At 29.9% G+C, this 61,224-nt stretch overlaps 5 protein-coding genes and 1 long non-coding RNA gene across 7 annotated transcripts in view; 4 read left to right on the top strand and 2 right to left on the bottom strand.

Annotated features, from left to right (window-relative positions):
* The first annotated feature begins 875 nt into the window (after window positions 1-875).
* On the top strand, window positions 876-5,930 carry LOC112689987 (mitochondrial chaperone BCS1-like). Its single transcript, XM_025563878.1, has 7 exons — window positions 876-1,151; window positions 1,263-1,598; window positions 2,329-2,468; window positions 3,290-3,484; window positions 3,940-4,176; window positions 4,646-4,748; window positions 5,638-5,930. The coding sequence occupies exons 1-7, from the start codon at window positions 1,147-1,149 to the stop codon at window positions 5,912-5,914; spliced, it is 1,293 nt and encodes a 430-aa protein (XP_025419663.1). The 5' UTR covers window positions 876-1,146; the 3' UTR covers window positions 5,915-5,930.
* A 19-nt stretch (window positions 5,931-5,949) lies between these two features.
* On the bottom strand, window positions 5,950-16,260 carry LOC112689985 (regulatory-associated protein of mTOR). Of its 2 annotated transcripts, none has more exons than XM_025563876.1 (25): window positions 15,861-16,260; window positions 15,639-15,741; window positions 15,324-15,565; window positions 15,101-15,247; window positions 14,187-14,359; window positions 12,073-12,132; window positions 11,886-11,986; window positions 11,666-11,814; window positions 11,293-11,481; window positions 11,028-11,222; window positions 10,893-10,967; window positions 10,242-10,499; window positions 9,932-10,075; window positions 9,752-9,857; window positions 9,475-9,675; window positions 9,281-9,414; window positions 9,141-9,211; window positions 8,961-9,069; window positions 8,688-8,893; window positions 8,408-8,584; window positions 8,065-8,327; window positions 7,838-7,990; window positions 6,891-7,044; window positions 6,388-6,501; window positions 5,950-6,321 (listed from the first exon to the last, which is right to left on the bottom strand). In XM_025563876.1, the coding sequence occupies exons 1-25, from the start codon at window positions 16,008-16,010 to the stop codon at window positions 6,129-6,131; spliced, it is 3,867 nt and encodes a 1,288-aa protein (XP_025419661.1). In that variant the 5' UTR covers window positions 16,011-16,260; the 3' UTR covers window positions 5,950-6,128. The 2 variants fall into 2 exon arrangements, with proteins under 2 accessions (XP_025419661.1, XP_025419660.1); XM_025563875.1 differs by having other exon boundaries at window positions 5,950-6,324; window positions 15,861-16,010.
* A 143-nt stretch (window positions 16,261-16,403) lies between these two features.
* LOC112689986 (E3 ubiquitin-protein ligase ZNF598-like) lies at window positions 16,404-22,838 on the top strand. Its single transcript, XM_025563877.1, has 9 exons — window positions 16,404-16,500; window positions 16,761-16,849; window positions 16,925-17,133; window positions 19,279-19,524; window positions 19,617-19,828; window positions 20,057-20,169; window positions 20,260-20,410; window positions 20,491-22,015; window positions 22,591-22,838. Exons 3-9 carry the CDS (start codon window positions 16,927-16,929, stop codon window positions 22,720-22,722), a joined length of 2,586 nt encoding a protein of 861 aa, XP_025419662.1. The 5' UTR covers window positions 16,404-16,500; window positions 16,761-16,849; window positions 16,925-16,926; the 3' UTR covers window positions 22,723-22,838.
* Window positions 22,839-24,253: 1,415 nt separating this feature from the next.
* Window positions 24,254-28,442, bottom strand: LOC112689989 (transmembrane protein 104 homolog). Its single transcript, XM_025563879.1, has 11 exons — window positions 27,696-28,442; window positions 27,510-27,631; window positions 27,322-27,427; window positions 27,120-27,243; window positions 26,689-26,753; window positions 26,500-26,630; window positions 26,337-26,424; window positions 26,043-26,136; window positions 25,500-25,915; window positions 24,847-24,960; window positions 24,254-24,649 (listed from the first exon to the last, which is right to left on the bottom strand). The coding sequence occupies exons 1-11, from the start codon at window positions 27,717-27,719 to the stop codon at window positions 24,428-24,430; spliced, it is 1,506 nt and encodes a 501-aa protein (XP_025419664.1). The 5' UTR covers window positions 27,720-28,442; the 3' UTR covers window positions 24,254-24,427.
* A 9,397-nt stretch (window positions 28,443-37,839) lies between these two features.
* Window positions 37,840-38,901, top strand: LOC112689988. The gene is made up of 3 exons (XR_003149170.1): window positions 37,840-37,957; window positions 38,014-38,407; window positions 38,518-38,901. It is a non-coding gene; the product is annotated as an uncharacterized LOC112689988 (long non-coding RNA).
* A 13,537-nt stretch (window positions 38,902-52,438) lies between these two features.
* The window catches only part of LOC112689984 (mucin-5AC-like), an 18,020-nt gene continuing 9,234 nt past the window's right edge, over window positions 52,439-61,224 (top strand). Inside the window, exon 1 of the mRNA XM_025563873.1 lies at window positions 52,439-52,820. The gene's annotated coding sequence lies outside the window, so the exon portion shown is untranslated. The remainder of the gene's footprint in view (window positions 52,821-61,224) is intronic.

Here is a 61,224-nt window from a genome sequence, read left to right as displayed (position 1 = left end):
ATGGGTTTTTAAATCCATGTTTTCATTATTTGCTGATTTTTTTTTTTTATAAATATTTGATATGTTTTGACATGAGCTGTAGCGTGAAAGGTTTTTGATATTTTTTTGTCATTTTTATTTATTTATTTATTTTTTTTCGATTTCTCGAAATCCACCCTTGAGTACGCCTCTGGCGTGCACCATCGACTGTGTTCGGAACAAAATCGATTTTCTATAACGGTCTCGTGCGCTGAAAATGTTAGCAATTTGGCAATCGCTCAAGGCGGTGTGCACGCAACAGGATCTCACTAATATCATGAACATTTCTCGTCGCACAGGCGGTCGTCGTGCGTTACGATTGACGGAAAACAAAACGCGATTTCATCGTTGCATTCGAGGTGCGCGGACGCATTTATTTCGAACGGCTTGTACCTACAGCCTCGAAGCATAATGGGTTTTACGGAACCGTCTAGAATATACGTACACGATGTGTCGGCATCGCCGTGCGTAAACGTCGGGCGCGCGCGCAACGACGACGTTTACGGTGAAAGAATTATTGTTAAAAAAAAATATATATATATATATATATATAAACATAAAACGACTTTTCGATTGATCACGTCGCGCTGATGTTTGATAATTGTCGGAGTCACTAGGAACATGGTCAGTCGATTGTCGACACATTTTATACTTTTTGAGAACGGGAGAAACACACACACACACGCGCGCGCGCGCGTACCATTATGAACGCATTCGTGTGTGTGTGTGTGTCAACGTCGAATTCATTTTCACGCGCATTATCATCGTTTCGCGGTCGGTGGTTCGACTTGGAACCGACCACGAACCGTGGTACCGGTAACCTGATTGCTTCGTGGCGGTAACTGTTGTCCGATAACGGTGTACACGTGCTATCACGGTCGTCGAACGTCCAAGAGAGAGCCGGTCCGCGTTCGGCGCGTCCCCGTTTCTGCCTCCGTTCGGCGTGCCCCCGCGTTACAATAACCTTTTATAAACACAGCTGTCCGCCCCGCACGTTTTGGCCGTTTACTGCGCTCGAACGCGCAACGATTACCTTCGCTCGGCGACCGTTGTGTCCACGTCCAGTTCTCCATTGTTCTCACTTGGCGTCGTCCCCGTTGCCGAACCGTTCGATCGTTACGCACTCCGATGCCGTAAGTAATTTCACACCGAAATCGATCGCTTACAAACACGCGCGTGTTCGACAAAGACATGTGGTTTAATATAGATTTCTCCGTACGTTGGTTTTTGTTCTATTTGCGCAGAGGTCACGCGAGCAAATTGTTTAAGGACTACGCGTTCGCCGCAGTGTCCAGCACGTATGTTTCCAGAGCGCTTGGCCTGATGTGCCTGAGCCTAGCTTCTTTGGCCGTCAACGAGACGGTGGAGCTGGTCAAAGGATACTTTTGGCGCAACTACATTACCGAACTCGAAGTCTCGAACTCGGATAAATGTTATCACTGGCTGTTGCAGTGGATAGCCAGACACTGCAATGACCAGCTACTGCATTTTTCTGTGACCACGACTATGCCCCAGACTGAATCGAGCCTTGAGATTCCAAAGTTCGATTACGAGCCTAGTGCTGGTGAACACATGTTCAAGTAAAAAATAAATTAAATATTTACCGAACACTAAATAATAATAATAATAATAATGATGATGATTACTAAAATCCATCCAACGCCTGTAATGAGCAATATTATTTACTATTTAATTGTCCATATTTCGTGAAGTAAAACTTTCCTTAGATGGAAATTGTATTTGTAATGGTATCAAAAATATTTTGAAATACTTATATACTATATAGATGGATAGAGTAATTAAAAAAAAAAAAAAACATTTCCCATGTACCCATTGTCTCTTCGACCACCACCTCATAGGCTTAAGCAGTGTTTTCGCACAGTTATACATACTTTATGTTTATACCGTGGCAGTAGTAATGAAGTTACAAGAGAATAAAGAAATTAGAATCAAAGTTAAACTATGTTTTTAACAAAAAAAAATTTAAAACTGAATTCTATATTTATTTAAACGTCGACATGTAATTGTAATACACAAAAAGTGTAATCCAAAACATGCTCTCGTGCTTCCAGTAGCGGTGCCTACCTACGTAGGTAATGGTTGTAGATAGGACCGACCAAATATATTATTCGTATCCTTTCGAAAATCGTGCCTACAGCTTTTGTCTGCTTTCTTTTTCTTGTATCGTACGGATATACCGATGCAGATCACCGCGACTGCAGTTATTGGGAGTGCGTGGGCTTGAATTTTTCATTAAGATTTTGTTACTGTCAGACCACCACTATATTTCTTAACCGTCGACCGGTGCAGGTACAAGGGCCACACGGTAGTGTTAAAACGGAACCGCAACCCTGTGATGACAAGCGAATATGGGACTAGGCCGTTCGAAACACTGTACCTGTCCATTTGGGGTCGAAACAAACACGTGCTGAACGAAATTCTGGAAGAGTGTAAGTATTTACCACACGTTCACATATACAATGCGTTTTCGAAATCATCAATACTTTTACACGTAGGAGCATTTTTCAATCCGTGTTTTATTAATATCGCGCACGATTGGTGGACACGATTCCAGTTTCGTAGTCATACGACTACATATACATATAAGTTCTAAGATGTGTAATGATATTCTATGTTTTATTTTACTTGACTATGAACTAGACCAAAATGTATTAACTAAATCGAATACTATAATAGTAGTTAGTTAAATAAAATATACTGTTAATTCGCATAGTATCCTTACAGTTATATTTTTTAACATTTAGGCTCTCGAAAGAAGAAAACGCGAAATGCATCAATCCCAGTGGTACGGTGGTTTGCCGGGTTTATTGTTCTCGCAGAGCATAGGTTTGTTACGGCCCAGGATCTAAGGCTAAACCGACAATATTTGACTCGAAGATCGAAACAGTTTAAGGCTCGCGTATCAAAATAGCTTTATTGGTCCGATAAAAAACGACACTCGAGAACAGTCTTCGTGCAATATATGTTTATTTTTTCTATTCCTTTTGCGTTTTGCTCGACATAAATTCCCCAACACTCGGGTTTCAAAGGACTTGACCGTGTGCACGTACCACCATAGTCACGCCAACGGTAGGGGCTCAAATATAAACACGAACGCGTGCAACATAAAATCCAGCCGAGACATGCATCGGAATCGAATCGCGTGAAGGATGGTGCGAGGTAGTAAAGCCTTCGTAGGTCCTGTATACTTCCGCGCGGAAATCTCCACTTGAACGTAAAAATAAAAAACAATCGTGTTCTCCTGCTGCAGCCAGACGGTACGCGATGTCGGTCATGGAATCCGGGACCACGCTCATGGTGCCGTCCTACGACACATGGCACAATTTCGGTGAGCCCCGAGTGCCCCGGTCAATGTCGTCGGTCATATTGGACGAGGGAGTGTTCGACCGGATACTGCGCGACGTGCGGGACTTCGTGGACGACCGATCGTGGTATATCGACAGGGGTATTGAGAATTTTTATTAATAAAGATTATTAATATATTTTGTTGGTACATTACAATTACCTACATGGCGTAGATATTCTCATTTAAAATTGAAAAGTGAAATGAAAATTTAAGGAATAAAATACAGGATATCTATATGGGATTCCTAGAATACGTTCAATTTTTTCTCTGGAGAGGAAGGGTGTTCACTAAATTATAAATCTATACACTTTTTATAAAATCCCTTATTAAGAATTATTAAGAACTTAATAATCAATAATTGATGTTCAAAATCTTAAGAGCTCATGGGGGATCTATCTCCCTATGTGTAAGCCCCTGTAATGGGCGCTAATTTTTTTTGCCCCAGGGGTGCAAATTGTCTAAATGCGACACTGATGGGCACCGCAAACTCGAATCAATGACGTCCCAGGCGGGATGCTTCGCGTTTTAGTTATGCTTCGCCGTTCTCGTTCCAGGAATACCGTATCGCAGGGGGTACCTGCTGTACGGGCCGCCGGGCTGTGGCAAGACGTCGCTGATCTTGGCGCTGGCGGGCGAATTCAAGTACAACCTGTGCGTGTTGAGCCTGAACGACGTGAAGATGTCTGACGAGCAGCTCGTTCAGCTGATGGGAGAGGTTCCGACCAAGTCGTTCGTGCTCTTGGAGGACATCGATGCGATGTTCGGCAGCAGGCAAGGCGAAACTGTTGTAGGTTTGTACATTATATATAACACGTACTCCTTGGATTGATTGTGAGGGAGGGTTTTCGGGTAAAATGTTGGGGTTGATTTCGGTACTCTTGCTGCACGGTTGAAATTTTGATGGTGGTGGGGGGGGGCAAGTCTGAAAATACCTTTACACAAATAAATAATAATGAACTAAATGCCTTTTTAATTTTTAATAACAAATTTTGTTTTTCATTTTTTTATTTCATATCATGTTTTGTAAATTTATCCAAAACGTTATCTTTGGATAAATTAATATTTCTCAGAGTATAAAGATAAATATATATTATCATCTTAATTTCATCACAAAATGGCAGTAGTTTAAAACACAAAATAGCCCTCCTGATAAAATTATTTATTTATAGCTATCTTATTAAATACCTTTGAAGAGAGTCAATCGTTTTTCACCATATTATAATCCGTTTGTAACGATTTTTTTTTTTCTCATTGTGACAGTGGGTAGTGCCAAAGTGACGCTGAGTGGTTTGCTAAATGCTCTGGATGGGGTTGTATCATCCGAGGGTCGAATTCTATTCATGACAACCAACTACATTGAAAGGTACATGCTATTATTATTACATTACAGTGGTTCACCAACTTTTTTAATCTTAGACCACATAACCTACTAGTTTTTAGTGACCCGAGAAACCAAAATATGTAATACATTATTGATATTTTTAAACTTTTTGAATCTACTAATAGTTAATAAATGAGTAGACAATATTGCTCAAGTTGTAATGTATAACAAGTATATTATTTTTGATATGAATGTATTTAAGTACATAAAATGTACATTATAACATTCATTTAATTTAATTTATTTTAAAAGTATTGATATTTCATAATTATAAGAAAAGCATATGATTAAATACCAATAAATTAAATAAATTAAAGTAATAGGTATTTTTTTTTTTTTTTTTTGTAAATTAACAATTATATTTACATAAAAATACAAAACAAAAATGAATATGTATTAAGCATATTTTTTGAAGTTATGATTGGTGCAACATTATAACTAGTGATCATAAAATGGAAATAAAACAAAAATCCTATAGGAAAATATATTACAAAACACTAAAATTTAGTAATTTGAAATGTCATCATTTTTAATTTAAATTGAAAAATAAAGTAAAATTGAGATTAACAAAATAACTAAAATCAAAATTTAAAAAAATTATTTTAACACATTTTTAGCTAGTAAAGTTCGCCTATGATGTTAAAAAATTGGCATCAAAATATGGGTCAAAGTTTTCATATATACCTACAATGATATTTGTTAATATAATTATTTTTTTGGTATTTAATATCCTTTTTGGAAATACTCAAGGCTAAAAGGCAATTTCAAGCCACAAATTTCACTCTTCCTGTTGGTAACTTTGAAAAATAAGCAGAGTACAGTCCAATTAAAGTAGGAATAAATAACTATTCTTGTCACATATTGATTTCAGATTAGATTCCGCTCTGGTTCGGCCGGGTCGTGTTGATTTCAAACAGTATATTGGTACATGTTCGAACTATCAGTTATTGCAAATGTTTGCTCGGTTCCGTCCAGACAGCACAGAAGATGATCAGAAGAGATTTATAAATGAAATATCTATACAAAACAAACCGGTGGTTCCAGCTCATTTGCAAGAGTTTTTTTTGGCTCAGAGGCATAAAAAACTAGATGAATTGTTTGAACATATAAATGATTTATGGCAGGATGTACAAGACATTCAATTATAACAGAGTAACAATAATATTTATAATATTAATTTAAAAAAATAATAAGATAATTTTTTATGTACAGAAAAATACTAAGTACATAAAAAATCAATGTTCAGTCAAATATCGATCTTTGAGCACAATAAAAGAGTGTCATGAATATTTAAAGTGTTAGAAAAAGAACAATAACAAAAATGAATTAACAGAAAAAAAACAAGTGTATAAACTACATTCATTATCTTTTGGGATCAATTGAATATAATGCTATTGTTCCATCCATAGCGCCAGTAGAAAGCAAAACTTTCTGAGGGTGAAATGTAGTGGTCCTTAACGGTGGATAACGTGAACTCATGAACCAATCTGATAACTTCAATGAGTTCAATAATTGACCCTCTGTGTTGTAGAACAATAACATTTGATTTACACTACTACTAAACATACAAAGTTTGTTAGGTTTAAAAATAATCATGATCATTAAAACAATTTATATTTACCATGCTATTATATTGCACATTGAATGAATGGATGCAGAGTGCATATTATTGACATGAAATTCTCGCTGTGATGCACTTTGACCAAACTCAAATGTTTTGATATCCCCATAAGCACTATTACATATTGTTATAAATTTAATTTTATATTATATCAGATGATTTATTTAATGAAAAGCCATCATTTTTTATATAAATGTATGTGTTTTTGAAGATTATATTTTATAAAACTTCAAATAAAAAAAATTAATATATACATAAATTTTCAATAATTTAGTAAAATTAGAAATACACATTTAGGTACACATAAACATATTAATATTGACAAAAAAAAAAAAATAAATAAAAAAAATAAAAAAAAATAAGAGAGAGAAACGTTAAATTTTAAAGTTATTTAGACAGCATTTATTCAAAAACACATAATAAATATATCAATATAAATTAAAGTCTTATGTCGGATGGAGAAATTTTTTAGTTTATTTACCAACTAAGTTAAAATTACTTACCTAGCAGATACTACAGAAGCATCTTGTAGCCTTAAGGTAAGTATTTTACTATGATGTCCAATAAAAGAGGCTATTCTAGCTTCATCTGGTGGTAGCCTTTTATCAAATACTTTAATGGAACCATCTTTACAACCAGCAGCAAATATATTATTTTCTAAATGAATAACATTTTTAATTGTAAAATAAAATCATTAGATTTAATGTTAATTGTATAAAAAATAATATTCTAACATATTGCTAAAAATAAAAGTCGGAAACTCTTACAACAAAAATTGTAAATAATAGACATTTTTGTAGACTTATCTTCAAAATTATAATTAAATTTATGACGAATATTGACAAAGTATAACTTACTTAAAAATATTCTGTATTAATATAAAAATATTCATTATTATAGTCTAAAGGCAAAATAATATTTCTTCATATATAAAATCTTTTTGTGTTAATTTAATTAATGTACTAAGATGCCATTGATTTTCAAGATCATTAAAAAAACATTAAACATTAAAAAAATATAATTAAATCAATTTTTGTATTTTATGAAACTATTATCCACGGATTGCTTAATTGTAGCCCCAATGAATAAAATATATTATCAAAATTTGCTAAGTTTAAGTAAACGAATAAATTACAATGAACAGTGAAAACTAGCAAATTGTTTTAATAAAACGGTTAATAACTGTGCTACTATTATTACATAACACACATTCTCAAACATTTTATTTTATAACATATTTCATTAAGATGAGATTTCTATAAATATTTAAGAAATGTAAGTAAAATTTATAGTAAAATTTTTATATTATATTTTTATATTTATATTATTTTTATTTTTATTTACTATGACAAAACTGTCGAATACATTTACGAACAAATAAAAATTAAATTAAAAAAGTAATTATTTTTTCCCTAAATAAATATCTTGTTAGTAGTATTTGAACTCTTACCTTTTAATTGCATGGAGAGACTCGTCACAGAAGCATTAACTCCAGTGGATAAGGCTGTTAATTTAGTTTCAGTTTCAATATCCCAAATGTTTATGACTCTTGAATCACCTGCACAGATTAGATGGCAAGATCTTTGATCCCATTGGAGTGCCACTGGAAAACCAAAAGAAATATTACCATATTGTACATAATTGTAGTCGATAAATGTTTGGTTATGAACCGCTTACTTGAAGAGCTCTCGAAACTAGGACTTTTACAAATAGGTAATGCGTGCCAACCAGAAACCAATTTAGGAGGACCATCAATGAATTGAGACCAAACCTGAATATTTCCATCATTATAACCAGCCAATATTAATGAAACATCATGACTGTTAATTAGTTCAACTACAGATAAGTGTGGTGCTGATCTATATGATAAATCAAGATTATGATTTCTGAGATCAGGTTTCCATTGACTTAATTTATAGCTACTTTGATAATCCCACACTCTGAAATATTTATTTTATGAAAACATAAAAAATATTATTTAAGTTTGCTTCAAAAAAAAGAGATAATAATAATAACTTACGTTAAATAATCTTTAGTAGCTACAACTACATGTGGATCATATGGATGAAAGACTAATGAATTAGGTGATTGTTTACATTTTGATGAAAATATTTGATGTTCTATTTTACAATTTAAGTTATTCACTTTGTTTTGTTCTTCTTGTGCTTCTTTGCGAAGAGCCATATTTCGAGTATACCTATTGAAAATTAAAATTATTTATGTGGACTTCAGAACAATGGTTATTTTAGCTTTTAATGAATTTAATCTTATTTTATTATCTATATCTATATATTGATTACCTCCAATCGCGTTCATAGTATATGGCACTCTCAAAGTCACCTCCATCATTCAATCCACTCAATGGATGAGCAAAGTTTTTAGACACCCATTCAAAAAATTGAGATCTCAATATAGTCTTGGTTTTATTTTTAGTATCTTTTTCACCATCACTTTCTACATTTGGAGGCGAAGATGATGATGACAGCACAGAAGATTCTTCTACAATCTAACCGTACAAAAAATACATTAGTTATTATTTATTCTGATCAAAAGATATTTAATAAATTACATACAGTGTTTGGTACAATTTTTCTTGTTCTTGAGTTGGATCTATGTTGTACCATGGGTGTCTTATGTTGAGAATGAAGGTCGTTAACAGATAAAGGAGGAGATTCTCCTTGACTAAATAATACAAAACATATTTCACTCAAAAAAAGAATAAACAATTTAGTGGTAATTGATTAATGTATTACCTGAGATAACTTCTTGATGATGGAGACGCAGGTAAAGAATGTGATGCACGACTATCTGGTCTGTTTTTAAGCTAATTGAAATGAAACAATTGAATATAATAAAAATTTTGGTATACATAAAAAATTATTAAAATACTTACTTTCTGCCTAATGTATTTAGTTAATTTCTGTGCAGTAGCAGCAACATCTGGAAAAATATCATGTTCCAAAGCAGTTAAGCCCTTCCATAATTGTGAGTGTACATTATTATAGGCTGCAGTTGATTGATAAGTATCTGAAAAACAATAACTATTTTTTAGTGATGTCCTATTATAGGAAAAACTTATGAACAAACCTAAGGTAACTATTGATGAGGATGAATTTGTACGCCTTAAATATTCAGACTTGATTTCTTCTGGCATTTCATCTGAAGTGCTAAGACTAGGAGAAGTTTGAGGTAAAATCACAGTGACAATTGGACTAGTAGATGAATACAAGAGCTTCTCTTTAGAGCCCATTCTTGATAGGCTGGCTGTCTTTGAACTGCCATTTGGACCTTAAAATTAAACAAAAACAATTTATTTTGTTCAAAATCCTAAAATTAAATATATAAATTACATTTTTTTACATACTTTTATAAAAAGATCCATATTGTTTTTCAGTTTGATCCTGCAATGCTATTTCTAAAAAATACCTTTCAAAAGCAATAACAGTCCACTGAAGAGCAATGATGACTTCCTAAATGTAAAATTTGATTAAAAAAAAAAAAGATTAAAAATTATGTAAATATTATGAAATTGCCTTTATTTTACCTCTCTAACCATGGGACTCATATCTTTTGCAACTGTATTCAGTAGAGTTAGAGCAATACTTTGATCAACATTCAACGCATGATTACTACGGTCTTTATCACAGCTAACATAAGTACCAAGAGCAAAAACTGCTGCAGCACGAACCTGAAAATATTTTCAGAGTTCAGTAATTTATTAATACTTCAAAAGCAGATTTATTTTGATTTTTTCTTCAATTTAATTTTTTTATTACTATACATCTATTAAAATTTATTTTATTTTTCCTGATTTGGTCTTTTTCTTTAAAAAGTTTAATAATAGTAATTATTACTTCGGGTATTTTGTCTTCTAATAACAGATAAAGTTTTTCATGTGCTGTATCCCGTACACCAACCCATCGAGCTTTATCATAATCAGCCCATAGTTGAGCAAGGCATAATGTCAACCATTGTTTATAAGGAGGACTAGCATTGGCTAATTGTTCAAGACATATGCACACTAAATTGTTCTTAAGTCCTAATTGTTGGCCATTCCTGTAGTTTTGCATCAGACGAGATAAAACAACAGCTCCTAACATCCTTTGTTCTTCCTGAAAATAAACATAAATTAAAAATAATTAAAAAAATTTAAATACACTATAAATAATACTTGGTTTATATTTACTGGTTATTTAAGAAAATTAGTATAATACATGACTATTAATTAATTCAATTTTAGTTTAAGAAATGTATGTTTATTTATTATAGCAATTTGTCATAAAGTAATAAACAAATAAATATAAATCACAACTATGATAATTAAAGTAACATATTTGAAGTTAAAAGATAATTAAAGGGAATGTGATTTTGATAAAGTAAACTTTCTCAACAGAGTATTTATAATTTTAAGCTTGTAAAAATTATACTAATTTATTTTATTCTATTAATGAAAAACTATAGTTAATATAATTTATAATAATAATATAAATAATTTTTATACTCACAGGCAATTGTATATCTTCAACCAATTGAAAAAAATACTTAAAACCATTTTCTCTAACAATATCAGTTTGGCAAGTCTAAAAATATATAAATAAGAACAATTTTTTTTTTAATATTATTCATAATAAAACACTTACATGGTCTACAGCCATTATTTTTGCCCAAATAAAAGCTAACATTGGTCGCAACTCAACAGCAAAACTCTGCAATAATTTTAGTATATATGGAAATATTCCTACAGATAAAGTCAAGTTTACAGCCCATGGTCCTAAATCTAAAAATCTACCTAACAAATCTAATGCTCGAAGTCTATGTGCTTGACTTAAAAGAACCTATAAAAATTCATGGTAAAATATTTAAATATTATTGAGTAACATAAATTGATATTTATTGTTCTATTACTTGAAGTACAATGGGAAGCTGTTCGGGTACACTACGTTGTTGTGTAGGTAAACAAGCTGTGTGGTCAAGCCAAATTTCAAATGCAGTTAATTGCTCCTCAAAAAATGTTGTACGAACAAATAAACCATCACCGTGATCTTGGACACGTTGTAATTGAGATAAACATAAGTCTAAAATATGATCCCATGACTGCAAATAAAATATTTCTACATATTATTATAATACTAGTAAATTTTAAATATTGATTGGAAATAGTTTTGTATGGATAATATAATTAATTAAAGACACCACAGAAAAATTCTTCATTTTTGTTTAATATAATAAAACTGCTCTCTGTACTCCAACAAATTATGAATTACATTTCTTTACAAACCTGCCACATAGGGTGATTATGCATTGGTGGTAGTTTAGGTGAAGATACTGGTTCACAGTCATAAGTTCTCATAATACGTTCAGCCAATAAGAAATTTCTTAGTAGACTAGCAACTAAAAGGTCTTGCCGAAATAATGTTTGAAAAGTATCTTTAAAAATTGTATTTAATTTTTTAATTTATCTTGTACTTATATATCTTATTTTAAGTTTCTAATTTTACCTCGAGGCAAAACATTCCAAGCTATTGTATCAGTGATTGCAGTAAATACCCAGTTCAATTCTCCCAACATTGTCCGTCGATCATTTAATGTACCCGGGATTCTAATGCAATCATAAATATAGATTCAAATATAAAAAAAATAAAAATAAAAATAAAATAATAATAATTATTAAGGAATAAAACTTACTTGTCAACAAATTCAAGAAATAATTTTGAGCCATATTTTGACATATTTTGCATTACAAACCTAAAAAATATTAAACTTTACAAGCACTTTACAGCACACATTTTTTTAAATTCTATAACTATTAGTCTATCCAAGGATTATCAAAGATAGATATAATTTTTATTTGTATATAATTTTTTAAACAGGCCTGGCAAAATAACATAAGTAGTTTAACAATAACAACTGTTCATTCTTTAAATGAAAAATACAAAATAAGAAATATAACATAGGAATACAGCTATGAAATATCATTAAAAATAAGAAGCTTATGAAACATCCGATGAAACATGTATCATTGTATTATACATATTACATATACAAATTAAATCGAATGGATTAATTTACAATTATTGGAATAGATATGAGTAGATCAGGATGATAGATATCATAGAGAACATAAGAGTAAAAATATTTGAAAACAAATAAATTATTAAAACCAGAGAAAGCTAAGTTTAAAATCGTCCCAGAAATATTAATAACATTATTAAATCGAAAACAATATAAAAAAGTAAATTTAGATAGAAATTTTGGCTCTGAGATAAATAATTGTTTAATAAAATAAGTAGCTTAAGCTAGGGAGATAATGTAATATAATAAAATTGTAATAATAAAAAAACATTTTTTTTTTTTTTTAAGGATACTATACTTATGTTATTATATTTGTATATTATAGTAAGTATATGTTTCACTTACTCAAGTCTTATATTTTTTTACACCTAGAATTTATTAACTTATAATTAAATTGAATGGTGAAAACAAAATTTTGGTTTTCTGATCAGTTTTATTTTTAATTCAAAATTTAAAATTTGAAAAAAATGCACGTAAATCATATATTATATTGATAAGATATTAAAATGAAGATAAAAACTAAAGTGCCTTACATAGATAATTGCTTCACCTTCAAATTGTTAATTTATCATTTGCTGTATAAGTAAAACAAAACACAAATTATATGAATATATTTTAGTGTGAATAGTATTTAAATAAATAACTTGTTTTGTTGATAAAAATGTTTTTACATTTTGGATTGTAGTTTTATATCTCTAAATATTATCAGTTAAATTTTATCATAAAATAATAATTGTTTTTTTTTTCATACAAAACAGGAAATTTAAGTGAAAATATGTTTTAGAAAATCTTATCTAAAATATGAACAGCATGTAAAGTATGTGAAGTAAAATTTGTTATACTGATCTATATAGTAGTCAAATCATTAGAAGAACAGATATTTTAGTCAAATTTAGATAAAAAAAAAAAGAACATTAAATAGGGTAATGTACTTTTTTTTCATAAATTCTTTAGTCCTGACAACAATATTATTGAACAGTTTAAACTAACAAAGAGGGTAATTTAATTATAAAGAATTTATACGTTAAAAAGATTCATTAAAAAAAAAAATATTTATAATGGATGAATGAATAATTGATTTTCACATAAAAAATGATTTAAACCAACATTTTTATAAATTATAATTAGACAACTACATTTGTAAACATTTTTAACATGGTTTATTTATTAAAATAATAAATAGAATAATAGAAGAATATTTTAAAATCAATGACCAATGCTAATGTTATATTAAAATCTATATTATGATAGAACACTTCTCAATAACTGCAGATATTAATTAAAATGACAGTCATAATTCTACATAATAAATGTAGTATTGTTTGATTAGTATTGAAGCAATTAATTTAATTTTAACTGTTTTTTTTTTTTTATCTGATAATATTCTGTATTTACCTCATGAACTTTGACCTTAAGCATATAAGATGTTTTTATAATTTTGAATACTAATGCAATAATTTTCATAATAACAAGAATTAAAACAGTGTATTACACGAAATAAATGTTGAATAACTAATGCATCATAAAATTTAAAATATTGCAATTGCCATAGGTCATGTATAATATAATCTCACATAAAACTATTGGATAAGCATTATAACATTTATTTTGTTAATTAGGTGTACATAATCATGTATATTTTTAATTATTGTAAATTATGAAAATACTTGAAAACTAATAATGGCTTAAGCAACTTATTCTAAAAAAAATGTATGAATTTATCTTACCAACGAGCAGCCATTTTAATTGGTGTAGTCAGGCAAGAAGTGAACAAATCAGCAGGCAAATCTGGATGCATTGGAAGGGTTTGATCTATTTGACACGCACCAAGTTGAATGCAATTTTTAAAAGAAGGTCCTCCTTCAGGAAGTAAAAATAATGGATTTTGGGTAGCATCATGCTGAAAATTAATCATAAATGCTATGTAAATAAAATGTTTTTATAAATTTATAAAATAACAATTACAGTTAAAAATAAGTATATAACTAAGTATTTTCAAAATGTATAGATCAAAAAAATTATAAATACAGATATAACATTATTTTTAATTAAATCATCACTATTATATTTATTATAGTCCATATAGATTACAAATAAATACATTTAGCTTTAAAAAAATGCATGAAGTTATTAATACATTTTTTATAAGATTTAAATTCTTATCTTAGAATAAACTGCATTCATTGTAAAGTTTTTCATGGAATCAAATGAATACTTATTGGAAAAAATGTTTAATTATACTTATGGTTATTTATAAATAAATTTTAGAAAAACAAAAATAATCAGTCATAATAAATAAAACTTATGTTAAAATATTATAAGGTATTAATTAAAATTTGAATTTATTTGTGATACTTTTAAATTAATAATAACCAAAATTATAACGACTATGGATAGCAGAACCTAATTAAAAAAATAAAACACATTAATTTAATATCTACTTCATATTTTTGTCATAATATAAGCATTATCAATACATACAAATTAAATTGCCAATTTAATTTTCTACTACGCAAATGAATATTACATAAGCAATCATCATCATTCAAATTCAAAGTTTCATTTTTAAGGTAGAATATTATTGTTTTCAAAGGAAAAAAATAATTTCTCCATGATAATAACAAAAGAAAACAATACTTGCCAACATTTCTTTTTCGTGTTGTTCGGCAAATTGGTTAAACAATTTTACAATCATTCCAGCATTAGAACAATCATAAACATATATAGATGGAGAACCCATCCATGATTGCAAATCATATATGGACAAAGGAATGTATTGAGTATATGCCTGAAAATCATTTTAATATTTTAAAAAATCTATTTTTTAACTATTAAAATAGATAACATTGAAACAAAATACCAACCCTATTAAATACCCAAATTTCACCATTTGATGTAGGTTTTGGTACACCATGCCCATTATAATGAAAAAGTACCCTTTCTTCTTTTGCATTTCGTCTCAAGGAAACGCATAATTTTTTTACTTCCTCTATAGTTGGGTCTAACGATAGTTTGTAACGCGCTCTCGGTTGCCACCTCTCGTACTGTTTTTGTAAATTTCCTCCGATTACTTCCAATGCCTTTTGGGAAACCATCATCAATGGGTCTAGGTAAGACAAACAGAAGTAAGAGTAAAAACGAGAGATCATTGTCATATAGCACATGATGGTGAGTAGTACCTATCCAACATTCTAGACGAGCACACGGCTGTATTTTGAAAATGTCCGGAGGGTCTACACCCACATTTAGACACAGGACGAGTGCGACGCTCACAGTTTTCATCTGTAATGGGCAGAGCGAGGGGGGAAAAAAAAAACGTTAGTAATACAGTAGTAACACAAACAAGGTAGGCAGCGACTAGACCGGCGGCCGAAACTGAGACAAGTGCGACAACCACTCACCCGTTCCTTGAGCCGCCAAGAGCTGACCACGGCGTCGACACATTTGATTTCTTCGGTGTGCCTTTTTTTCGTGAAACACAGCGGCAACTGCCAGTCGGCGGCCTCTATGCTGTCGGCGCTGCCGGACAATTTGGTCAGCGTTTCTTCCATTCATGCAGACGTCGACGATTAACATTCAACGGCGGTGACGTGACACACGCGCGCAGGAGGGCGTGCAGATGGTGCTCTTGGGTTTTGCGACTCGACGGACGACGAAAGCACATAAAATTTGAATCGGAACGCAGCGGCTGATCGACGCACACAACAACGCCCGACCTCGTGTTTGTTATCAGATCGAGTGGGTCTTATCTCGCACCAGTCGTCCTCCGCGGCGCAGCAGTAGCCACTCGTACTCTTTCGAAAACAGTAATAATAATAATGAAATGTCGTATGCGCGCGCGCGCGCTCTCTCGTGTCCCGGTCGTCTTTCGAACGACGTCGCAATTAGTTTTTGATAAAGTTTTTCCGTAACGAAGTTACCGCGATCATGGTAAAAACATGTGTCTGTGTTACCGCAACTACGACGGCACGCATGTGATACTAGACTTACCAACAGCATCGGGCCGACCGCCGTCGTCGTGAACTGTTTCTCTAGTTTTCCGTACGTTTTTCATTTTATTTCGTTTCACTGTTTTTTTTCCCTTTTTGTTTTTTTTTTGTTTTTCACCCCTCCTCGTCACAAATTTCGACCGTACAGTAATTTTCCCGGTGCCCGTTTTCAGTCCATCGCTCGAACGTTTTCGACGGGGCAGTATTTGCATTTGCACCCGTTTACTTTCACCACATCGGCCTCCGCGATAATAATAATACTACCTTCACGTCTTACCGGATTTCATTCGGGTCTATACGTTTTGTTCGCAGGCGCTCGAGAAACATTGTTATACTTTCTATCGACATTTATTTTGTGTATCAATATATACTTTTGGCTTTTGCGATCAGTGCCAATTCCTGTAAGTGTTGATGATGTAATTCGCCAATACAGGTGTGTTGTTGATAAGATCGTTACTCGATTCTATTTTGCGTAGAAATGGACCAAAGGGTGTCAACATCATCGTCGTCGTCATCGTACAGATCACGTCGTGCAGCTGGTACGAGTTGTGTGATATGTTTCAGACCGCAATCAATTTTCTCTATCGGACCTTGTGATCATCCTGTATGCTACGAATGTTCGACTACCATGCGAGTGCTCTGTGATCAAAAAGAATGTCCAATTTGTAGGCGTATTATGACTAAGGTCCTTTATCCACTCCGTTCTAAGTATTTACTCAAACATCTAACTTAATCTATGATAACAAATGCTATACTATTAGTACTGATCATATATCTTATATAATAGAGTAAGTTGTATTAGAAATCTTTATATCATTTCAATACAAATTTAATAACTACATACATCATATCGTATCTCAGATAAATTATGCTCGTTAAAACAGTATACAGTAAAGTTCTAGTGAAATAACGTAATAATAAACAGAGGACATCATTCAACTATTTATTAACAGTATGATTTTTGAATTATAGATTTAATTGTTTTAAGTTTTATGAAATTGTTTGAGTTATTTTGTGAAAGTAAACTCATACTTAAAATAAATGTATTTTTAATTTTGTGTACCGCCTATACATACAAGGGAAAACTTTTTATTCACAATTTAGTTGCCAGTCATGTGTATATATATTAAACTTCATTTTTTTTTTTTTTTAAATACAACTTTGACTTCAATTTTTGGTTCAATAATCCATACACATACATATATATATATTCTGAAACAAATAAAAATATAATTTTTAAGATTCTGAAAAATTATTTGAGTTATATTTGAGTTAATGTATATATGAACCATTAATATTGATATATAAAGTATAATTATATATTTATAAACTTGGGCAAAAAAAAATTTTTTTTTTAATTAAAATTTAGTTAGTACCTATAATAAAAGTATTTGCCAAATGTATTATAGATGTTAAGTTGATTTCAAATTATTTTCAGATATATCAATAGTTTTTGTGATAAAATTATTTATATATTTTAGTGAATAATATCAAATATTTAATTGTTTAAACATTTTTTTTAAAAAAACACCCACTTGTGGTCTTTATAATTTTTCACATGAAATTTCAAGTATTACCTTTTGTTTGAGCTATTGTTTACTTATCCTAAATTTGCACTACATTTAAAATTCTATTATTTTTCTTTCTAAAGATAAATTGAAATTTAGAGGTCAAAAACATTTCATTTAAATGCTTACTTATTTTTAATGCATTTTTGTGGTATTTTAATCATTACCATAAATATTTGTATTATAATACACATATATGTTTTGTACTTGATGCACTATTACATCGCCCTTCTTAGATATTTTTAACACAACAATTGTTGTCGTATTATTATACGTTCATGCCTGATTTTATTAAAACTGGATTGTTTTCTGTCTAATAATATTGTTCAGCAGTATTATACAGTTTCAATTTTAAAATATTCTTGTACAACATAAATTACACTTTTTTTCAATTATATTTATTTCAACATTCAAAACTAATTGTATTATTTTCAGCTAATTAATAAATATAATATATAATTAAATACATGTCTAATAAATGTAATTAACTGATTCTAAACATATTTTATTTAAAACGTAGTTAAATATGATTGGTATTTTATTTGTGTAAATGTTACTTGAAAATATTTATTTATATTCTAGAAAAGGCAATTTTTAATACACTAATTATTAAAGTTTTCTTTGCCTAATTTCAATTGCCATTTAAAGCAATCAATTGATTAATTTATGTATAATTATTGAGTATAAATATGCATTTATATATAACTAAATATAAATTAATATCGTTAGCAAATAAAAAATAGATATAGACAATATTTAAAAACAATTTTGATATAATTAATTTGAATCATAAGTCTGATTTGTGATTACTTAGAGAACTACTTGAAATAATATCTAACTTAAAATATTTTTTTTCTCTTTTTTGAAATATTAATATTATTAATTCTGAGTTATGTTAAAAAATTAATTTCCAAGTTTTCCTTGACTTTTATTTTGATCGCATGTACCTCACGATTTTTTGTTATTTATTTGCCTTTCCATGGTTAATCCTGAATCCATGCCATTTATTTTACATTAAAGAAATATATGGTGATCATTTTTTTAAATGTTGATTATCAGTAACAAATGGCAAAGTCAAAATATAATAATACTTTTTTAGCATTTATGCATTTATTTATATGATATAAATTAAATATAGTTTAGTATTAAAAACTTCAGCATTTAACTCTGGGTTTTTCCAAGATCAGGTTAAATCGTATAATTTATAGTTTACGGTAGTATGTTAATATTCCTAATTAATATTGTATTAATTATTATAATAGGTCATTTTTACCAGAGATGTGAACCTTTTTAAAAACTTGGAGGATTGTCAATACTCTCGTTACAACAAAAAGTATGGGATAGCCTTTGACAGCCTTTCTGTAGAGAACTCATTTGATCAGTTAATGCGTTGTACCTGTAAAAAATGTTATGATCGACCAGATTTTGCAGGATTTGAACAATTATCTACACATATGGAACGATACCATCGTTTATATGCTTGTCGTCTTTGTGTAGATCATTTAAAGGTAATTTTATTTAAACATTTTATAAATATTTGTTACGTATATTAACATTTTTTCAAATTAATATTAATTTATATTTACTTTAATATACTTAGATTTTTCCTAGTCAAAGACGCTGGTATAATTATGATGAGTTAGCTAGACATGAAGAATTTGGAGATCCTGAAAATACATCTCACCGAGGTCATCCAGCTTGTCATTTTTGTAATGTGCGTTATTTGGATAAAGATGAGCTTTATAAACATTTAAGAAAAGAACATTTTTATTGTCACTTTTGTGATGCTGATGGTATCCAAGACTATTATATGTATGTATTGATTATACTTTACTTATAATTTATGTTAGCAATATTAGGATAGTTAGTCTCAGACTGTAAAACATGTATAATGTTATTATAAGAGAGAGAGATAGTTTCTCTTTGCATACCTTTATTTTATGTTTTCTAATGCCATAAATAATTATTACTCGCTAGTTTTCTTAAATGTGTAAGTTACACTTATTTAGTTACTAATAACGTTTACATAATGTTATCCAGGACTTATGAATGGTTAAGAAAACATTATCATGATAAACATTACCTTTGCGAGGAAGGCAATTGTGTCAATGAACAGTTTACATCAGTTTTTCGTTCATCAATTGATTTGCAAGGTAAATTAATACTGTACTACCAACAGATAATAATTCTATAAAAAGAGATAATTAATTATTTTTTTTATTTTATCTTGTGAATAAAAAAAGCTCATAAAGCGCAAGCTCACAGTAGAGACATGGGAAAACAAGGTTACAAAGAAGCACGAACTTTAAGGCTTGAATTTAATTTACGACCTCGACATAATCCACTAGTCGAAGCTGGTAGACCTAATCAATACCAACCTCCACCTGACACTTCGTTAGTATTTTTGATTAGATTAAATTGTTTAATAAAAAATTTAATAACTATATTACACTTTACCTTAATTTGTTACATAGGTATAATTCTGCTCAAACAACCGACCGTACTATTAACGTTCGCAATACTTCAGATTTTCCTTCTTTGAACGGTCAACATACAACAGTCCTACCTTGTGCTCGTACTAGAAAACTGAACAATCCGGTTAATACACGAGATTTAAACTTGTTCCCTGCCCTTGGTCAAGAAACAGTACCTCCGCCTAAGCCCCAAAAACCAACTAATAACATTCGAATGGCTGCTGCAGCAGTACTAAAAAAACCAGCTGAGCTCTCTAGACCAGATAGAAATAGAGATGCAGCAACTGCAGGGCCTTCAGGTTCACGTCTGCCAAATCAAGCAAGAGACTTTCCATCTCTAGATGGCAATCAGCAGCCTAAGGTAAAAGAGGTTGCAATGGCATCCTCTGCAAGTTCTAGTGGCAGTTGGGTGTCGAAAGCGAAGACAGCAAATGAAAACCAAGAGGAAAAGAAAAAAGCCAAGAAAGAGACGGCAGCCATTAAAAAAAAGATAGCTGAAGCACCTAAAGTGCCAGGACCATCAGACTTTCCAAATTTGAATAAAAAGTTAGAACCAACTAAAAGCAACTTGGCCAAGTTGGGCAACAAAAAGAAGACTGACAACTCAAAGAAAATCACACCGGTAGAAGTCAACAATAATAACAATCAAAATGGGAAAAAAAATAGCTTACAACCTGTTGCAACAGAAAATAATAATGTCTCTAGAAAGGTAGTGGATAGTGTCAAGGCTGCAGCCACCGACAACCTAAAAGAAAATAATAAACCAAGATCAAAATCTGCTGTTGAAACTCGATGCAATGGCACCGGTGGTGGTGAATTGATGAGGACAACTAAGACCGCAACTAGTAAAACAGAAACAAATTGTAATAATAATACTAAAGCCATTAGTACTACTGAACCGAAAAAAGAGTCAAAGAAAAAAGAGAATGGTGGCCCCGGGCCTCTTCTAGAGAAACAGGATGAAAATAGGGCTGTTGCTACAGTGGTTGTGGCAGATGTAAATAATCCAAAAGATAAGAAAAAAAGGAAAAAGAATGAAAACAGAGAAACTTCAGTGACTTACGCGTCACAAAGGCCACAAGAAAGTCTCTCTAAACCATCAAGCACGCCAAAAGTTCCCCCTGGTTTTGAGAATAGCTTTCACCATCCAGTCAGAGCACCTCCTGGATTAACGACTGGAAGCGGAAGTAACAGCGAAGTAAACCGTTCACACACTCAGATCAAAGCCCCTCCAGGTTTATCATTATCTAGTAATAACAGCAAATCAGCTGAGTACTTACATCCAATTGGCTCGACTGTCCGGAACCAAGTGTTAATCAACAACTTGATGGTAGCACTTATACCAGCGCGTGATGAGCGTTTTGATACTTTTGAGAAGTTCAAAGAAATGTCTACATTATTTCGAAAAAACATCATCACCGCATACGACTTTTACTCTTACTGCGTAGAAGCACTACAACCGCACAGTTTTGAATCTGTTTTTCCAGAACTTTTGTTGTTATTGCCTGACATACAGAAGCAACAGGTGTGTTACATGTTACACTGTTAACTGTTTACAACTGCTTAACCCTATGATACCTAATCTGTGTATATTATCACCTTATCAAGTTGTTAGCATTACTATTTACTTGTGTATACTATGAAAGATATTTTTTTAAACTAATTTGATGATTGTATTATTTAATTTATTTTATAATTTGAACCCTTTCAAAACTTAAAATTTCAATAGCTTTAATAAAATAATAAGTAAAATATTTGTGAATGTATCTAGAATATAAATTATGTCCAAGGCTAAAATCCCGATGAATCATTTAAATTTCTCAATTAGATTAGTTCTTTACTTAAAATTCTACAATATAAGACCTTCAAGTAATTCTAAGAGTTCCAAACATGATTTGAGTGCTCCATAGTTTTAAATATGTAATACCATTATTTTGTGAAATGTGTAATATTATCAATAAATCTATGAAATTTTCAAAATCCAACGATGTATAATCAAAACTAATTTAAAATTTGGCTTTCAATATTAGATATATACATTTACAGTCTTAAAGGTCAAATTTATCTAATGATCGTTTTTTATTTTTGCTGTCCTTTTAGGAATTGCTGTACATTTACAATCGAAATAGCAGAGAAGAGATGAACGTTAAAGTTTGTAAACACTGTCGACAAGTATTGAAAGACATTGACATGGAACACCATTTGTCTGTTCACAATTCTGCACGCAGCTAAAACTTAACAGTGGATTACTGCCATTCATATTTATTTGCCTAAATGCTTAATTTTGGTTCTGTAATATACATGAGAAAATATTGAATTTTTAAATACATCCAGATTTTATTATATCATCAATTATTTATATTTTTCATTCTGCTGGTTGATGCAAAAAATATCAAAATGTTATGTATTTTTTTTTTTTTTTTTTCATTTACTTCAACTCAATTTAGAAAAATAGTAATAGCATTGGATTAAGAACACCAAGTTTTGGTGAACACCTTTAAAAATGATCGTAAAATTGTTGTTTGTCAATGCTCAACAAGTTGTTATTTTGTCATACATACCCATTTTGTATTACTGTTTAGGTATTACAAAGAAAATATTTATTAAGAACAAAGTCTCTGTTAACATTTTAAGTGAATCTTGTATCCCATATTTACATATATATATTTAATGCATATCTATTACTTATGAGTAGTTTAGGAATGTAATAGTTTTTCAATAGAATAATTAGAAAAAACTGCATTCTACTCTGTATACTTTACACATAATAAAATATGTGCTTATGTAAGTGATTGCTTTATTCAATGTACAATTTGTATTATATTGTTTTAGTTATTATTTAAGGGATGAATACTCTATTTGTTTTCAGTCGGTCAGACAATAATGTTATTTTAGATTAATAAATGATATTAACTGTGTATTTGAAAAATAAGTAAATTGTTTTTATAAAAATATGTATCTTTGATATATAAATCAGAGAAGCTGAACCATTATGGAATCATGCGACTCGCATCTTATCAAAAGATAACAATTTTAACTTATTGTAAAATAAATTTAATGTTAAAAATATTTATTTGAAAATGTAATCATTATATTATTAAAGCATAATTATATTTTTTATAAAATTGTATTACTATTGATATTCAATACATTACTTTTTTTCTCGTGTACAACAATACGCATCTTTATACAAATAAAATAATTCATGTTTTGGTGCTTTACCTAGAAAGATAATCACATCAAAATGAAAAAGGACATATCTACATTTTACAGGTTAGAGATTGAAATAATATTAATAAATTTCAATTCAACAAAACATATTTTATTACCTTAGATAGTCTTGTACAATGTAATTATACATATATAATAAAATTTTAGTGATAAAACCAAAAATAGAACTCTGATAACACACAAAAAAAAAAAGTATCGATGTATATTGGGACTTTTGTGATTATCTAATAAAAATAATTAATTAAATTACAACTTTAAGAATTTTTTTTTTTTTGTTTACATAGTGATGCAATGGTTAATAAAATTTACTTCTATATAAAAATATATATATATATATATATATTAAAAAAATTAATTGAAAAACATTTGACATTAAATCTTCAACAGTAACATATATATTATATATAATATACAAAATATTCTTAACATTTCGTAAATAATTATTAATTATATTATAGTCTTTATGTCTCTTTAATAAGATTTTAACTAACTAATTAAATAGTTTTTTTTTTATTAATAAGAAAAACCAATAGACAAACGGAACCCATTATAATATGCTTATTAAAATATATGGTTATAGCATGTTAAAATGTACATGCATAACAGATTTGGAGTCTTTTAATCAACAAATGGATAATATAATATCAAATACTTATGTAAAATACATCAACAGGCTAAAAATCCACGGATTATTTGTGCTCAAACATTACTGGAATGCTTTACTTATTAGGTAATTGGTCAAGATCCCCACACATATGACGGACCATATCAGTATACCGGGCGCCCAATATTTGGATTTAAACGGCGAGCAATGGTCATTTTTTATCGCAGCCACTTGTTGTGGAATCTCGGCACGGGCGGCTATGATCAACAGTGCGGGTGTTACATACTGAATGCCTGTACCCGCAAAAACAGCAACAAATGACACCTACAATAAAGGTAAAACTGTTGAATACCACAATATGTATGATAACTAATAAAATAATGATAAAAAAAAATTTTGAATTGAATTAATTCAATAATATAAATTAAAGTATTTTAAAACTTGTTCAACTTTGGGAAATAGTGTTTAAAATTTAAGGGTTTATTATGCTTTAAAATTGTAATTTTAACAAATATTCTTACTAAATCTTCAAGGCCCGATACAAATGCAGCTAGAAGTACAGGTGTAATCAATGAAAACAATGGTATAACTATTCGTCTCCATATCCAATGCGAGTCATTTGATAGAAACATCACCTAAAGTAAAAGTATACAATGTTTCGATTATACATGATTGTATAGTATAGGATTGATAGGGAAATTGTTACAAAATAGATATGTTATACTTAACATATTTAACGAAAAAAAAAAAAAATTATTCATATTTTTTTTTTAATATTTTTTAGTCTCTCAAGTTTTAATTAAAAAATGTTTACAAATTTAAAATTGTAATGCAAATTGATTTATTATATTTTCTGTACAATATCAACCAACATAAATTATTAAAATTTTCAAATTATTTTTTTTTTTTGTCAGATATATTATATACATAATATAAGATTAGAATTATATAAGATATCTTCAGAAATGTGAAGACATTTCAATCCCATCTTCAAAATTAATGTTTATAGTTTAGTTTTACTGTAATAACTATACACAAATGTATGATAAAATGCGTATGTTCATATTATTAAATTGATAAATTGTAATATAACCTTTGACCAACTCATGTAGTAACTTAATAATATAATTACAATTAACAATGATAAAAATTAAACCATTATGTTTATATTTACTTGAATATTATTCCGTAATGTAATTGTAATAACTGGAAAGCTAATACTGATTGTAAGTACAGGAAAAAGAACCAATATTGAATCAATCAATCTGTAAAATAAGCCAGTGTCTTGTGATGGTGTGAAGTTGATTGTGTACAATTCATCAACTTTTGGGAAAGCAAATACACCGGTCATACACAAAAACATATATAGTATATATACAAATAGAAAGTTAGCTGCCACCTTCAGCAATATTTTTGTTTTCTTTTTTATTGGTGAAATCACTGATGGAATTGAATGGTGACACATAAATGCATAAATAGAAGCACCTATTAACTGTGGTACAGCATTAAAGTTAACTGCTGGTGTGTTTCCATGTTCTTGGGTTGGTGAAATGAGTCGCATGGTAGCTAAAATCACCATTGTAATAATAGCTGAAAATAATAATAATTAGTGACAACGCTAAAAACAATTACAAACATTTATCGATAATAATAAAAAAAAAGTATAGATAAAACGATATCTATAAATAAATATATTATAAATATGAAATAACCTTACCAATTACACGCATTGAAAAACCCACAATTTGTAAATATTTAGTCTTTTGAGCATTGAAAAATGTAAATGGTGCTATTATTATGATATACAGCATCTATTTATAAAGTAAATACTATTAATAGGTCTCATTAGTAGAAAAATTTGCATATTTTCTAGTATATTTTATATAGATTTTTTTTTTTTTTATACTGAACATTTTTAAACTTATTTGTGTATTCTACTAACTTTTAAGAATAAGCTTATTATAAACCAATAGTTCAATGGTTAGTAATTAATTATACAATCTATACATACTAAATAGCCTAAATAAATTTCATGTCTGGTAAATGAAGTATTTTCCCAGCACAAATCCCAATTATTCGCAGTAGTAACATTTTGATTACTAAAAAGTATAATACATACAATTTTTTAGAAATTATTCAATTAATTAAATAGTACAAAATGGAAAAATAATTACCAAGTAAAGTCTACAAGTGATTGTCCAATAGCTTTATAGTAAATAGATAAATCACCAAACAAATAACCGCTGATGGAAAAAAAAAACATTATTCTTGCTAATGGAGGCAATAAAACATTTACCATTTCACCCTGAAAAAAATTATTGAATTAAAAATTATTCGTCCAAATAAACAATAATAAACATTACCATTTCAATCCTGTTATCCAGTGAGAGTAGTTTAACCGATTCAGGAGGAAAATCCATTAAGGAACCTAAAATAAAACAAAGTATATACATTTGGTGCAATAAAAAAAAAAAAATACATTCATAACATGTTAACAACATACAATTAAAAAATTGTTATTTGAACAGTGGTGAAATAATATTTTAAATAGAACAAATGCCAACAAAAATCATAATGTATACCTATAACATTTTTAATGGGAAATAATGTTTGCTTTCTTTAACTTTGATATTGGTAGGTAACTCGTAATTAATATGACAATTTAATAGAATTAATGAGGTAACTCAAATTATCTTATTTTTATTGTTATCAATAAAAAAAAAATTGATTTAATAAAGTATTATTAATACTACAGTATATGATAATTGTTAACATTATAGTTTTAATTAGTTACTAGATGTAGGCAATGCCGGATTGTCAAAAATAGGTGCTTCGTCACCACTATTAAAACTGTCAGTACTAGCATCTGAAATTCTATCATAGTTTATCGAAGATACTTGTGGCATCATGTCATTACACTAAAATCAAAATACAATTATATAAATTATACAAGTAAACAAGGAGTAGTATAATTCAAAATGATATTTTTTGGGTACCGATTTCAATGCTCTGGTAACACTTTTCATCCTTTCTAACTTACGGAGCTGAATAATAGAATTTGTAATCGTTATTGCTTCTATTACGAATGTGAATGTTACATAACTGAAAAATATATCGATAAGTAATGAATGTATATTACACATGTAATTATATTAACAGACAATATATTTAACAAACATCTTACCTCAGAAAAGCCATGGTAGCAATAAATATACTGCTCAGAAACCATCCAGACTGTTGAACAACCGCAGGCAATGTTAGAGCACCAGGTCCAATGATCAGGTTGAAAACAAAGATCAAGCCAATCTGAAAAGCGTAAACAAATCGCATAACATACATCTCAACGGTGTAGGAATCACTTGTCACTTACTGGCGTAGAGTACTGGGAACTCATGGTTGAGCAATTGTTGAACACGGGTTCGCTACAAACACTGTATACGGTGCATATGCGAGTGGCGTCACATATATTGATTTGTGTCAGGGCAGAGCAATAGTATTACTAATTTGTTCAGGGGCAACTGGATCCTCCAACACGTTTAACGGGCGGCAAAGATTTGAAACCGCGTTTATTCCGCAACGGACTGAATCGGAGTACAGGCTCTTTGGTCGGCCGTGACATGAGAGAAAACGATTCCGATTCGATCGGTCCCGAACGGAATTCCACGTGGTCCGTCGCTGCCGCTGTTGACGCGGACACAATGGACGAGATATCGTTATCCACCCAAAAACGGACGGCAACGGGAACAATGCGTTCGCCTTTGTTCGGCGCGAACCTGCGAAACTGCGGTCGCCGCCCACGACCGTGAATTACTCAGTTGTGTGCGCGCACGTCACGCATAGTCGCGAAGCCGAACGGTGCGCACGAGATAACCGACGCGGTCGCGGGACGTAGAAAAACAAGCAAAACGTGTCTCGTGCGGCGTCGATGAATCATCGGAAATTAATGGTAAATTACGGTGATGGGAAAAAAAGAACACGGGACGGAGGGGAAAAAAAAAAAAAAAAAAAACAAAAATGATTAAGATGCCGCCGCAGTCGAATCCGCGATTTTACCGGACGCACGGCGCGTATTGTAGAACGAACGTCGTACGCAACAGCTGCAGAGATAAGGATTACAACTCGGGTTGTACCGTGTTTACTGCGTCGCAGTAGTACCGCGGTCCGCCGGCGCCCGGGTTCACGGTCCTGCGACGACGACCGGACACCCGCGGCTAGTTCCATACTCCGCACGCGCATGCGCGCATCAAATGCTACATATATCATCAATTATCATTACGGGTGATAAGCGTAGGCGCAACTAGGAGAGCGCGAGAGGGGGTTTCTAACGCCACCGAGTTCAAATTTAGCGGTCCATTATTGTTTTCATCCACATTTATATCATCCATAGTAACTACGGTGAAATACCATTGGACTTCATTTTCAGCGATTTCAGCACCCCCATTATTTGGGTTCTAGTTGCGCCCCATGGTGATCAGCACTTATCCGAAACTGTTGTGTACATTAATTATTTAATATAATCATTATTAACGCCTAAGGATATGCCAGTAGACGTTTCTTTTATCAATTGTTCCGTCATCGATTCTACACCGTTTCTACTTTTTGCATATGGTTTGTTCGTATTGCTTGCACCGCCTAAACATACTGTTATACACAGAGCATTTATCCTTTTCATCATCGTCATGATTTGATTCGTGAATTTCATGAATTCGTGAGTTCAGAATTTTGCGGGGCCTCGTACAGCGACATGGTGAACTTGTTGATTCACGCCGAGGCGTAATCATTTATGTCTTCGAACTCCCACCGACCGCGAAAAAAATTGATTACCTTTATTTTTAAGAAAATATATTTGTTTTATCTAAACAATGCTTTTTTGATGATCTTCAAAGTTGCGTAATTATCTACTCAAAGTCAATTTTAAAATGCCTTTCACCGCTTAAAAACGTTGAACTTTCCAAATACAGACACCCTCTACCCTTTGTGCCTCGAATAAAGTCCTATGTCATGCCACTGGACTACGGTTAATGTTTCGCATATTTTATTCACCACGATTAGGTAAGTATTGTCTAATAACCAAGGCCTGGAACTTTATGCGCTATAAAGTACTAAAATATACGCATACATATGCGTTAAAAAACATCATAATATGCGCATACATATGCGTTAAAAACATCATAATTTGTAGTCGACATTTAGAAAATATGCAATATATTCATTAAAAAAAAATTTTTTCATTAGTTGCACTGCAGAATATTCTTTCCCTTCTCATTTTGCCTGCCCTAAGTAATATTATGAAGTTGTACGTCGGTATAGATACCTATATTTTGTAATAAATATTGTTATTATTTTGTACTTTTAATGACGCATGCACAAATCACCTAATTTTTGTAATTTTTATTTTAAACAAAACTATTTATTCGTTTAGAGTTGTTATTTATACCACATAGATTTATAGTAAACTTTAACTGGCCATACTGCTTAAGGATAAATGTGTAAGTTATCCAAAAATGTTTTTTTTTTTTTATATATATTTTTTCAAATATAAAAGTTATTATTATGGCATGAATTTCAATACAAAGTTCATCTTTTTTGTCTGATATTAGACAATACTTTTCAAGTACATAATATGTTTAAAGTAACATATTATTAACAATTCATGGGGTAAACTTTTTTTTTTGTTGCATTTTTCAATGTTTTTTCATATATTTCAGCGCAATAATATTACATTTATACGAGTATAATTATACTGTTTTCTATAAGTAGCTAGTGTTTAACGCATGGTGAAGAGGGGGTCGAGTAGTATGTGTGTGAACGGCAGGTGGTTTGTTGGTTGGGAGGAGTTTTTAAAGGGAGGAAGTAGTTTTCGATATGTTTGTCCGTGATAAAAATTTCGTTTTAATGAGTAAGTTAGAATAGGTTTTTCTATGATAAGTTACATTTTAAGGGAAAGATTATGGTGTTTGTTATGTTTATCTGTAATGAGAGTTGCATTTCAAGGGGCAAAGTATGGGTTTTTGATAAGTGTAGTGTATTATGAGTTGCTTGGGAAGAGTTTTTAAGGGGTAGTAAGGGCAGAATCCTCTATTTACTTCTACTTACATGTTTGGAGAATTTTGCTCATTCTAGAATTTTTGGTTATATTGCATTATGGCAATTATTTATTTCAAAGGTTTGCAAAGTCAACGGCAATTTCAGTGCTGAATGCGTTGTTTGACCACCATTCAAAAGTGTTGCCACATTGCAGATGATTCAATTGCAAGTGCAATTTTATTCCATGATCGAATGGTTGCCAAAATGATTGAAATGAGAAATGTTTTGCCTGTACTTCAGGGCGCATCTAAGAAGTACAAACTCTTTGATTAGTAATTGCTTGATTATTGTGTCATATGCAATGCGTTGTTTTGGAAAAATAATTTCGGAAGTTTCAACAAGTTTATCCAATTCATCGATATCGATAGTGTGTTTCATTTTGTAAATCTCGATCACAAGCGATTTTTACAGATCCATTCGGTGCACACATTCCCAACTGTACCAACCTTATTTTAACACACTGTTCACAGACTTATACAATGTATTATGGTGTGTATTTAAATATAAAATTAAAAGAGCAAATTATGTTTTCCAGGTTCAACGACTGATTATACAAACATTTATTTGGAATACATTGTAAATTACAACATATAGGTTCTATATTTGTATGGTCAAATTGTCTTTATTCAATACGTCTTATTGTTGTACAGTCTAGATTAATGATCAGGCATGGAGCGAAACTCCTAGACATCGGTAAACAAGTGCTTTGTATTTATTACAGAAAAATATTAAACTTGTTATTAATGTGTATGTATTAATTATATATTAATCACATAGGTAGTCGGTCAAATATAAAACAATGAAAATAGAGATGAATAGAAAAAAAACATAATGGCTTAAAATAAAATTAATCACAAATTAAATTAATTTCCCTTTTAAATTTAAATAACTCATATTCTAATTAATCATATCAAGCCTCAAATTTAATTCATTCTCAATTTTATCTTTCTTTTCGAAACTAAATAATTTTTTTATTTTTATTTTAATCACACTTCTTGCGGGAATCATAGACCCCATTTAATTTTTTTTTAGGATTTTATAGTTTTATGTTTAATAATAATAAAAACGATAAAAATTTTACTTGCATATAAATATCTTTCAATTTTTAATAAAATTATTAAAATAAAATAATAATAATATTTATTTTTTATAATAAATATTTTAAATCGAATTCTTTTTTCACAGTAAAACTGGATTGATTAATATCATAAGAAAAAAATATATTTACTCTAAAAGTATTTATTTTTTTTGATTTTAAAAGAACTTAATATTAATGCTACTGTAATATTACTGTTAACGTTACTGTACACTACATTTACAAAAACAACAATTTTTATGTTTATAACTTAATAATTTACGGCATAGAAAAAGTCCGATTCTCTTCTTTGCTTACTATTTTATAATTTTGTGTTTTGATAACACATATAGAGTAAAAAGCACAGTGATTGCCTAATAATCGAGTGTGCTATCCCTAATATCGGAGTCACCTTAATTATTTTTAGGACCTGGAACAAATTAATTCGGGGTCTCTTAATCATTATAATAATATACGAGTATGATAGAAAAATACACTTCAAGTTTGCAAAATTTTGATAAGTATAGTTTTCAAAATATCGACCTATCAAGGTTATTTTAATGTATCGATAAAACGAATTACATTTTTAATAACTTGGATGTTGGATAATTTTATCAAGCATTTTACAATACGTTATTTAATTTGACAAACTACAGTAGAGATTTAGCTTAAATAATATTATGCTATAGTTTCAAGTTTCCGCAGATTAATGAAATGTAGTCCTTAAGTGTACGGTATATCAATATAAAATAAAGTTTACCCTTCTCCCCCCAAAAAAAAAAAATTACTCAAGTTACACCCATTAGTACAAGTGGGCAATTATTGCACTGTACACAATCATATAATTTTTAATGATGTTAAACACGTAATGTGTGTTATTTTTATTAATGCATTATCTCGCTCGCGATGACAATAACCATAATTATAATTTTCCGGCAAAAATACTAACGTTTGCTGGTTGACTAGCAAAGTCAAATGAGCCGTTGAAAAAAAATTTCTATTCTCAATGGGTGTATTATCGCGGGAACGACTGTGACAGAATGATATTTACCGCAATGCGACGACAACAATTTATACTAGACAAAACTGCACGAAATCCGCCTCACCGTTTTTCGCGACGAATCAGACACTTTGCACAGTTCATCGAATAAGGTACTCATTAACTATATCAACGTAAATATTCCAAATTTTCTTCGGAAATATTGTTCACGTGATGTATAAGGAATATAACTAGATGTAAACGTTTCAACAGCACGCGATTACGATCAGCATTCAAATCGCCGACACTTTCATGATTAATGGACGACGTTTACTTGAAAAAATAACAATCGTTTCCGGCACCACTCCTTGTTTTTTTTTTTATCTTATAATGATAATATAACGCAAAGGGCTTCTTTCTTAAACATGCTAGTGCATTTAAAAGTCATCTCGATATTCATTACAATATTAAATATTTGCTGAACGCTTCAGAAAAATTAAATCCTACTGCTATTCATGTCTCTTTTGCACGTCTTCCGAACCGAGTATGTATATCAAATTACGCACGCATACGCACACGAACGATAGAAAAATGTAACAATCAATTATAGTTCATTGCAGTGGAATATGCACAACGACTGCAGTGAATATTCTAGAAATATACCTATTCGCCATATTCGGTTCCGAGGAGAGAGTCAGTTAAGAAAATTAAATAATAGCAGACATTAAGACATCAGAACTTCGATTTGTAATTTCCGCGTGGTTGAAAGTTTTGTGGTGAAGAAGACGGTGAGATCTATTTTATTGTGCGAGCCGACTGGGTAGGTACGCGTGTAGCTTATCAATAATGATTGTGATTAATAATTATTCACGCATGATATGCGAACTGAAATCGGAATTACGGAAATATCCCCGTTTGTTTGCTAGAATTTGTAATGATTTTTTAAACGCAACACTGCTGTAGTAAATCGATCACAAACGTAGATCCTATAAACATAGATCATACCGACAATGATTTTACTTTCTAACGTATCCCCTCATACACTATAGACATGCGTGTAGAATTTTATATTTTTGATGTCAAGTTAGTTATAAGCATTAGTAATCGTCAATCTACGCATATATATTTATATACCTACTACGATCACATTTAAAATCATCAATTGCATCTCTAACATAAAAACTGTTGCAGTCCATATCCAAATTAAACTACATAATAGTTTATTTTTCATATTCAGCTTTTGCTTTTCATAAATGTTTTTGTTTTCGAAACATTTTTATATTTTATACAATTAGGAAATCTTAAATACTCGATAAAAACGGCAAGAATTGAGAATGCAGACAACAGAGACCGATGGAGGGATTTAGTAGAAGCAGCAAAAAATCGTAATGGCCTGTAGAAGCCAAAATTAAAATAATTGTATACTTTTATACTTTCAACCACAATTACTGAAATAGAGTAATCTTTTACATAATTTGTTAAGTACAAATCAAAAATGTAACTAGTCATGTTAATTTTTTATACGTAAGTAAAGCTTAAACAAGTAGATTATAGTACCCATATTTTTTTTATATTACCTGCTATTCTTCTCTCTCAATGTAGATTTTTAAAGAAGCTGTTGATAGGCACTTATAAAAAATTAATTATTTGTTAGACTTTGATTTATCAATAATTTCAGAAAATATTTTGCTTCAGAATATAAAATTAAAATTAGAAAGGTATAAAAATATTTTTAAAATCATCTCGAGTAATAATAATTAAATTGTTAAAAATATAGCTCTCACAATAAATTAATTGATCAGAGTAATAAGAATTAAAAAATTGTCTGTATAATATGTAATACACCAATGTATATATTATACAGTTATAATTTATAGTGATATTCTGTTTATGGTATATTCTAATATAATGTAATCAGTACTGTGATCTATAATAAATTATTTTATGTTTATTTCATTGCGGCAGATACTATATAATAATACTATATATAAATCAAAATATATTATATAAATCTTAAAAAAAAATTATAGATGATAAAGAAACCTTCGGTATATTATCATATTATAATTACATAAAAATCGAATTTAATGTAAAAACATGTTTTTAATCTAAATTTAAGTTACAAGTTGATTTAGAGAAATTCTGAGTAAAACAAGTTTGGTTTTTGTTTTTACATATTAAATGTTCATCAAAAATGCACTTATGTGTATTTGTACGTATATTTTGAATTTATCATTGCAAGAAATCCAATACTAAAATTTAAAATAATATCTGATATATTCTTACTAACATTTTATCCTTGACAAAATTTTAATTTTTATTACTCACTCGAGCTATATTTTATAAGTGTAATGTACCATCGATAAACACATGCATACATCATCGCAGGCTACTAATTGGGCTAAGTGAGTTAAATAATTAAATTATAATAAAAATGTAAAATTATTTTTGATTAAAAAAAAATATCCGATAAAATGTAATACGAATGAGCGTAAAATAAATTATTTTGATGCATCGATTCATAAACATGTATACGTATAGAAAAACTTAGAATGTTTAAGGCATTTTTGTTGACACATATAGCATGCCAAGTTGTTGCAAGAGACGTGATGTTACCTAAATAAAAAATATGTAGGTATATGGTCACCATACGTATAAAATAGGTAATTGGTATCGCAGTGTTTACAAACACCACTGACCGCAGTTAATTACCCATTTATGGATTATACACAGTACAACAGTGTTTTTAGACTTGTGTAGGTAGGCGGTAAAGTAGTAATATTATAGTTTATTTACTTACGTGTTCTGATGACTTGCAAAGTGTGTATTCAAGTGACACAATTTCAAGTTATTCTAGAGTTTAGATAAGACAATTCAAAGCCGTTAAAACCGTTTAAAATGGTCATCTTTCTCACTTGTCGTTGCGGACTCGTATATACATAATAGGATTAATAAACATTTAGTCGGGAAAAAAAATATTTAAAATTGCTACAATATTTAAATATCGGCCACAATGGTTTTCCCTGGGGGGGGGGCTTAGTCATTTTGGCTGGAACCCGATCGAGCACGATTGATCTTTTTCGTTACCCGATTGAGCACGGTTGTAATCAAACAATAGGAACAAAAAAAAAAAATCCAAAAACCACAGGATTGAGCACGAAAATGGTCGTTGCCGCTTTGTACTGTAGAATATTTCAATAATTCACCATTTTTTCTAATCCCAATAAACCTAAACTTGTAAGTTCTGACATCAGCTAACTCTTTGCCTCTCTCGGATAAAAATTTCATTATTTTCCATTTAAATTTTCAAAATACACGTTATTCAGAAATACAACAAGAGCATATGAGACAACAGAACAGACTGGCTATTATTTACAGCGTAGGTACATTCAATAACAGTCCAATTGTTGTAGATAAAATTCTGGTTTCCTATCTATCAAAATTATTTTAAACTTCCGTGGTACCCATCAACCGATAGCGAAATTTTTTTTGACTAATAGTTGGTTTCCTATTAGTAATCTACATACAATACAATACATACTAGTAAAAATCTGACAACGTTGTACACAATTTTTTTTTTTTTTTACCGTGCTCAGTTGGGTCGTCAAAAAGATCGGCCGATAACGACCGTACTCAATTGGGTATCATAGGTCGTTTTTATTCTAAAAATATTGATGTTAGGCTTTCATTTTTAATGAAGTTTTCTTATGGTGTGGAGGCCAAACATCGGTCACATCCTAAATTTTCAAAACATGTTGGGCCTTGACCCGACTTCGTTATAGTGTTTCGCGCTACCAATTTATAAAACACTATTGGTATGCTATGAAGGCAAACAAACTTATTTCATCCTGATCCATAGGGTGCCAATGCCAGACGCGTTCCCGGGGTTCGGTAAATTACCAGATGAAACAAAACAGGTAAACAATCACACGATAAAATGGAACGAAAAAAAGAACAAAAGTTTACCAGAATGTAACTGACACGAAAAAAAAAATACGAATATGAAATTTCCTATGCAGCAATCAAATTAAATGCATATTACTTTCTGAACTATATAACCAAATAAACAAACAGTTAATGTATTATTGTTATTTAAATATATAAATAAATAGTTCATATACAGAAATAAATGCTTGGCCTGGAGTATTATTATATGTGTAATTTATGACTGGTTTCGAATTAAAAATTCATCATCAGGTACACAAAGTCAATAAAATCACTACTGAATATAAAAAAATAAAGGAAGGAATACAACGAGAAAAAATTGGTTGTTTTACATAATTAATTTTAACAGGAGAGATTGTTTAAAATTATATACTTCTATAAATGATTTCACAACATATGATTTTATATTAAGTGTTTAAATATTCAATACATTTTATACGCGCGTGTGACATTGAACCCGGAGGCGACCGTTTGGCAAGAGAAACAACACGCGTGCGAATAACGAATAGAAATACAAATCTATCGTGTTCCACGGGGTCGTCGTTTCGGTTTTATTCCTTATGATTGTATTAAAATATTATAATGTGCATCGATAAATAATTAATTCATTATAGGATATGCTTGTTATTCTCGTCGTGGCGTGAACAACGCGACGCGGCTAAAATGTAATAATAATAAAAAAATTAAAAATTAACTTTTGAAATATAAAAACATATGTATGTAAATTTTAAACCAATTTTTTGCATCAATCATAATGTATAATAACTTAGAAGTTTAAGCACATTTTCAGCAATAATAATAATAATAATAATAATAATAATAATAATAAATATTAATAAAATGTAAAAAAAAAAAAAATTATAATAACTGATGCCTTTACATTTATTTAAATTGTTTACACTTTTCCACTGTTTTTTAAAGCATTTATTTCAGTACGCATAACATGTAGCTTCATCTCTAAATTTTGCAGCCTTTGGTAACTTTTGCAAGTAGACTTAAACAAAACTACCATAAATAGTAATAATACCTTCTATTAATTAAATGACGCAAACATTTTTCCTGTTTTTGTAAATTATTTTTTTGAATTGAAGACACCACTTGATCAGTATTTTCTTCATTAGTTAATAAAAATTGAACGATCCAAATAAATGCAAACGAATAATGATTAAATTATTTATTGCTTTAAAATCAGTTATTTTAAATATGGAATTCTCATAGTTTTCATGTGCGCTTAATTGAGAGATTTTGATAGCAGCGATGGTGCCGAACGGACCGCTAAGCTGATGAAAATAATAATAATAATAATAAAACAAGACGCAGTTGTAAAACGGGACGATAATCACCGCCGGTCATTGAGCGTGAAATAAAAATAAGTATAAAATATAAATACACACACACACACACACACACCGGAACATATAATGTACATTAAATATTAATATATTTATATATATACTATTGTTGTAGGTCGGCCGGCGTGGCACCTGCGTTGAATTTGTCGCGGATTTAAAGTGAAATGCTACTGAATCCGCGTTTCTCCCCGCGCGTACGTATTATTTTTATATACATTAATAATAATAATAATAATAATAATAATCGTAGTGGTGTGTTTTCGTTGTTATTGTTATCGTCGTGTCAATGGGAAACGACAGCGAAACAAACGCGTCATACGAATCCGGGGACACAATAGGGTCGACGGCGGAGGAACGTAGTCGTCTCTATGTACGCGCGTGTATATTGACACGGACGAGAGGGAGAAACGCGAAACGCAAACGAAGTGAAAGAGCATAAAATACGATTTATATACGCGCAAACGACTTAAATGCCGAGCACGTCTTCTTCAACGTTCCTCTCGTCGTCGCGCGCGCGCGCATCGAGCGACTGCGCTGTCGCGGCGCTATATAGCCCAACAGTGAAAACCTCTGCCGTCCGGCACCTGAACGGAATATCAGTGTCAAACCGCCGAAGACGAACGAACAACAACAACAATAAAAATGTACGGAAAGAATAAAAAAAAAAATAAAAAAAATAATATTTATACATAGATAATTCGTAACGATTTTTTTTTTTTTTTGCGCTCGGCGGTCGACGTGTTCTCGTGTACAGGCGCGCAGCGGTAATTGGCTGCGTTTTGAAAATCGCGACGACAAGCGGATACGACGCCCGCGCGATGCACCTGTGCGCCGACGGCCCGTCGAGAAACCCGATTGAATAACGACGACCCAATTCGACCGAAACAATAATGTCGCGTGCGATATACGTCGCTCGCACGAATGCATTATGTTTTCGGCCACCGCATCCGTTTTCACGTGGCATGGAATTCGTTCTGTCCGCTGCGCCACGAGTCGTACGAACCCAAGGGTCGGACCGGATGGGTTCACGTGGTGCACGCGCTCCGCAAATGTTCCGACCGTAAACGACTTTTCGGTGGCGTTCGAACGTTTTATTTTAATAGTATTTGAAAAAAAAAAAAAAAAAAAAAAAAAAAAACCACTATAAGTTCCTAACCGTTTGCAATCGTCTGCTATTGAGCATGGAATTTACCGGTAATGTTTTGATGTAAAAAAAAAAAAAAAATCCTCCACAACGCAATACGTATTATGTTGTCTGGCAAATTAATTTGTATTGGCCCATTGCAAGTGCGATACACGAATCCAGCAAAACGAGGCACCGGATCAAAAAAAAAAAAAAAAAATGTTCACTCTTATCCTGTATACAGTGCTGTAAAACCCGAGTGTGCACGGTGTACATTACACACTGGCTTCGGGCTGCCATGACTGGCATGAAAATATCAATGTATAATTTACTTTAATGAAACCAACGTTATTTATTGACCTCATCAGTTCCCCTTGCTTTGCATCCTTCCGGGTTATTTTCTCATGTTCGAATCGTATAAATATTATAAAAAAAAAAATAATAATAAGAAAATAATGTATACTAGGCAGTTGTTTTGAAAATAAATATAATATTTATTTAATTTATTTAATTTTGTATAACATGGTTTTAATGATTGTATATTATAATGAATTAGTAGTTTTCACCCAATAACATACCCAAATTGTTATGTGTAATAATATAGGTATTGGTTAACTATGTTAAATATTTTAATACCCTTTTGGTATGACAGTTTAGTGTAAATTATTTATTTCAATAATAAACAATCATTCTACTTTTAAATTTAAAAAATTTCTCTCCTTCCAAAAATAAAATTTTTTTAGTTGCTATTGAAAAATGTATGATAATAAGGAGCCTCAAGTATTTATAGTTATGACACTGCTTGTATATATACATACCGTAAGAAATAATCGCGATTCTATATTAGTCAGGTTACTAGTGTTCAGACTACACTAAAATACTAACATAGCTGTCAAACAAAATATCTTTCATTTCTTTATGTTGTATAGACATGATAGTATTGGTCTCCATTCCATCTCAGTCGCAACAATGTTATCTTTTTCTTAATCACATCCAGACATCCTTGTGTTTTGTTATCTTTACAAAGTTTTTACGAATACAATTTTAACTGCACAGTTATCACATCGCAAACTAGGCACTTTTTTAAAGGGATTTTTTGTATTTTCATCTCCTAGTGTGATTACACAAGCATTCATACGATTCAACCGTACCGCTCTAAGATACTTAATTTATAAACTTTCTTCCGATAAAATGCATTGAATTTTTGACATTATATTTATTACCTGAATTTAACGGACGGAGGGTACATCCCGTTTAACTTGAGGCGTCGAGTGGTTTATTTTCGTGAACGTGGGCGTGTATTCGATTTCAATAACCGATTAAAAAAAAAAAAAAAAAAACGCGCCGAGTGATAAATGTTTTTCGATAGACACATATCACGACATCATATATTGATTTAATCAATGTGGTTAAAACTCTCAAATAGTATGTATTTTACTGTGCAGCAAGTATACTATCCTCGTAATATCGATTTCAGATTATTGTAATTTACAGAGGAAGATCGCGGTCAAGTTCATACGTGAGTATATCAATTATTACTATTATTATTAGGAATCGCAACAACAACACGCGTTAAGTAGCCAATATAAGTTGCCTCTGGCTGCGTTTAACTCCTGGAAATTCAAGCGCACGAAAATAGTTTTTCTCGACAAGTTACACCTTACACGCACGCTGCAGTATCTAATATCAGTTGTTGTGTAGTGTGACCGGCCATTGACGATTATTATATTATATACGATAATAATATAGCTGTATTGACTCGACGAGACCGACTGGTCTTAAGATTTTTCACGTTGTTTGACCCGTAGTGTTCTTTTTTTTTTCATTCTTGCACAGGGAACACCGCGGTATCCGTAAAATGTGGGCTATATTCATAATTACCATGGTTGTTTCAAACGCATATTCATTTATTGGTGTAAATATATAAATATATTAACATGCTACGATCGGGGTAATGAGAAGCAATAAAAACCGGTAGTGTTAGAGTACATTTCTCGTTAATTATAAAATTGAAAATATTAATAAATATAATCTCGTACAGTGGAGCGTCAATTATTCACTACAACATTTTTTGTGCACGAATTTATTTTTAGTTTAATTTAAGAATTTAGTTTTTTTTATCATGTACGTATTATGAAATGGTATGAACAACAACTAGGGTACAACCGAACTTTTATTATTAAAAAGAATAATGGATTTGACCTCGAAAAAAAGAAGTTCATTGGATATTTATGGATAGTTCATTTGGTATAATAGACATGAAGTCTTCAACAAAACATACAGAAACTTCTTGTGGGATTAGAGATATAAGTTTAAAAGTACTTAACTATCTATCTTCGATCAGACAAAGACTAAATTTTTTGATACCATGATTGTGTAAGATGAAATCTGCAGCCGACTACAAGATTACTGGATTATACTTAAGAAACAGCTTTGTGTATTAATTTCTCAAAATCAATTGTTATTGTAATAGGATTTAAATTTAATTCTTTACATTTCAGAATTATATAACTCATTGTATAATCATGAATTATGTATTTATTGATCGATTTGCTAGCGAGGGGACAAAACACTTTTAGTATATAATGTCTAATTGTAAACATTTGAGTGGAGTGTTTGGTACAATAAGATTTATTTTACTTAGTAAAAGTTCCATCAACATAAATTCCACCTGAATTACATAAAAAATTTAAATTTTCTGAACAGGAAAAACACATTACTTTTTTCTATCATTACCAAGTAAAAAAATTGTCATCGAAAGAGGTTTTAATTTTTGATCAATCAATAGCTGAATATACTCCGTCAATATTTGTTGGTTTATTCGGCAACAAAGTTTTACGAGCCGCAAAAGTTAAACATAAAATAATAACGATTACGCTGTGTATTGTAACGCCATAGCATTATTTTATATAATTTAGTTTGATTTTTACTTAGTTGATTTTGTTTACTATAATAGAGTTAAGTTTGAAAAATTGATTATTCTTTTATATTAAATAAGTTCATTCCGATAGATGTTTCAAAGTTAATATAATAACAATTTACTCAGTGATCCACACGCCGAGAGAATGCAAGTCACAGATCAAAATATTTGTACCGTAATATTACAGCAGTAACGACTCACCACTAGCAACTAGTATCATTCATAGTTTTATTTTTAAAATGTTAGTCTACAGATAAATGACTATTGAAAAATATATTTAGAGGAAAATGGACAGTGAAGGAAAGTGATATTTATTTGTGAAGCAAAAAGAAATTTTAATTTTTTTTTTTTTTTAGAAAAATAGACAACCGAAGAAAATGGTATGGTATCTCATTTTTGGAGGAAAATGGTCCCGCCCTTATCTACGAGTACATTCAAATATACAATGAATTAAATTTTAAAGTTGTTTACATATTTTGTTGACAAGTATATTTGTTAGGGTTGTGTTTTATTGTAAATTGGAGACATAAAACATAAAATTTCTGTATAAAAATATTTAAAAACATTTGTATACTATAATATAAAAATTCAGTAGTAAGACTAACACAATTCTAAAATTGAAATCAACTCAAATAGGTTAATTAGTTGGAAATTGGAATGTTTAAAATTAAGTTAATTATGTATTCTAATCTGGGAGATAAATGAAAAATTACAAGTTAATTGATAAAGATTTCTTATACATTAATGGGAATTTTACGTGTATGCAGAAAATCCTAAAGAAATTATTATATTTAATAGGTTTTTTTTTTTTTTTTAAATAAACGAACAATTTTTTTATGTCAAGTTAAAAATTAAATATTGATTTTTAGACATGCATTATTTAGCTAGGGCTCTATCAAAATATAATATCTTGCTTAACATCTACTTCTAATAATGCACCCAATTAAACTCAACATTAACTAAATTAAACATTAGTTAAATAACAATAGGATTCAAGATTTTTTTTTGTACTTGACGAGTAAAAATAAAATATAATTTCAATATAAAATTAAATGTCCTTGGATTGTATTATTATATATTGTTGGCCATAGAACTAATGGTCGTGTTATGTAATTTTAATACAAAACGTGATGAAAAGTCAAAAAATGAAAATGAGGGAAATATTGAAGTAGTCGTCAGAAGATGTATCGAGGACGTCCTTGATCGTTATTTCATTGTTACACCATTTTTTATGATTTCTTATTTTGAACAAATCAATATCATATAAAACATATGCACATGGCCACCACAACAATAAATATTCCTACGTGATTTGTGTGTATGCAAGTGTGCATGTACTTATTCGAATGCTCAGTAACATGTATGAGAAGTGAATCTTTCTTATGATAAATATTATTATGGTATATTACCTATATTGTATTATATTACTTACTGTAAAAAGTAACAGCAATATGGATTGTATGACCGTAACGAAAATGAACCCTTTTCGGCGGTCTTCAACATAAACCGCTAATCTACAAAAAAAAAAAAAAAAACTACTCACTTACGCTTTCTAGTTTTTACACCGTGTCGCAATAATCAAATACGAACAACACAATACGTTGGTTCATAAAAACATATCATGTACATAAGTGTATTCGGTTTTGATTATATTCACGTGTATTTTTAAAAAACAAATACTTGTTTTCCAATAAGAATTAAATTAAATCGTGCAAATTACATTTTTATTTAGCATTAGTGTATACGATATTTCATCGTGTAAGTTAACACTTTATTTACATATATTCAATTTTTTTTTTTCGACGAAGTAAGATGAACGTAATACATTTGCGTTATATAAATGAAAGTGGATCCATTAAAAAGTGATTTTCAATCGAATTCAAATATGTTTCCAACATGTACGTACCTATATTTGATTTATCAAGAGGGAAATGGAATAAAATATTTCGTTACCATATAATATTTACGTTTATAATTTCTTTCGTTGATGATTAAATACATCGTCTCACTTGTAAATATAAAATAAATCATAATTGTATTTTTTTTTTAGGCACTTGTTACGCATACTGACATACATGGTATTAGGTACATGTTTTGACTTAGATATTATGGCAATGACACCAATATTTGTATCAATATACTGCCAATTTAATAAAACTGACGATATCACTAAATTAGTAAATACTTTTTGATGTATGAAATTATGACTACAAGACAGTAATTCATTTTGAAGATATAACATAAATAAAATATTTTTTGAATAATTAGTATATTATAACCTAACAATTGCATTTAAATAATACATACTTATCGATATTTATGATAATTTGAATACTGCCGTTTGGTTAACACATTGAAAACATAATATATATTTTGAATTTCAAGTATATTAATATAATATAACCATCTACTGTAGTGTATTGAGTGCGAGAATTTTAATTGATTAAAATGAATTTTGTAAATTAAGTCTTCAATCCTAGCTTTAATTATTTATAATTATGATAGCAAGAAGATGTAATAAAATAAAGTTATGGATATTTGATAAAATTACCTAAATTATTATCATTGTTCATACCATCTTAATATTTTATTTTTCGCCTGGTATTTTTTTTTGGTAAATTATGTGATATTTGTTTTATTACTGAATTAGTTAAAGTAACAATATGTATAAATACAAACGTACGCTTTTTATTTACTCATATAGCATGACGATGATAAAAAAAATAAAATAAATGTACGTTTCTAAACTAATCTCCAGAGTTAATAAATATACCATTTTGTAGTTAACGAACCATAGTTTTTCTTTAATTAACAATTTAGTGTTATTTGTCAAGGCTTATAAGCAAATACGTTTTTACATTTCGATATATTTGCTCAGAATACAATTATCCTTAGTTATATTAAAATGGTATAATTTATTAAAAGTATGAATTTCAGAATATGAACATAATAATTTTAGTAATTCAAAATTTCGAACGAATTACATTGTTGTATTAACAGTAAAATACATTTGATAACGAGTATATTAATAATATTTTTACTTGCTCAAAGATGATGTGTTACTATTTTTGTTGTATTTTAAGCACAGATGAATAAATTATGAATGAAATTCAATAATAAGTGTTATTATAATATAATATTTTACAGATAAAATGTTTGTAGTAAATACTATTGGTGCTTAAAAAAAATTCAAATATTTATGTACACGTAAAATAACCGGTTATGCTGATCCAATAAAAATTAATTATAAAATACCTAGTTGAAAGCTGTTGAAAGTAGAAGAGAAGTAATAGTTTTGAGAGAAAAATAGAGCAAAATGCCGGTAATAATATTCTAAATTAGTACATTTTTTGGTTTTATTAACGTTTGAAAAATAATTTGTTGCCTTGAAATATAAACATCCAAACTTTTTTTTGAGATAATAAAAGCTGTTTATTTTTATTGTTATATTAAAAATAATTTTAACTACGAAAAAGGACATTACAATTTGAATATATTACTTTAAAATGTTAAACAATTAAATTATATTAAAAAGTTTAAAGTGATAGATCGAACAAAATAAAAGTAGTTTATATGATATTGTATTAAATAAACTACTAATATATATTATTTATTAATTTTAATAGTTAAATACACTTATTTAGCTTTTACCGATAAACATTGTAGTGCACTAGTATAAAATGTATGTTTGGTATTTGGTTTAAGTCCGAAAAAATTTCGTAATAACCGTTTTGAGTTTCAACATATCAACAGAAGTATAGAAGTGTATAGATTAAACATACTCGATTAAACCGGTTAAACTCAGGTTTGGCCAGCTGTTGGAATTCTAACACGTATAAGATATTTTATTATTTTTTTATAACTATACCTCAAATAATCTCGTATTAGAGTAATTGCATGTGCTTTTATTAAAACTAAAAGTCTTAAAACATAAAATTAGTTGCTTATTTTATTTAAAATAAAACAATTGTAAATTAAGTACTCGTAATGTATTATTATACGCATAATTTTCATTACCCACTTTAAATTTGCAAAACTTTGCAGCACAATAAGATAACGAGCTTGTTAATTCTTTAAATATAAAATTAAATTCAAATTTTAATATAATCTATCTTAAGAAATCTAATTAAATGGGTCTAATAGAGCTCAATCATTGAACAGTGTTATATTTAAGTGTTAAGTTGCACATGTTATAAACATTTTCACACGCTCTTAACTAGTACGTTATAAGTACTCCCCTTCTTCAAATTGTTATACATACCCGCTAACGATAATTTGCACACCTACTCTTAGGTTATTCTCGATCGCATATTATATATCCATCTCGGTAATTTATATAATAACAGTAAAATAACTATTGGTGCAGGTGTTCAACACTACTCTACACTTAATTTTAAACTTTAATAATTAGAGTATAAGGAATAATTTATTTTAATGTGTTATATAAAATAATCGATTATTTTATATAATATGTTATTTTTCTTCATATAAGTATAAAAATATGTAGCTTCATGCATATTCCTCATTATGTAGAGGTTCACTTTGAAATAACTGGAACACGAACAAATTTTCAATTTTTTTTTTATTTCTCGGCAAAGTAGTCCTAATTCATTTTTTTTTTTTTTTTTTTTTTTTTTTTTTGGAATAAACTATATTTATTTAACTCCAAACAAACAAGAAGTGGAAATATTTGTTTAGTAGATTTTATTAATGATTTTCTTAATTATGAATGCATTTTTTATTGATAATATTCCGATGATTTCTATTGCAAGCTGTATATGTGACATTTTAAATTCTATATGTCTTATTGTAGTAACTTTTAAGTATTCAGTAGTACGTTGACACTGATTTGAAAAATGCACGTGATTATATTTAATAATATTTCGTTGACAAAATTTGTATTCTACTATGTTGGTATCATAAGCATATGGAAAACACTTAAATTAAATACTTTTTCTTTTTCTTCGATGCATTATAAAGTTAGACATGTAATATTAATAATGTATCATAAAAGCAAATTTAATATACTCGTAGATACACTATTATATTTATGATATATATGCGTATAATGGTTACGTTGATACAGTTGAAATAATTTCTTAATAAGGTAAGTTGAACTTTGAATATTTTACCTTAGCGAATAAAAGATTTCTAAAATTAGGGAAAATCCAAAATTTCAAGTGCCTATTACCACTAACTTCATTAAAATCATTTAAAAACTATAAAGTGTTTTTAACTAATTAACTAATTATTTAATAGAAATTCGTTGAAATGTTCGATTTTGTCAACTTCAATTTTAAAATGCTAATAATTTTTCGATTTCCTAGTAATTTTTTACTTTAACAAAGAAAATGTTATGAAAAATCTTAAATCCAATTTTCAACCATAAAAATTTTAAATTTTAAGAATTTTCGACTACAAATATATAACAGATTTTCTCGATTTTTATCATATGGTCTATATTTACTATTAAAACATTAGGACTTTTTTTTTTTTTTATCAATTTCAGTTTTATTTTATTTTATCAGTAAAAGATATGTAAGAGAAACTTTGTATTATATTTTCAAGACCTACTAAAAAACCAAAATTAAACTATCAATATTTTTGATAAAAAATTAAAAGAACGTAAATATTTCAATCTTTTTACAAATAGCTCAAATAAATCTTTTTTGAAAACTATATCATTTGCAGTAAACGGTGACATATTTAGTGATCATTTCATGTCTCTACATTAAATATTTTTTTAGTTAGTTACGATGAAAATATAAATCCTTAAATAAACTCAATTAAATTGTCATCTTTAATTAAGCGCCCACTCGGTACTCATCATGATCTATCTGTTTCAAATGATCGTATTATGCTATTATTTTTTCGTTTCTATTACGTATAGTTAGTATATCATTTAACTATTTATCGTTGGATCAATAGAAGCAATAAAAAATGTGTGGTACTATGGTTTGTAAGTAAATGAAAATCGTGTTAATCATACTGAAAGTGTATTCAATCAGTTGTACGAATACGGTTTTAGATTAATTGTAGTCTATCTTACGGATGATTGAATAACATATTATTTAGAGCAAATGACGAATTGTTATTACGTATTTTTATGGTGTAATGGTAAAATATTATTTTGCATAAAAATCACTAGAACTAGTTTATAATATACCTATCTCGTTCGGTATATAAACACTATAAATGACTCAAGAATCTTATTTAGCTATAATAATTATATATTTTGATAGCAATATATCTTTAGCAATACCAGTAGCAGTGGCGTATTGATGAGGCAGAGGGTCCAGATAACTTTTGTGATTAATTAAAAAAAAAAAAAAACTTGGTGTGGTTATTATATTGAGGATATAATTTATGTTAGATAAGTATCAATGAGGTCAATGAGGGAAGGGATTCGAACCCACGGGCTCTACTCAGTAAATATACCACTGACGAGTAATTATCACGAATTACCGTAAAATTTTGACTATTGTGAAAAATCACGTTAATATACTTGGTAATTCCCAGGCGACTGAAGTGAAGATGTATATATATTATGTATACAAAACCTCAAAATATATGAAAATATGTAAACTAAAATTTCATTTTTGAACTCGTTATAACGAGCCTACAGGCTATGATTCTAATTTATAGCTCATCCAGTAACTTGTAACTTGTCGTACACATTAAAAGCATGTAAATGCATGAACTTTTGAGCCCTAATTAATGGGTATGCAAAATTCTCAATAAAAAAAATGCCAATTTTGATGATAATAAGTAATAACTTATGTACCTATGCATTTTATTTACTTATATTTTTGAAGTAAAGATTCTTTACATTCTAGTATCTATAATTTAATTTAATATTCAAATAGTAAATATTAGCAATAAATCTGGTTTTCATGAACAAAACGAAGTTTTTCTTGGAAAAAAAAATTATATAAATAATATAAATTATAAAATAATAATGAATTATAATTTTTTAAATACATATTATTATACGGGTATCTTTAATTGACTTAGATAAGTATATATTCTGGTACAACGTGATTTTGTAAATATTTATGCATTATTATTATTATTTTTTTTTTTATTATTTAATTATTATGTGGTTATAAAATTAAATTAAGCATATAGTATAATATTTTATCTGTAGTACCATATGTATATAAATATTCTCTTATTTCAATTCCAATATTTAATTTTCTACCGTTCTGTGATCGACGTTGCAGTATAATAAACTCTCTTGTTACAATAATAATCTGCAAGCGTCGATTATAAGTGGATGCTGGTTATTGAACTCGCGACTGTGAGATGTTTATTACGTCCTCGTTTGTCGATCCAGATAGCTAGTAGGGGCAACGACGTTTATACATGTTTAATAGAAATAAATAATTAATTGGTCAAACGTTCATTATGTAATTTCGGACTAGATTCTTCGCAAGTGACCATAAAAAACCTTTTGGAGTGTAAACCAGTATGGACATTGTGCAAGACTGGAGTTTTCGGAATATAAGAAGGTGAGTCATTTTGTAATATTACATAAATGTAATAAATTTAACTTCATAGTGATTCTCTATTTGTATTCGTTATAAACTCTTAAAAAACAATGTTTGCTACATGTATAGTTGTATACATTTAACAATATATATATTGATGGTATATTGGTTTTGAACATTTTAAGAAAATGTGCAAGCACGGTGTTGATAGTAGACTTAACATAAAATATGAATAAATAAGCTGTACTGTAAACTTTGTTTGCAGAGACTACCAATATATCATTCGTACAATAATTTATGATTCCAAATTTGTATAACCACACGATAAAAAAATACAATTGTGATTCGTGTGATCGAATTATTATGTATCATATATTATAAATCAGTGGCTTAGAAAGTGTATGGTGAACTGTGTCAACACCAGGGGCGCGAATCACAAAGGGGAGCAAAATTGTGTAAAAATCATTTTCAACATAAAATTTTTCTGTTTTTTAAAATGTGTAGATTTTGTCTAATTGTACACACTACGTGTGAATTCAATGATAAAATTATAAAAATAGCAGAAGGGAATTCATATAGGAAATTTCATATGAAGATATTATCGATGGATTCACCAGTCTTAAAGTGAAAAAAGCAAACTTTAAAGTTAAAATTCACACTATAATAATAACTAATAAATATAAATTGTATTCTTTAAAAAAATTAGTCAAATTAAAGGTTGAAAAAATTATCACATCAAATTTTTAGTTGGTAAAATGGCATTTTATTTTTCTAAGTTTGCCAGGAGCGCTAGCAAATGTTTCTATGCCACTGCTAAAAATGAAATTAATAACATCATTATGAATACGTTTTGATATGAACCGTGACCACAAACATATTTTACATATTGATTTGTCAGATTGTTTGATCAAATATCAAAGTATATCGTTAAAGTAAAAAAAATGCGTTTGTAATGATTTTTTTTTAAATTTTTTTTCTAAGTGGTTCTTAAATATAATTTTCCTGTAATTCTGATCACGATAACTAATATTAGAAAGCAGATTTAAAATTAGAATATCTAGAACTTGAAATGAAACGCAAGCTCATTATGTTTTTGTTTTTTTTTATTAACTGACAAAATTTAATCGAATCATTATTACGTGTGCACCTATATGGTTATGAATCGAAGTTTTGTACAACGTTTTCGATCAAATCAAACGATATGTCTACAATACTTTGTACACGATGTATACATAGGTAATGCATGTAAACGATCTCCGCAGTGAGCCCAGCGTAATATTATCGTTTCATTTACATAGGTATTTATGTATATAAGTGTACAATGCTTTTGATGAAATAATAAATAGCGACTAACCGGAGATAATATATGATACATACTGATATTCCATATGTACTCAAAACTAAACATTCTTGTACATAATTATTCCCTTCACTCGTTATAAAGTTTACTAGATAGGCTTAATTACGTTGTCGATCGGTACGTTAAACACGATAATAGCGATTATTCAATTATCTTTATATATTTACAGTGTTTGTGGCGAAATCTGTCCGAGACGAAATCGCAAAGGATCAAAAAAAAAAAAAAAAACCATCCGATTTTGACAGATCTCTAGTCTAGACAAAAGGTATGGTTATATAAAATTATTATATTTCTGCCATAATCGTGAATAATATCCGGACAAGACGGATTTCGTTTTATTTAGAATATCCAGTCTTGGACATCTTTCACCATGTAACTCTTAATCCGGAAACTTTTAAGTTACATTTCGTCTCGTACGTCAACTGTTATTGAATTAAAATATATTTTAGATATAGGCGTACGGGCGACAGGGAAAGCCAATCGAGTTTACGTTTAACTGGGAATGTTTTAGACACGCTGATTTAATGTAGCTACATTACTTGGTATTTGCCTAAGGTAAATTATTAAACCTTTTGCATTCGACACTTTTAATTTTAATTAATATAATAATCAAGGCGACCAAAAAAAAAAAAAAAAACTTTTCTGTCATATTATACAACATAAGTAAACAAAATAAATATTTACATATTATAAGAAAAAAAAATGTCTTAATGTTTTCAATATTATTATAATTCATGAATCAAGTAGTTAATACGAAAATCAGTGTTTGTCAGCAATTGTTGATCTCACCGGATATTATGTAAATTGGATATTTACGAGGTAAGATAAAAAGTTATTGGGAACGAAATGTCTTTTTGTTCTCGATTCCGATCCTTCTGAATTACAACACAATTACACGTACGAAAATAATTGATATTACATATGTCACCGTTATAATAGAATATTGTTTCCAATCATTGTAATTATTATTTATACGTACAGCTAATAAGGAAATGATAAATAAGTGCGGCGATTTCATGTTCTTCCGTCCTGGAACAAAGCTGAATACTGCGGAATCGCGTTGGGACCCAGGAAGTTTTCCATTTTCGGTAAGTTTTCGATTTGTTCTGTTATAATGTTCTCATTGCAATTTTTAAATGGAGCTAATACGATTATCACCCAATTCAGGTTTTATCATCACGCGAGTATTGTTTTGGGCAGATTTCACCACGGGATTGAGCGCCGGATCAAACACTTTTGAACGAGTGCACGATTACTACAATTCATTCAAGCAGTTAAAATCGTGACGCGGGATCAAATGCAATTTTCTTCGGATACAGGCGGTATCGCATCGATCAAATATATCTAATATTAATCAGCTGTTGCGCGGCGATCGAGTGGTCGCGCAAAAAGAAATAATCCACGCGGACGGTGACGGTGGTGGGCACGCGCGCACGTGATCGATTTCCTCGGTGGAGATGAACAGAACGACGATGAACAATGGTAATAATAATAACGATAACAGTGGTAATATAAAATGAAAAATTAAAATAACCACGTGCACACCGGTTAAAACTGCTTGGGACGAGCTAACGGGTAGTTAAGTCGAATTTACGACACGCGCGCAAACGGGTACAATCGCTGTACACGGTCCGGAGCCGAAAGGAAAGGGTATACACCGTGCGCGAGTCCTCTGTGTCGTGCACACAGCGGAGATGGATTCCGTAGTACGGTTAACTGGTATAGCCTACTTTCTTTCGCCGCCGCCGCCGCCGCGCATACACATCGGAAACCGACCAATAAACCCACATTCGATTTCGTTCATTCGACTTGTCGCCGGCAACGCACTCGCACATCGCAGTGGCACTTTTCTTCCCGTCCAATCGTCTCCGCCGTTAAACGCTCTACGCGCGCGCGACGATCGCCACGACGTCGACGTACCACGGTCATTTATCGTTTTTTCCTCGAGGCCAAATACTGTAATAAGCGATTTTTCGTTCGTCCCTTTGCTATTAGTATTGTTTTCTCCCGTCCCGTTTGACCGCAGTGCCGTCGATTTATACGCATACGCCTCTATCCGTACGCGCTCGGTTAATATTTTCCCGTCCGACCTTTGCGTGCACAAGAACGCGCACGTTCGCGCCATCACGCGTCTATCCGGAATAGCTTCAACATTCGTTTTCTAGTAAGTTATGATCATTTTTTTTTTTTTTTCTTACTCTTTATGTAGCATAACTTTTTATTATTTGCACATAGTTTAGGTTAGGTTAGTATTCGATAGTAATGATTTAAAAAAAATTAAAAATTATTTACGAGTTATTGTTATTCGTATGACATGCATAACACAGTACAACATAACAACAGAATCGACGAGTGTATAATTTACGAGTACACCTTGTTTTCAAAAGCATACCCTAAAATTTTATTTTTTACGTTTCTACGCAACATATTTTATAATTACATACGATTTCACATGGAATCATTTACCACCGTTGTCGTTTATTTTTACAAAATTTGTAAAAATAAACGATATTGTGCATACAATTAATGTATACACGCGTTGTTGGGTACCATATACATTTACATATACATAGTTATGTATTTGCCATTTCGCCATCAAAAAAATTCTTTGGGTGGTTGTACGTGTTCCGTTTAAAAGTGAAAACTTAATAAGTTTTTTTTTGTAGCGACCAAGAACAGCGCTTTCGTCCAATTATTCTTGAAAAGTAGAGTTCGGTTAATTTGTTTCGTTGTACGCGCGTAGCGCCTGTCATCGCGAACACGTATATAATACCATTATATTTAAAGGCAGTACGCAGACCAGATGGACACACGTACTAATAAAATTTCATTATTGTTGTAGGTATTGTAAATGGCTTGGAGATAAATTTAGATTAAAAAAAAAAAAAGGACTGATCGAATTATTTATACTAATATATTAAGCCACGTGGAGAGGTAATCAATCATCAAAAATACTTTCTCAAACAGAATTTTCAGTGAATGTATGATGATATAAATCAAACACCATCTTAATTATTAACTAAGTTTTTGGATTGTTTGTTTTGATTTTTAATAACACTTTCATCTATAATATGTATTGATCTTAAAAACTAAAATAATAATAAAAATTATTTTAAAAAATATACAATATTAATTTTTATTGGTTTTTTTCAAATTATTCATATACGAAAATTACTTTTTTAAGTAATTAAAGTCTTAAAGTAATTAATTACTCTTAAAATAAAAATAGGTGAAATAAAATTATGTCCAATAAAAATTATTTTTATGTATAGGTTAATGAACCACCTATTGGATTTCGATTCCGGATTTTTTGGTTATTAATATGGATAGAATCATGCTAAATCTACTCTTATACTTCCTTTGCTATCATGTTAATGAATTGCAAAATTGTATCATATAATTCTGAAAAAAACCTTTCTTCTAACCCATCGCAAAATTTAAAAAACCAGTTAAAAAACGAATTATTACAAATCTCAGTTGTATTTACCACAGAATTAAATACATCATTATTTCAATACACACAGTTTATCTTTTAAATAGTTTAAATTTGCTTTATACTATATTTCAGTTTCGAAGCATTGTAAAAATATAAACAATGTGGTTGGGTGAGAATTTATTGTGAATACAGAGTTTTAATGATGTAACATAAACACTTTTTTCTTATAAAAAATTAGATTAGTGTTCGGTAAGAGAACATTTAAAATGTTTGTTGTCTTCCGTTAAAGTCTCTGAATAATAATTACGTATGTTATATATTATTCATCCAGCAGTCATTACGAAATGGTAAAAATCACTGTAGTGTATCGACAAAATGTATAGGAATCACGGATTAGAAATACATAAATAAATGAACCGATAGCATCTTCCTGATTACACATTATTGTTACATAAATGTGTCTTTAATAATTATTTAAATTACACCAAATTAATAAGCTTTGTTTGCATAAAAAAAAAAAAAAAAAAAAATACGTATCACATAATTTATACAAGTTGCTTAATATTTTCAACCTACTAAATCATCCTCTCGAAAATGAGTGCACTCATATTATAATATATTTGTTTAATAATATTATAGCACGGATGTTAACAATTATGAACACGTGAGTAAACTTACAAATATTATATACGTGCGAACATAGTACAATAATAATTGTATCTTATTATTTCAACTACACACGTTAGATGAATCTATGACAAATTATACATTATATGGTTATTATTGTTTAAAAGAATATTCTTCTATAAATCATCTTTAACAAGCATATATTTATTTTGTTCTTTCCTCGTATTTAAATATTATTCTTATTTCGTTGATATAATGTACTATATTTATTTAGATCTTTCGATTTATAATCATAGGCGTACGCACGGGGGATGCCGGATGTGCCCGGGCATCTCCCGAAACGTTCTAAACGGGGCCCTACAATTTAAGTCTCAGACTATAAAGGGCCCGTATTTTAACTGACTTGGCTCAAATTAAATGTAATTTATTCTTAATCATTTGGTAAAAAGTAAACGATGTTTCGCGATAGAAACAATAAAACAAAATGTCCTAAATTTTTGTGCAAAAATTTTTTATGATAATATAACAGCTACAATTGATTGTAAAATTAAAACATGATTTAAGCTATCCGAGAGAAATATACAAGAAAACATGTTCGTTGGGACTAATATACCACAATATTCAATATAAAATTAAAGTTATGTTTATTTCATTATTTATACATTATGATTTATTAAATATATCTACGCGTTTTGTTAAGATAGGGCCCAAAAGTATTGTAGGCACCCCCTGATATACAGGTCTGTTCACGCCTGTTTCTAATGCTTTATTTAATTATTATAATCATATTCATAATATTAGATATAATAATTTGAATGTAGAAATAGGATATTATATAACATTTTTTGTTAAAATTTAACACAGGATATCAATATTTTTGTTAAACAATATGTTCGTGATAAGGAACGAGTCTTATTATAAGATTTAAAGAACTACATTAAACCAAAGATAAATAAAATCACAAAACACTTTAATAAAGTTAATATTATTTATTTATTTTTTTTTTCATAAAAAACTAAAGTGAAAAAAAAAATGAAGATAAAATATGAAAAATTGTAATTTTATCTTTTCACATTATAATAATACAAATATGGCTTATTACTGTTATTTTATATTTATCATCGAAACTCTTTACATTTAATAGTTATTTCCTTTAAAAAGTAAAATTTATAATAATATTCCTTATATGGTGCATATTTACTCATCGAATGGTGAACCGCAGTACCGTTTTATTGCCTATCTTGTCATGTTGTAAATGCTATTCGGATTCCCTGTATTTTAACTAGGTCATCGGTGTAAAGTAAATAATTCAATTGATAACCAATAGCTCATAATACATCTATATTATAATATATAATTTATATTGTAATTATTATTTATATCTTATATCAATAATAATTGCACAATCAACCTTCTCCAACTGATATAATGAAAATAACTCTCCCTTATGTTATTGAGTTTTTGTATTTAGTATTGACTGACACTAAATACGAAGATATATGTAGATATAATATACTAAATATACATGTATGTACAAAAATGGGTGCAATCATCATTTATTGCACATAAAAACAGTACTTAAAAATTGTTGATAAATTTAAAAATAACATTCAGTTCTAAAGCAGATCAAAATTTCAATCAAAGGAGACCAAATATAATTTACTCTCAACTTTTTGAAGTGCCAATTACTTTTCTTCATATTTCCAAATATTTTATTGATAAAATCATCAATAATGTACAAAATCTAGATTTAACCGCTTAGTCTTGATTTTGTAAAATTAAAATTAAATTAAAAAAAAAAAAAGATTAAATTTTATATTAGGAGTGTACACTTTAATTTACGTTCATAAAATTACTTTCTTATACCACTCCAGATACTCTATAATGTATAATATATTTAAAATAAATTGTATTATATTGTTAAAATATATTTTATATCAGTTACTAGAAGTGGAATGCGATTGCTTCGTCTCACCTCCTCAAACTCGCTAATTTTCGAATACTATTTTATAAAATTAAAAAATTGTTTTGTCAATATTGTTAATGTTATTACTTTTTGATTAAATTGTACGTGTTATCAAAATACAAAATTGATATGAAATTGTTTTGTTCTAAATGTAATTTCGAAGCGCACGATTTTTTACCATCGTTTATTATTTCACGTACAATCATATCATCCTGTAGTTGTACATTGATAATATATGTTAGTTATCAATATAAATAAAAATCCCAAAACGTATTTTTGTGTACATTAGTATAATATACGGTTTAGATGTTCTAAAAATAACTATGAGTGAAATTGTACGTATAAATAATTATTGATAATAAACGTATTTTATATTCTTTCATTTAACAACGTACAACTAGGAATCTATAATTTTCGAGTTGGTTAACTATACGTGAGCACTTCCGAACGCTTGAATTAACTTGTTTTGATCTCAGATAAAATTGCTATACTATATTTTTACACGTCGATTCACAATGTACATGGCATCAGCCATATCTGGCGGCGAAACCACAGTCAAATCGATTTATTTGAAAATTGCACCCGTACAAAATAATAATAATATTAAAATGGAAAAAATTTAATTTGCTTTTACGATAACTGCTATTAACAGTTAACTACATGCAGTGCCCTCACCATCAACGTCCATCCTTCACATAACACTTTGTAAATTGTAATTTAACAAAAATACGCCCACCCTAATCCCTTGATACGAATCAAGTGCAATTTAATGTTATAGTCTCATATATCATTGGGTTAGAGTCGAATTTACGTGACCAGGATGTTCGATGTTTGTTGTAACGCACATCAGATGTAGAACAAGGTGAAAATTATTGTCACTTTAGAAAATCACTGAAATATTCGTCGATTGGCATTTTAATCAGTGCGGCGTCGTGTTTACGAAGCGCAAAGTGAATACTATTTTATTAGTATACAATGCACGTTTTAATTTTTTTTTTCGATTTAATTTTTAAGTGAAATCCGACAACTTTTCCTCGTAGTTCATCGGTATGTAGTCTAGGTCTTGATGACACATTTTGTATTCATATTAGGCTTTTACTATTTCGTTGTATATAAATATTTTAAATAATATATAGAATTTAGGAACATTTACTTTTTTTTATAAATATATCTTAAAGGATTTACTTTTGTATCACAGATTTATATAATGGCAGAACGGTTAGCTATATTTATAGTCTTTATGTTTGTTAAATATTTAATATGAAAATCGTTTCTTCATTTTTCATTTATCATCGATTTGATTTTTTTTTTTTTTTTACATCGTATTGTCCAATAATCTTTGAATCGTCTGTTTAAGTTTGGTTGTACAAAACACAAAATGCATTTTCCCTGAGATATTTATGACTTAACCAACACTTATTATAAAATCTCGTTATTTTTTTTAACAATTTATTTATAAAAAGTAGATACAGTTATATAATATTACACGGTTGATGACACAAATTTTTACATCTGATAATGATATATTATTCAGTGAACATGATAAATCGTTCATTTTAAACGATATTTTTTGGTTAAACACTCGATTAACTGCCGTCAGTCCTCTTACTGTGTCAAACGTTGTGAAAATAATTTCTCTTCAGAATGCACCAAATTACCATTGGATCCTTCAAAGTGCGCTCTAGGCTCATGATCACATACACCTTTCTATAAAGACTTCTTGCTTATCAAAATATCATACAAAATTGTAAAAAACTTAAGGTAGTCATTTTAAGTAAACATCCTATTCCAATAGTTCCATATCGCGTATTCAAGAATTATTTAAAGAATACTTCCATTGAAAATAATAAACATAATATATACATAAATAATAACCTATCCTGATACCTAACTAACATAACCTAACTCGTCAAAATATCACCAGTAATTACACCTGAAAACTCAATCAACAAAAGACTATAAAGCGATAATTAATCTATTAATACTTTTTCTAACCTTCGTATTAAATCGCCTAATATCCATCCATTAAAAAATGTCTTAATTGTAAATTCTAATTACGTCAGACTTAAAAATTTAAATACGTCTATTGAGTTCCTTAAAATATTGTTATAGACATTCTTTTCTGTTTTCTTTTATCTTTTATATCTTATAATTATTACTGTTATTATTTATATTAGTTATATATCAATAATATAATCTATCTACATTTTTTCAATATTCACTATTTAGTTTTATAGAGTTATTGTTGTATTCTTTTCTTATTGTAAGATCTACATATATTATTTTTATTATACACTATCATGTATGCATTGTAATCGTTAAGCTATAATAGTTGTTATTGATAGCTCTTGAAATTAAAAATTAAATTTAAAAATATCTTAATTAACAATTATACATTCATAGCATATATCAAAAAATAATCATATACCGAAATTAATATTTTAATAGTTTTTTAAATAAATTATTATGGGTGAATAGGATATTCTTAGCTATGAAGGTTAAAATCAATTACATAGATTTTCTTTCAGAACTTCCAGTTTTTTAAAAAGAATTAAAATATTATTTTGATGCGATAAGTTATTGTAATAATAAAAATTTGAACCCATGTTTAACGTACATCTGGAGCATAATGTTATATGTATGCGAAACATGGACTATTGCAAGAGAAGAAATGAGAAGAATCGAGGCTTTCGAAATGTGGTGCTACAGGATGAAGAAAAAGATAAGTTGGACTGACAGAATCACTAATGAAGAAGTTTTAGTAAGTGTATCTGAGAGGAAATCAATGTGGAAGAGTATACAGAAAAAGTGAAATGAATTAATAGGTCATATTTTAAGACACGATGGGCTGCTATTACTAATCTTAGATGGAGTAATCGATGGAAAAAAATCATAGTGGAAGACCAAGATTGCAATACATAAGTCAGATAATAGGAGATTAAGTATGTAACTCATATCAAGAGTTGAAGAGGAAGGCTAGTTATAGAGAAAAATGGAAGTTGCTGCAAACCGATTATAAGATTGAATACTGCAAGAAGGAGATCAAATATGAAAAAAATATCCTAGGTATAGGGTAAAAGCTTCAAGTTTTTAGCCACATTACTTTTGGAATTATGACTAGATACCTAAAATCTGAAAAGTGAAAGTCTCGTTTATAACGTATTTTTAACGTTTCACGACAGTTTTTCCTCGCACCTGAAAAAACTATTGAGATATTAAAAAAACGACCTGTTTAAAGCATTACCGTGTGTCAATTTCAAATCTAAAAAGTTCCTTTATGATACTTTTGGACCGGTATTTCTGTCCGGAAAAGTGTTGAAAAAAAAAACATAAAAACATCGATGTAAAACCATAAGATCGTTCGCTTCACTCGGAATCTAAAAGCGATCACGCGATGAAACATACGTGGTAACACGTTGCACGCGCGACAAAAATATAAAAAAATCAAAATCAAACACTTCGGTAAATGTTGAACCGTACGGGCCGCGGGTGTCTATGACCGCCGAGGAACACGAAAAAGATAGAAGGGCTTCTGCGAAGCCCCCCGGTTTTTTCGTTGATATCGTGGCCCTGGATACGCGTGGATCGGCGGACCAACGGTGCTAGGCGCGTCGGTCGTGGTGCCCCGAAACTGAAAACAGTAGGAGAAACCGATATCGTAACCCGTTCGTGTCGCGGCGCGCGAGAAATTTTACCCGGCACCGACGGTGGCCGCCCGTAGGAGGAAGGTCAATGTCGCGGCGACGCGGTTGACCAGTGAAAGTGCGCTCGCAACGATCTGCATACGTGCCCGCGACGGAACAACCTTCACCGAACGTGGTGCGCGTACGGCCGGCGATGAGCGGAAGGGCGCACACGTGTTTCCGGACCGGACGCGGCGAGGTCCTTGCGCGTTTGACGGCGTGAACACGCGCGCGAACGTTTCCATCGGAACGCGGCCGTCCACGTGCGTCATTAAGGGGCAAAGCCGTAACTGGGGGAGTCCAGGGGTCCGGACCCCGCCCCCGAAATTTTCAAAAGTAGAAACATTTTAGCGGTGAATATAGTTTATTAACTATAAATTGTATAAAATAATAATGTTAGACCCCCCCCCCCCGAAATTTTTTTCCAGTTACGGCCTTGCTAAGGGGTATCGCGAGGGGTGGCAACGGTATATTTTCGCTACCCCAAAAAAAGTTGTAGATTTTAAAAATATATTCGAAGTGTAATTGTGTACGAAAACAGGCCGTCTATTATTGCCATTGTGTCCAAAATAATTATATTTTGTGATAAGTTCAATACGAACACTAAGACAGTAATTTATGAAGAAGAGAGCCAGTTATCATGTTAAACCTTTAAAAATTTTTGGCGTTCTCAATGGAAAATTGTTTTTGAATAAATTAAATTATATAAAAAAATTAATGTTACACTGTAAAATCATTTATATTATTTAGTAGCGTACAACATATATATCTAGTCGAGAGTATTTCACTTGGCATGGAGATTTATTGAGATATAGGTATTGGTTTAATTTTGATTCGGATGTGGATGGGACATTCG

Source organism: Sipha flava, unplaced genomic scaffold, assembly GCF_003268045.1.
Source record: "Sipha flava isolate LNK unplaced genomic scaffold, YSA_version1 48927_pilon_pilon, whole genome shotgun sequence".
NCBI classification, from domain to species: domain Eukaryota; kingdom Metazoa; phylum Arthropoda; class Insecta; order Hemiptera; family Aphididae; genus Sipha; species Sipha flava.
This window is presented reverse-complemented; position numbering and strand designations above follow the sequence as displayed.

Coding starts and splice junctions, on each gene's coding strand:
- LOC112689987 (XM_025563878.1), top strand. Junction 3,485..3,939: donor ATCGTGGTATATCGACAGGG/GTATTGAGAATT, acceptor TTCTCGTTCCAG/GAATACCGTATCGCAGGGGG. Junction 4,177..4,645: donor GCAAGGCGAAACTGTTGTAG/GTTTGTACATTA, acceptor TCATTGTGACAG/TGGGTAGTGCCAAAGTGACG.
- LOC112689986 (XM_025563877.1), top strand. CDS start 16,927: ATGGACCAAAGGGTGTCAACATCATCGTCGTCGTCATCGTACAGATCA. Junction 17,134..19,278: donor GTAGGCGTATTATGACTAAG/GTCCTTTATCCA, acceptor TTATTATAATAG/GTCATTTTTACCAGAGATGT. Junction 19,525..19,616: donor TTTGTGTAGATCATTTAAAG/GTAATTTTATTT, acceptor TAATATACTTAG/ATTTTTCCTAGTCAAAGACG.
- LOC112689985 (XM_025563875.1), bottom strand. CDS start 16,010: ATGGAAGAAACGCTGACCAAATTGTCCGGCAGCGCCGACAGCATAGAG. Junction 14,360..15,100: donor AACACGAAAAAGAAATGTTG/GCAAGTATTGTT, acceptor ATTAATTTTCAG/CATGATGCTACCCAAAATCC. Junction 9,858..9,931: donor TGAGTCCCATGGTTAGAGAG/GTAAAATAAAGG, acceptor TTTTACATTTAG/GAAGTCATCATTGCTCTTCA.
- LOC112689989 (XM_025563879.1), bottom strand. CDS start 27,719: ATGAGTTCCCAGTACTCTACGCCA. Junction 27,632..27,695: donor GTTCCCAGTACTCTACGCCA/GTAAGTGACAAG, acceptor TACGCTTTTCAG/ATTGGCTTGATCTTTGTTTT. Junction 27,428..27,509: donor GCTACCATGGCTTTTCTGAG/GTAAGATGTTTG, acceptor TATATTTTTCAG/TTATGTAACATTCACATTCG.